Source organism: Heptranchias perlo, unplaced genomic scaffold, assembly GCF_035084215.1.
Source record: "Heptranchias perlo isolate sHepPer1 unplaced genomic scaffold, sHepPer1.hap1 HAP1_SCAFFOLD_437, whole genome shotgun sequence".
NCBI lineage: Eukaryota > Metazoa > Chordata > Chondrichthyes > Hexanchiformes > Hexanchidae > Heptranchias > Heptranchias perlo.
In genome coordinates, this window is record NW_027139450.1 from 1 (window position 1) to 60000 (window position 60000).

Here is a 60000-nt window from a genome sequence, read left to right on the forward strand (position 1 = left end):
TATCTGTTTAAGTAATTAATGATTTTGGTATCGACAGTCTGTGATGTTTGATTTCAGAATGTCTAGGTCCTGTGATTTTGAAGTTATGTTGCAAAACCTATCCTACCTCGTGTGTAATTGAGAAAATTAAGTTATGAGAATGTACTGAATGGTCCAGAGAGGGAGGTATAGCTTCTATATCGGGAATGTACTGAAACAAAGGGAGCTGTGTTCAAAAATTGTGGAGACAATGGGTTTTAATTCCACACCACATGGGATGGAGAGAAGCTGGATCTGTATTGGCTTGTAGATAAGAGCCGAGCCGCTAACAGTCAGCCTAGTTCCAAGTTGCTGTCTTAAGCCCTACACCACTAGAGATTTGGTAGGCCTTGAGCCACTGGAGGTGTTTGTAAAACCTGCCAGTTTTCCGGCTTAATCTTTAACCTTAATTTTCTGTGTTTTTTAATGTGTTCATTATTTCCTCTGCATTTCCCTATTCTTTGTCGTCGTTTTTTTTGTCCCTAATGCTGCTCGCTTTGTTGGTGAGAGATATGGAACGGCACCAAAACCTGGGCACCCTGGAAAGCGAGGGATTTCCCCAGCGACAAAAGAATAACACGTTGACTTCGGAGATTGTCTGATCCCACCTGCTCCGATAATGTAATTAAATCTGCCCTACTGTCTTTAATTTCACAACTAGTTTGTGTGAAAGGAGAATTTGGCACTCTGAAGGCTTCAAAACTAAATAGGGATCTCAAGGTACCTAATTAGAATTCCCTGACATTAAACTAATTAGTGAAGGTATATTCAAGAAGCTTAATTTCTATATTAAATGTGTAATTGTTTTTCATGTACGTTAAATGCCACTGACGAGCTGTTTGCAAATTATTTAATTAATTCCAAAGCGTTCCCAGATTTATTGAAGCGAAAAGACCTTGCAGTGAAACCTGATATATGAATGTTATCGTGGATTCTCCATCCTCTCCCATATTTAACTCCAACCTCTCTTTTATTCCTTCCGCACCTCTTCCACAGCTCCTCTCGCTGCTCTTTGAAGACTTATTCAAAAAGTTCAATTCAGAATTGAAGAAGATTGCGGACCAGATTATCCCCAAGCAGCGAGCAGCCCAGTTTGATGTAGTCAAACACATGCGTCAAGACCAGATCACTAACGGCATGGTGAATGCCATCTCAACAGTAAGCACTTCTGTTTCTGTACAGTTGAAGTCTACGATCGTTTTAAGTTTAATTTTATTTCTCAACCTCATTTTAGATGTGTTTGGCTCTTTGCTGCCCTCCGAAGTGGCCTAGCAAGCCACTCAATTGTATCAAACTGGGGCAACTAGGGATGGGCGATAAATGCCGGCCTTGCCAGCGACACCCCCATCCCGAGAATTAATTAAGCAATTGGATGAACAATTCAACTTTTGGCTAGTGTTTATACTTGTGTGTAGAAGCAGCATGATGTGAGGGTACCTTGCAATATTGAAGTGCTGTGTACTTTGAGATTAAACAAGTTGGAATTGAGTATTAGCGTTGTACAAAATGATATAAATGTTTAAATCTAAAGTAATGATGAACATTTACTTAAAGTGGTGTCTATTTAAATATTAGGAACAGCTTTTGGTGATAGTGGGTAAGATTTTTAACTACAATTATAGAAAGTGCCATCTCCGTGTGTGATTTTATTGCCTTTTTATATTTTATGACCATTCGAATGCTCCCTCTGGAGTAATATGTGAGGCCTTATCTTGGAAGTATTGCCTCAAAGGCACTTCAGAATTTCTGTCTCTTAAAATAGCGTTGCTGTTTTTGCTGTTCCAGGGGAACTGGTCTCTTAAAAGATTCAAAATGGACCGTCAGGGTGTGACTCAGGTGTTGTCCCGTTTGTCCTACATTGCTGCGCTGGGTATGATGACGAGGATCTCCTCTCAGTTTGAAAAGACCAGGAAAGTGAGTGGTCCCCGGTCACTCCAGCCCTCGCAGTGGGGAATGCTGTGCCCGTCAGACACTCCCGAAGGAGAGGTAAAGATTCTTTCTTTGAGATTTTTAACGCTGTGTAATTTTACACCGTGTTATTTGGAAAATTCCCTTGCCTACTGGTAATGTTAATGCATCATTACGTCATTCTCCCTTCCTTAGAAACATATATTTATGGTGATACGATTAGCAAGGAAATAGTCTGTGTGAAAGGTGACCTTTTAAAGTATGACTGCACCTAATATTTTTTATTTCCTTCCAGATCACTCTGCCAATCCATCCACTGTCAGAGTCACACTTCCACTTGTGAAAGTGCTAAACTGACAACCTCATTCGAGTTTGTGGAGCCCCACATTCCCTCTATACTATTTAACGGCCCCTGCCCCTCACTCCTGGAAGGAAGCAGGACCCAACCTGCCTGTATCTACTAGGTGCCCATCAATTCAAAGTATACTGCAGTTTGGCAATCTGTTGTCTTGTATTCCCTTGAGTATAGGAGGGATCTTATCAAGGTGCTTAAACTGATAAAAGGATTCAGTAGGGTAGATAAAGAGAAACTGTTTTCCCTGGTGAGGGATTCCAAACATAAAGGGGCATAATCTTAAAATTAGAGCTAGGCCATTCAGGAGTGAAGTCCGGAAGCACTTCTTCACACATAGGGTAGTAGACACCTGGAACTCGCTCCCCAAAAGGCTGTGGATGCTGGGTCAAGGCGGGTAAATGGAGTTGAAATACGGATCATCCATGATCTAATTGAATGGCGGAACAGGTTCGAAGGGCTGAATGGCCTACTTCTGTTCCTATGTTCTTAATCAAAACTGTAAGTAATTCTAACAAGATGTTGATGCTATCACAAAGCTGCTTACTTCCAATCTGATGTTTGACGACCAGGAACCCAATACCTGTAGAACGTACACAGACAGCTCCGTCTAACCAGGCATAAATAGTTATGGGCATGAGACCCAATAGACTTCTGATTTTTTTTTTTCCCAACACAAATAAATAGCAGGGCAGTTCCAGATCATGTGGGATCATTAATCTCTCTCTCTTCCCCACTAACCTCCCCCCACACCTTCCCCACCTCCAACAAGACTCCAAATACAAGCTGCTTCTCCAGTGAACATGTTTTTCCTGGAGTCATAGTCACTTGTTACAATATCTGCTGAATGCTGCATAGGAAGTGCCATGAATAACTTCTCTCGCACCAGTCAGCACTTTGGCCGAATTCTGTGCTGTAAATTTCTAATGTCTGTGCCAGCTCTTCACTTGAGCACATACTACCCCATAAAAATGGGAATCTAAATGACACCACCCAGGCTGTTTAACAAACAGGAAGCTGAAATTCCCCATAACCCCCCCAGCAGTCTAACGGTTAAAATGTCGTTGTCCTCTATTTATGTCTGCCTTCTTTCATAACATACGTGAACAATTTATGCTTCGTTCTTTAAAGTAATGATTGTGGGTTTTTTGCTCCTTTTAGGCTTGTGGCTTGGTGAAGAATTTGGCCCTGATGACCCACATCACTACAGATATGGAGGACGGGCCCATAATTAAACTAGCCTTCAATCTGGGCGTTGAAGATATAAATCTGCTTTGTGGGGAAGAGCTTTCGTACCCAAACGTGTTCATTGTATTTCTGAACGGTAAACGATATTTACATAGTTCTTCACTTTAGTCGTGCATTTTTATAATCGTCATTACTTCATTGAGAACATACTGAGGAGCTAACGTGTTTTCATTGAGTTATATCGAAACTACAGCAACAGGCCATTTGGCCCAACTGGTCCATGTTTATGCTCCACACGAGCCTTTTCCCTCCTTACTTCAGCTAACCCTATCAGCAAACCCTTCTATTCCTTTCTCCCTCGTGTTTATCTAGCTTCCACTTAAATGCAACAATGCTATTTGCTGCAACAGAATAATCGGTCAGCCATTATTAGGAGGAATTTCTTCATTCAGAGGGTTGCGAATCTTTGGAATTCTCTACCCCAGAGGACCGTGGATGCTGAGTCGTTGAATATATTCAAGACTGAGAGAGAGATTTTTGGACTCGAAGGGAATCAAGGGATATGGGGATTGGATGGGAAAGTGGAGTTGAGGTTAGAAGATCAGCCATGATCTTATTGAATGGCGGAGCAGGCTCGAGGGGCCGAATGGCCTACTCCTGCTCCTATTTCTTCTGTCCTTAACTGCTCCTTGTGGTAGCGTGTTCCACATTCTCACCACTCTCTGGATAAAGAAGTTTTTCCTGAATTCCCTATTGGATTTATTAGTGACTATTTTATATTTATGACCTAATTAATTAAACTAGCCTTCAGTCTGGGCATTGAAGATACAAATCTGCTTTATGCCATGTAGCACCTAATATATCCAGGAATCTGTGACAGTCGGTTCGAACATCGCCCTTTCATTATAGGAACTTGGGTTTGACTCTGGCCCAAACTCATTGAACGAAACTCTTCTCAATCCCTTAATACCCTTACCTAACAAAAATCCATGGATCTTAGTCGTGAAAGCTCCAATTGCCCCCGCATCCACTGCCTTTTTGGAGAGAGAGTCCCATATTTCTACTACCCTTTGTGTGAAAAAGTGCTTCCTGATTTCGCTCCTGAACGGCCTAGCTTTAATGTTAAGATTATGCCCCCTTGTTCTGGATTCCCCCACTAGAGGAAATAGTTTCTCTGTATCTGCTCTATCAAATCCTTTTATCATTTTATACACCTGGATTAGTTTACCCCTCAACCTTCTAAACTTAAGGGAATACAAACCAAGTTTATGCAACCTATCCTCATAATTTAACCCTTTAAGACCCTGTATCATTTTAGTAAAGCTGCAATGCACCCCCTCTAAGGCCAATGTATCCTTCCTGAGGTGCGGTGCCCAGAACTGAATGCAATACTTTAAATGGGATCTAACCAGAACTTCATATAACTGTTACATCACTTCCACCGCTCTGTAATCCAGCCCCCTTGAGATAAAGGCCAACATTCCATTAGCCTTTTTGTACCTGCAACTAATGTAATAACATTAACTCCACTTGTCAATTATGGATCTTTGACACTTAGCAATAAATCCTATGTTTACAAGAATGACAATAGACTTTCCTCTGAGCTGTCTAATGCATCATGTTGTGTATTCCTTTCCATTGCCACAGCAGCAGTGATAAAGTACTTGCATTTATATAGCACCATGTCACATCTAAACATACCAAAGAGCTTCACACAATGAATTACTATGTAGACCATTCTGCTCCAGGAAAGTCCCACAAATAACAGTGAGGTGAATGGCAAGTGAAGTTTTTTATGGCAGTGTTGGTTAAGGGAGGAATGTTGGCCAGTACACTGGGAGAACTCCCTGCTCCTCACCAAACACTGCCATTAAAACCACGCAATACCAATTCTGCGAATGCTACAGGGTAGTTTGCACTGTCATTGCCTAAGCAGTGAGTTCCCTATTTGCACTATGTTGGAGTAGGAAGGCAGAGACTGTTCATTGAGAGCCGGGGCACTCCCCCACGATTAGAGCAAGTCAGGGCTTGACTTTACTGACATGTTCCTGGGCATCTACTGCGCAGCCAGTTACAGGCAGCATTCTCAGACTCTGTGTCCCTCACTCTTTAGCTTAATTCATGTGTAAGAGGAAGAATGTCTGATTAGCCATCGATGTCACGTTGGGTTTTTGAATGTAGCTTAACTTCCACATACTCATGTCTGCCTTGATCACCCACTCTCAAAAGTGGAGTGCTTACCACTTCTTGTTGTGTTTCTTGCCTTGTTGCATTGACTCAATTTCTTCCACTGCCATCATCCTGACAGCACGTTGTACCACCGTGAAACAGTAGAACTTGGATTGATATAATAACTCCCTAGCACAGCTCTGTCACCAACCTTGGCCGTGCAATATCACAATGAGGGCTTGATCACAAGAGGGTATTGGGAGGACCAGTTACCCATACTGCTGCTATAAGGTGTCAAACTACTTGAAGCATCAGTGATGAAGTGGTCAACCCCCCTTCCCCCAAAGGATGAGATTCACTTACATACAGAGATTCAAACAATAGGAACGGTAGTGGGAACATCTGACCGTTTCGGGAGTTTGTTTTGGGAATATGTTCAACACCTACAATCCCAGTGCAATCGCTGTTTATTTCTGTGTTCATCTCATTAGGTAACATCTTGGGTGTAATACACGACCATCAGAAACTGGTGAAAACGTTCCGTTTGATGCGGCGGGCAGGATACATCAATGAATTTGTCTCCATCTCTACAAATCTGACTGATCGCTGCGTTTATATTTCTTCTGATGGAGGCAGACTTTGCAGGTACCAGTAAAAGGCGATTAATCATTTTAACAACTCCAAGCGCAGAGCCCTGTTAACCCTGACGGTGCCAAGTGCCACAGAAGAGACTTATGGCAAGGGTAATGGTACATGGAATGAAGGGCAAATGAGGCCACATGGATAGAGAGATGGTTGAAGCGTAGAAAGCATAGGGTAGAGGTAAGATGGAAATTTGAGAATGGAAGGATTGGTGAGTGATGTTCCACAGGGGCCTCTCTTATTTACTATGTGCATAAATGACCTAGAATTAGGAATTGAAGCAATCTCATAATTTTCTGTTGACAGCAAATGGTGATGAAAATTTGGAATTCACTGCCTTAAGGGGTGATGATGTGGAGATGCCGGTGATGGACTGGGGTTGACAATTGTAAACAATTTTACAACACCAAGTTATAGTCCAGCAATTTTATTTTAAATTCACAAGCTTTCGGAGATTTCCTCCTTCCTCAGGCAAATGTTTCAAGAGCCTTGAAACATTTGCCTGAGGAAGGAGGAAATCTCCGAAAGCTTGTGAATTTAAAATAAAATTAAGGGGTGATGGAAGCAGATTCGATTGTAACTTTCAAAAAGGAATTGGATAAATACTTGAAGGGGAATAATTTGCAGGGCTATGGGGAAAGAGCAGGTGTATTGAACTAATTGGATAGCTCTTTCAAAGTGCCGGCATAGGCACAATGGGCCGAATGACCACCTTCTGTGCTGTAAGATTCCATGATTACGCCAAGATGGTTCACTCTGAGGGAAGAAAGGAGTGCATGTTTATTCTGTAGCGACCCTAGCAGCAGAGGAAGTCACAGTTCAGCAGGATAAAGCTCTGGGCCGTTGGTAAAACTCATTCTTACCTATGTACTCTCCGCATAACTTCCGCGATTAACACGTGTTTAAAAATTAATCTCCGAAAAAATTACGGCATTAATCACAGAAGTTAACTGCGATTAGTTGACAGCCCTAATTGCTACTATACATGACTCTTCCAGAGACAAGGTAAATAATACTCGATAACCAGAATAAACTCAGACTGTCACCACAGGACTCATTTTTAGAAGTAATGCAGAATATTATAACTTATTTGCTTCGGCCTTTCAGAGTTCAAAGTGTACATTGCTTTTAGAAGAGGAAAATTTTAAACTGTTGAAGATCTCTTCTCTTCCCTTCCCCAGTTGTCATGTGAACACAATGCAACATAAAACACATTGTTAATCCTATTCGGTACGGCTGATATATTCCAAGAAGGAAAAGCTCGTTTATTTTTGTGTTGTTTCTTTGTTTCTAGTTTAAGAGCGATAATTGAATTTCTATCTGCTCTGTTCTGTAATGCTCTACTTTGGTGCATTGTTCAGAAACAGTACTTAACTTTTTAAGATGTGCTCATTAAGTCTCAGGAGAGTATTTGTACTTTTTTTTATATCTGAGTACCTAATGTTTATTTTCTGCACTTTGCTGGAGCTCGCTCTACAAATAGCAATCCCGCTGATGTTCAGATCTGACATACCGCCCTTTGTCTCTCGGGTTCCTCCTGACGATGGTGCTACAGCATGCTGGGATACATGTCACCACTTCAGATGCTGCAAATAGAAAGATCCGAAACACTTTCATAAATCTGCTCATTTTTTTTTAAGTCTTTCCAAGTATGATCATTTTAACCAACGCTTTATATTGACCTGGAGATAGTCTGTGGGCTCGCTCTGTTCTATTTTTCTGATTGTTTTCTTTGTACAGTAAATATAAAATGATATTGTGGGAGAAAAAGTCAGTTGATTTAATATTGCTATAGTTATGTTTAAAAGTGATATTTTAAAGTTATAAAATTGGAATTGTGATGCTGTTCTTTAAATTTAAAGGTATAATGCACTTTCGAACCACTGATCCCATAGTTGAGGCAGGGACCATGGCATCTTTTAATGGAAAATTGGATAAATATTTGAAGATACGGTGATATAGAGAGAGCGGGGCAGTGGGATTAATTTTAGATTGGTTCAACAACGTGCTGAATGGCAGCCTTCTGTGCTGTAAACGTCTGTGGTTCCATAATAAAGGAATTGCTGTTGCACAAGGAAGTATTTTGAAAAGAAAGGAAGAACTTGCATTTCTGTTGCACCTTTCATAACTTCAGGACATCCCAAAACACTTTACAACCAATGAAGTACTTTTTGAAATGTAGGAAACGCAGCAGCCAGTTGGTCTCACAAACAGCAATGAGATCCGTGACCAGATAATCTGTTTTACTGACATTGGTTGTGGGATAAATGTTGGCCAGGACACTGGGGAGAATTGTGCCATGGGATCTTTTACATCCACTTGAGCGGGCAGATGAGGCCTCGGTTTAACGTCTCATCCGAAAGACGGCACCTACGACAGAGCAGCACTCTCTCAGTACTGTACTGAAGTGCCAGCCTAGATTATGGGCTCCTTCTGACTCAGAGGCAAAAGTGCTATCACTGAGCCAAGAATAAATATTTTGCAACTATTTGCCAAGTATCTACCCCAGGTAGGACACTTTTAACATAACTAATGGCATTTTGATGAATTTGGTTACAGTAACCAGGCTGGTGCACAACGTAGTCTTGGTTTTTGTACCTAACCTTAATGTAAAATCCATTTGATGGAACAAGGAGTTGAGCACAAATCGAATCACATTGTCCAAAACTCAGTCTTTGCATGATTCTTGTATTTGTGTTGAAAATTTGAATATGCAAAACTTAAAATATCCCCACACTTTACAGTTGTTTCGGATTTGGGGTGGAATTTCAATGAACGTTTATTTTTTATTCTCCAAGTTCTTTGCTCTAGAAAAAGAGGCAGTCATCAGTTCTACTGGAGAATATTGGCTTTCCTCCATTTTGAGATTTCCCTAATGAAAGATTCTTTGGTTGACATTGTTTATAGGCCTTACATTATCGTGAAGAATGGAAAACCAGCGGTAACAAACAAGCACATCGAAGAGCTCTCTCAGGGCTACAGGTAATCTCAGTAATCTTTTTAATAATATAGACGGGATCTTATTACTGAAATGGGTAACTTAGTATGCACTGTGTAGCAGAAGTGTGACACCACTTGCACCCATGATTCTCCACAAGGAGAGCTCCTGATACTGGGTGAGCTGTACTGTTGAGAAGGTGGTGGGGGGCGAATGGGTACTTTCGCGGGGGGAGGAAATTGGTGGACTGTCTCCTCGGGCCGCTTTATTTTTCTCCAAGTAACTACTCATTGTGTGGTTAGAATGTGGAACTCGCTACCACATGGAGTAGTTGAGGCGAATAACATAGATATATTTAAAGGGAAGCTAAATAAACACATGAGGGAGAAAGGAATAGAAGGATTTGTTGATAGAGTGAGATGAAGTGGGGTGGAGCATAAAAAAGAAAGAACTTAGAATCAGAAAATTTATGGCTCAGAAGGAGGCCATTTGGCCTATCATGTCCGCGCCGGCGGAAAATGAGCCATCCAGCCTAATCACACTTTCTAGGTGAAAACTTGCATTTATCCAGGTGAAACTTGCATTTATATAGTACCTTTCACTACCTCAGGACGTCCCAAAGTGCTTTACAGCCAATTAAGTACTTTTGAAGTATAGTCGCTGTTGTAATGTAGGAAATAAACACTGGCAGAGACCTGTTGGCCCGAGTGGACTCTTTCTGTGCTGTAAAATTCCATGTAATTCTATGCAGCTGTCGGGCAGTATTGGGCAGTCTTGTTTGTTTACTTCCCTTTTGAATGTGCATGGTTGTGTGGAAGGGTGCGTAGAGGTGTTGCATTTTCAGGTCTTTTTTAACCTTCCTTACACTAGATTGTTTTGGTTCTCTTATCTTGAGTCACTCTCTTGAGTGAGTCCCAACTCCCTGTGCCTTCAAGGGTGCCTTCACTAGCCTTACTACCTATGTAGAAATTTGATAAAATGCCAGGAATAATGAACTGAAAACCCTGTCTCTTAATTATTTTTAAACTATGGGAATTATTCCTGTGCCTCCACTGGATCTCTCGAGTCCTCAGAATTTCGCTATGTATGTATGTATATGTAGTGAAATTCTATTTATCTCCTCAAAAGGAAAAACACCATAAAAGGTCATGACTGGTATCTGTTACTTTATGAATGTTTTTTATAAACATTTCTTTTCTTCTATCCTTTACCAACAGTGGGAGCTAGCTGGTCTACCTTGTGTTTCTGTGAAGATTTTAAAAAGGTTCAATTCTGCCCCACTCCTCTGTTTGCTCCATTTTATTCCCCTCGATTGGCTATCGAGGCATGTTAGAGTTTCCTAGCTGCCAGCCTCATTCAAAAATGACACGTTGTCGTATCCATAACTGAACCAATCACCAATCCTGTATAGATTTCAAATTGTGAGTTTAGTTCCCACTCAAGCCCTGTTCCCATGGAAACAATAGCAATGTGAGCAACAATATAAGCTGGGACAGCACAGGTGGCTTTTTAAACTCTTCAGGGATTGTGCCCTGAATTAAAGGAACAGCCACCAGACAAAAACAAAACAGAACTTGTGTTTGCCTTGCCCAGTTTAGTCGAACGCTGTAAATTCTGCTGCACGATTTCCGATTTTACGATTTGTGTTTCATAAAGTGAAGCAATGCCTTTTGTGAAAAAGAAGAGAATGGAAATATATGCCAAATAGTAACATTCTCAGTGGATCTAGGGGCGCAGGTAAAAGTGAACTTTAAAAGCAGTATTGCAGATGGGGGGGGAAAAAAAACATTAAAAAAGGCAAACGGGATTCTGGGTTTATATTTTGGCATGGAATGCAACACCAAGGTGGTGATAAAGCGCACACAAGATATTTGAGCCGAAATTTTGTCTTTTATTCTACTTTACAGAATTTGAAATTATATACATCAATATTTTCGGGGGGGGGAACCACTTGACATTAATTCAAGTTGCCAATTAATTTCTGGAATATAAATTAAAAATATATGTTTTTTTAAATGGTAATGATCCGTGGGGTTTTCCATCACTCGGCGTATCGTACCCAATTTTCGGCACCCCGTTACGGAGAGGAATTTGGAGACGTGGAAAAGGTGCAACAGCGATTCACTGGGATGGTACCAGGAATGAGGGGGTAGAGTTATGAGGAGAGACTGGGGCTGAATTTATTGGAGGCGAGAAGTTTAAGAGAAGAACTAGTGGAAGTGTTTAAAATTATGGAGGGGTTTGAGAGGGTGAGCAGTGAAAGATCATTTCCACTGGTGAATAGTGACTTGGGATTAGCATGAGAAGTGTTAAGGGGGAGGGTAAAAGAGATTTTTCATGCAGGTGGTTATGAGAATATGGAATACATTTTCACCCGTGGCTATTAATGTTGACTCAATCACAACATTTAAGAAGGAGTTAGATAAACATTTGAAGAAAAAAAAGTACAGTTTTTGGATTGAAAAATACCCATAGGTACTCCAACTGTAAAACATATAATGGTTGGTTTAATTTTTGCAATTCATTTGCAGGACCTTTGAAGATTTCCTGCACGAGGGGTTAGTGGAGTACCTTGATGTCAATGAAGAAAATGATTGCTATATTGCACTTTACGAGTATATGATCAACAAGTAAGTATAGAAACTGCTGCACTTGATGTAACTGCAGGAATGACTTTGGGTAAAATTCTAATTCACTTCAAAGTATAATTTGTTAATTCTGCATAAAGACAATTTTTTAGAAAATTTAATTTTCTTAAGTGGACGCTCCCTGCCTACAATGATGATATACAGTAGCCCTGGAAGAGTTAAGAACATAGGAATGGGAGGAGGCCATTCAGCCCCTTGAACCTGTTCCGCCATTCAATCAGATCATGGCTGATCTGTACCTCAACTCCATTTACCCGCCTTAGCTCCCTATCCCTTGATACCCTCACCCAACAAAAATCTGTCGACCTCAGTCTTGAAAGTTCCAATTGACCCCCAGCATCCACAGCCTTTTGGAAGAGAGAGTTCCAGATTTTAAGGAGCATTTTTATGTTGTCGACCCCTCTTATTCTGGGTCTGCCTCGTGGCCTCTCCCACGTTGGCCGTGGTTTGGTGGTGAACTCTCTGACAGGGTCAGACTCGGGGCAGTGTACGAGGAGCCCGTCCCGGAGGAGCTAGTGCTGATCACCCAGTTGGGACAATGGTGGTCAGTCAGTCAGTCAGTTTGTGAACAGCCTCATTTAAGATTTTGTCCTGAAACTGAACCTTTGGTAATGTGCTAAGCGATCTGGAATCGAATCCATCGATTCACCTATACATTACTTTGGTGTACCCTCGTTTCTGAGCCATCTTTAAATATGAATATTGCTGATGCATTGTGGAGCTGTACTTTGAGATTGTGACTGATTTGAGAAACACTTTGGGAGGTTTTTTAAAAAAAAGTTATAGGCACTTTATCAATATTCTTAGAATCATCCAATGATACAGCACGGAAAGAGGCCATTCGGCCCATCGTGCCTGTGCCGGCTCTTTGAAAGAGCTATCCAATTAGTCCCACTCCCCTGCTCTTTCCCCATAGCCCGGCAAATTTTTCCCCTTCAAGTATTTATCCAATTCCCCTTTTGAAAGTTATTATTGAATCTGCTTCCACCGCCCTCCCAAGCAGCGCATTCCAGATCATCATAACTCGCTGTGTAAAAAAAGTTTCTCCTCCTCTCCTCACTAGTTCTTTTGCCAATTACTGTAAATCTGTGTCCCCTGATTACCGACCCTTCTACCACTGGAAACTGTTCATAATATTGAACACCTCTATTAAATTGCCCCTTAACCTTCTCTGCTTTAAGAGAACCATTCAGTTAAGAACATAAGAAAGAGGAGCAGGAGTAGGCCAATCGGCCCCTCGAGCCTGCTCCGCCATTCAATAAGATCATGGCTGATCTGATCCTAACCTCAAATCTAAATTCATGTCCAATTTCCTGCCCGCTCCCCGTAACCCCTAATTCCCTTTACTTCCAGGAAACTGTCTATTTCTGTTTTAAATTTATTTAATGATGTAGCTTCCACAGCTTCCTGGGGCAGCAAATTCCACAGACCTACTACCCTCTGAGTGAAGAGGTTTCTCCTCATCTCAGTTTTGAAAGAGCAGCCCCTTATTCTAAGATTATGCCCCCTCGTTCTAGTTTCACCCATCCTTTGGAACATCCTTACCGCATCCACCCGATTAGTGACAATAAATGTTTTACTGCTCCTAATACACTTTTTCCCCATTCTAGAAATAAAAAAACCTTCAAATTTGATAATTATTGTACGCATGTATGTAGAAATAATTAAACGGAGCGCTCCATTATACTTTACTGCTGCTACTTTTGTTGTATGGTATAAGAGATATTTTTCTGTGCCATGTTTTTCTATTTTAAGTGCCTGAGAGTTGCTCTGTTGCTCGTTATTACAGACCGACGACCCACTTGGAGATTGAACCGTTTACACTGCTGGGGGTGTGTGCAGGACTCATCCCCTACCCTCACCACAATCAATCTCCAAGGAACACCTACCAGTGTGCTATGGGGAAACAAGCCATGGGTAAGAGTTGCTCATCTTATGAAAAATTATTGCAGCTTTTGCTTACATGGCGTGTTTCTGTAAAAGGAGAAACACTGTACTATATCAAGGAGTTTGCAACCAACACATTGAAGCTGTCCCACTGTATTTGGCTGCAATCTGTGCTAGTACCTGCAGTGTGGTGTTTCCTGTGGAGCTGTAAATCTTTCTGCCTCATTTGTCTCCCAGTCTTTGTGTTTTATTCACTTTTTTTCTTGATTTGCCTCACACACTGTCCCTGTCTCTCTGTCTCTCTCTCTCAGTCTGTCTCTCAACTATTCTTCCACTGAGGCCTAGAGTCCGATTCATAGCTCCGACCCTACGATAGAAATTATCTCTCCTGTTGGGCAACAGTGAGCTTGACACGGGGCAGGACAGAGCAGGGACCTGGTGCTTCAGGGAGAGTCGGGCAGGAGGTGGTCCTGGTCTGGGTGCATTGTTTACCCTGACCCATGTGGTCCTCTCTTCGCTGTTACATTGGATCCAGAGGCGTGGCACTAACCAGGACTTCCTGCAACAACACACGTGCAGGAGAGGGAAACTGGAGGGCAGGGCCAGGAGGGAGGCTCAGCGGGAAGAGCAGTGACTGGGTCTGGGAGGCTGAGGGATGAACTGGGGCTGAAATCAGGGAAATTATTAGGTTTTAAGAAAAAAAAATTGTAAAAGACCATTATTTTAGTTGAGAGTTTCTATTGAACCAAACTCCTTAATTTCTTGGGAATGAACAGTCTGTTTTATTTAGGGAAAAGAAACCTCCATTTTCTTGGAATAGTGTGGGAGACTTGAGCTCGTTTTTGGCCCAATGTCACGGTCTCGCTCAGATAGATTGGAATCTGACGAGCGCACTCAGCAGACAGCTGTTCACTTTCCCAATTTGGACATTTATCGCTGTTTCTTCATCACTGGGTCAGAATCCTGGAATTCCCCTCCCTAACACCATCGTGGAAGCACTATCATCGCAAGGACAGCAGCGGTTCAAGGAGAAGGCTCACCACCACCACCACCTCAGGGATGGGCAATGAATGGCAACCTTGCCAGTGTCGCCCACATCCCGAGAATAAATAATAGGTCAATAGGTGTGTCCCAGTCAGGAGCAAGAGCAAACACGGCGACCAGAAAACGGAGTGCAAAGGGCATTGTTTACATATAAAACAGGATCAGGTTATTGATTGTGTTTAACATCCATGAATCGCTGTGCATTCAGTGTGTGGTTGCCGATGCAGATCTGTCTCCGGGGGACAGGCTGATGTTGGAGCACGTGAATGAGAACCATTGTATATTTGTGGTTATAATCCAGCCCAGCACAGACATCATTTCCTGACCTCTGACCTGATCAGTTCCCTCAATCACCGTTTCATGTACTTTTATTTTCTAAATATAATTTTCAGAAATTAAATTCAAATTTGCAATGTAATAAAAAGCTTAGATTGAAAAAAATTATCGTGATGAAGAAAGATACAAAAAATAATTCACAGGAACAAAAACAACTTGCATTTATATAGCGCCTTTAATGTAGTAAAATGTTCCAAGGCGCTTCACAAGAATGTTATAATACAAAATTTGACATCAAGCCACAAAGAGATATTGGGACAGATGACCAAAAGCTTGGTCAAAGAGATAGGTTCTAAGGAGCGTCTTAAAGGGGGAGAGAGAGGCGGAGAGGTTTAGGGAGGGATTTCCAGAGCTTAGGGCCCAGGCAGCTGAAGGCACGGCCGCCAATGGTGGAGCGATTAAAATCGGGGATGCGCAAGAGACCAGAATTGGAGGAATGCAGAGATCTCGGGGGGTGGAGGGGGGTTGTAGGGGCTGGAGGACGTTACAGAGATAGGGAGGGGCGAGGCCATGGAGGGATTTGAAAACATGGATGGGAAAGAGAAGGTTAATGGGGGAATCTAATGGAGGTTTTCAAGATCAGGTTTTGAGAGGGGAAATGGTGAAAGATTGTTCCCATTGATTAGTGAATCGGTTACAAGGGGCACAGACTGAGGATTATGAGCAGAATGAAGGAGGGATTAGAATATTTTTTGTTCACAAAGCAGGTTATTAGAACAAGGATTGTTTTACCACAAGTGGCTACTGAGACAGAGCCTGCAATATCATTTAAAGGGGCATTCAATAAATATTTGAAAAGGAAACGAGAAAGGGATTAGAGAAGATAGCTCCAGTTGAAGAGAACAGGCACGTGGGGCCGAATGGCCTCCTGCCCTGCTGTAAATTCAGTGATTCTATATAACATTGTGAAAAGGTGAGTTTATTAATCGCTGCATATTCCTGGAGAGAGATTTCTAGAGGTTTTGTCTCCAAGAGTTGTTTCTCTTTTCTGGCAATGGGTCAGTGATGCCGGACCAATGCTAAAGGTTTCTCCTAATTGCTTTTTGTGTTTGTACCCATTTGACATCATTTTCAAAGTGAACAGTTTGTTGCCACACACAGTTAAGTAGGATCAGTGCATACAGAACACAGATCGATATATATGCAGAGCCCCTTTGTTGGTTTTGTGTGTGAAGCTTTTTGTGTTTTTTGTTTTGGAGTGTCATTTGCAATTCATTGTCTGTTTTTTTTCTGTGGCTGGTGTATTCAGCTGCCCAGACTCTGAGGTTGTACAATCAGCTCCCTGGATACAGTTCCCTGTCGTCACTTCTGACGTTAGAAAGCAGGGCGACTGTCAAAATCTGGATGTAAATGTTGAGCAGGCTGAAAGTGTAGCTATGATTAATGGCACCATCATTACAATGTGTGGCTTTTGTGAAAAAACGAGTTAAATTTAACTGGGACCATGTTGAGTGTTGGTTCAGCTAACTCAGCACAAGATAAGATTTACTAGAATGGTACCAGGGATGAGGGACTTCAGTTATGTGGAGAGACTAGAAAAGCTGGGATTGTTCTCCTTAGAACAGAGAAGGTTAAAGGAAAATTTGATAGAGGTGTTCAAAATCACGAAGGGTTTTGATAGAGTAAATAGGGAGAAACTGTTTCCAGTGGCAGAAGGGACGGTAACCAGAGGACACAGATTTAAGGTGATTGGTAAAAGAACCAGAGGCGAAATGAGGAAAGAAATTTTTACACAGTGAGTTGTTATGATCTGGAATGCACTGCCTGAAAGGGCGGTGGAAGCAGATTCAATATTAACTTTCAAAAGGGAATTGGATAAATACTTGAAGGGGAAAAAATTACACGGCTATGGGAAAAGAGCAGGGGAAAGGGACTAATTGGATCGCTCTTCCAAAGATCCGGCACAGGCACGATGGGCCGAATGGCCTCCTCTTGTGCTGTATTATTTTACGATTGTATGAATGGATGAGCTCTCCTATTATAATCTGGAAACTACTGAAACCTGAAGTAAAAATTAATTAATGAAATCTGACCCAGAAAACGTCACCTTTTATATGCACCTGCATTGGGCTGGGATTTTGTGGGGTTTTTTTAACACCTGTTTTGTTTTTGATCAGCTGCCAAAGATTATGATTTGATTTGTATGCCCAGGAATCAGATCTCCAAAGTTTGCAGGACTGGAACGGTCTGCTTTCAAGAACGCAGACTGGTTATATTTTGTTATTGTATCTCTGCAGGCACAATCGGCTATAATCAGCGTAACCGAATTGACACCCTCATGTACCTACTCGCGTATCCTCAAAAGCCCATGGTGAAGACCAAATCCATCGAGCTGATTGATTTTGAAAAGCTACCGGCTGGGCAGAATGCCACAGTTGCAGTGATGAGCTACAGCGGTTATGATATTGAAGATGCTCTTGTCCTAAATAAGGCTTCTTTGGACAGAGGTAACGTATGCATCATGCATCAAAAATGAAACTGCAAAGTGTATGCACTGGACTCACAGAATTACTTAGCCTATGTTGAACGTGCAGAAAGACAGAAATATGTGCATTTAAATAGAGCCTTTCATGACCTCAGGACGTCCCAAAGCGCTTTACAGCCAACAAGGTACTTTTGAAGTGTAGTTACTGTTGTAATATGGGGAAACCTGACCGCCAAATTGTGCACAGCAAGGTCCCACAAACAGCAATAGATAATGACCAGATAATCTGTTTTAGTGATGTTGGTTGAGGGATAAACATTGGCCAGGACACCAGGGAGAACTCCCCTGTTCTTCTTTGAATAGTGTCATGGGATCTTTTGCATCCATCTGAGAGGGCAGACAGGGCCCCACTTTAACATCTTATCCGAAATACGGTACCTCCAACAGTGCAGCACTCCCTCAGTACTGCACTGGGAGTGTCAGCCTGGATTATGGGCTCAAGTCTCTGGGCTTGAATCCACGACCTTCTGACTCAGAGGTGAGAGTGCTACCCACTGAGCCACGATTAACACCTTGGAGTTGGAATAGCATTTAATCTAAAGCCCCCCCCCAACCCACTGGCACTGCCCACCCTGCCTCTTCTCAGTCCCTCAGCCCCACTCCTGTTTTTGTTTCTGAGTCTGTCAGTGGGACAGCAACCTGCTACTACAAGGGAGGAACATCATTGTTAGATGCCCAAATTGTATATGTCTTTGGAAACTGACTGACTGACTGTTTCAGGGGTGCTTAGCTGTAATAATCGTTGCCTTCATCCTTTTTCTTTTCCTTCAAGGTTTTGGAAGATGCCTTGTGTATAAAAATGCAAAATGTACACTTAAACGTTATACCAATCAAACGTTTGACAAAGTCATGGGTCCAATGCTCGATGCGGCTACACGAAAGCCAATTTGGCGCCATGAAATTCTAGATGCAGATGGTATTTGCTCACCAGGTGAGGCAACGAGAGATATGTTGGGTTAGAGCAGAGCACAATCAACAACTTGGTGATATCCTCCTTTCCGCGACTAACACCTGCTCATATCAGACAATGCTAATTTAAGCCATAGTGAGTGGTTTTTTTTACAGCATCAGGAAAACTGTGAGCAAGTGAGTAGTAACTGTTTTTAAAAGGGTCTGTGATTGTATTGTGTATGTCTTATGGTAGGCAGTGAAAGTTAAATTCCAGGGACTGGATACCCCCTGTGCCTAGTTGTGATTCAAATATTCATTTATGGCACTAAGGGATTGATCGTAACAATTAATATAGGAACAGGAGTATGCCATTCAGCCACTTGACCTTGAGAGATTCCAGTAACTTCCTCACAATTAATGTTAATCTGACAGGTCTGTAGTTACAACAACTTGGATTTATATATCGCCTTTAATGTAGTAAAACGTCCCAAGGCTCTTTGCAGGAGCGATTAGCAGACAAACTTTGACACTGAGCCACATAAGGATAATTTGGGACTGGTGACCAAACACTTCGTCAAAGAGGTAGGTTTTAAGGAGCATCTTAAAGGAGGGGAGAGAGGTAGTGAGGCGGACAGGGGAGGGAAATCCAGAGCATGGGGCCTAGATGGCCGAAGGCATGGTCGCCAATGGTGGTGCTAAGGAAAACGGGGATACACAAGAGGTCAGAATTGGAGGAACGCAGAGATCTCGGAGGGTTGTAGAGCTGGAGGAGATTACAGAGATAGGGAGGGGCAAGGCCATGGAGGAATTTGAACATAAGGATGAGAATAGTTACCTGATTTCTCTCTCCTTCCCTTCTTAAGTAATGGAGTGACATTTGTAATTTTCCAATCCAAAGGCAAAATTGTTGAATCATCTTTGGAAAATTATGACACATGACCTGCAATTTCCCCACCTGTTTCTTATTAATACCCTGGGATGGAGACCATCAGGTCTTGGAGATTTGTCTATCTTAAGTCCCGTTATTTTCTCCATTAGCATTTTTTACTTATTTTAAATCCACTAAGTTCCTCTCCTTAACGTAATTTTAGGTTCCCTTCGACCACTGGTATTTTGTCCTCTTTCCCCACTGTGAAAATGGATACAAAGTATTCATTTAACAAGTCTGCCAAGTTTCTTAACTGTTATAGTCTCGCCTGCATTCACCCTTTACCACTCTCTCTTAATATATTATAAAACTTTTGCTGTTAGCTTTGATATCCCTTGCAAGTTTTTTTTTTCATATTCCCATTTTGCAGCTCTTATTACTCTCTTTCTATTCCTTTTTTTTGTAGCTCTCCCAGTCTGTTGAATTTCCACTTTTCCTTGCATCTGTGTAAGTCTTTCCTTGTGGCTTGATACTGTCTCTTGCCTCGTTTGTTGACCATGGTTGCTTAACTGCACATGTGGAATCTTTGCCTATTAAGGGTTTGAATCCAGCTTTTGGCTTTGGTGGTGGGAGGGAGGGGGGTCAGGAACTATATCAAGATGTTGACTTCCTGAGGGGACGGAAACTGTATCTAGATGTTGGGAGGTGGGGGGAGGAATGAGAAAGGAAAGAATTCTTGATGTGTTTTTCAAGTTAATTTACATTTAATCACTGCTGTAATTTTTCGCAACAAGATAGACTTTTATATTGTATATGGTCTGTTGTAGTTTTAATAAATAGTATATCCAAATCAGTCTGACATTCCCCCTTGCTCGTGGTGAGTATTATATTTTGCAGAGTCTTTAGCCAGTGGGTTAATGCACGGTGAGCTGTGGCACTGAGATGTACAGGCCACGTTTGATCCCTGGGTCCTGCTGATTTAGCCGATCTCAGCAGGGTAAGAGTTAGGAGGGGTGGTATAGTCATTGTCACAGAGGGTTGAAGCTGAATTCCCACTCGTTGCTCAGGGACTGACTTGGAAGAGAGAGAGAGAGAGTGTGCGCGCACGCAAAATCAGACTTAGCTGTGATACCTCCCACAGTTGAGTAATTTCCTGACATTAGCTGTCTGGGGACAAACGCATGAATAAAATGAGCACTTGGGAAGGTACCAGTGGACTGCCAACGCCTGTGGACCTGTGCCTAGCATTACTGACCACCTTCAGAAAGTGGGGATCAAGGATGGGAATTGGAGGTGAAACGTTTACCTTTCATTGTACTTGTCCGATCAGTACAATATGTGGACACCTAGCAATGTATTTAGCATTTGGGATGTGGATATTGAATGGACTGTTACTTTCAGATTGTGTTTGGATAGTTCTAACTGTATTAAAATAAAACATGCACTTTATCCTTTGTCATTGATCAGAGTAAATCTGGTCCTCGCTCATTTGCAGTGAATCACTCTGTAAATTAGAATTTTCGCAAGTGTTCCACACTTACATTGTGCAGCGTGAGCTCCTGATGAGAAACAGTTACACATTGCCCTTATTTTTGGTTAGGTGAGAAAGTGGAAAACAGGCAAGTGCTGGTGAATAAGTCAATGCCGACGGTTACACAGACTCCGCTGGAGGGAACCGCACAATCCCAACAGCCACAGTTTCGCGACGTCCCAATCACGTAGGTTCAAACACCAATGTGTGTCAACCCAGGGTTCAGGCTTCTGGAAATGAAAACTGGGCGACTGGAGCCACGACGGAAATTTCTTGCGCTTGATATTTTAAGAAAGAACTTATATTTATATAGCACCTTTCACATCCTCCAGATATCCCAAAGCGCATTACAGCCAATAAACTACTTTTGAAGTGCAATCATTGTTGTAAAGTAGGCAAACACTGCAGTCAATTTTGCGCACAGCAAGGTCCCAGAGTTAACAATGAGATGAAAAGGAACGTAAGAACATTAGAACAGGAGGAGGCCATTCAGCCCCTCAACCCTGCTCCGCCATTCTATTAGATCATGGCTGACCTGTACCTCAACTCCATTTACCCGCCTTTGCTCCGTCTCCCTCGATACCCTTACCCAACCTCAGTCTTGAAAGCTCCACTTGAAATCCAGCATCCACAGCCTTTTGGGGGAGAGAATTCCAGATTTCCACTTTGTGTGGGAAAAAATGCTTCCTGATTTCACTCCTGAACGGCTTAGCTCTAATTTCAAGATTGTGCCCCCTTGTTCTGGATTCCTCCCACCAGTGGAAATAGTTTCTCCGTATCCACCCCATTGAATCCTTTTAACATTTTAAGCACCTCGAGCAGATCACCCTCAATCTTCTAAACTCAAATGAATACACGCCAAGTTTATGCAACCTGCCCTCTTAATTTAACCCTTTAACGATTAGATAGTTTGTTGTTGTTGGTTGAAGGATAATATTGGTCAGGACACCAGGAGAACCTGCTCTTCTAATAGTGCTGTGAACAGACAGACAAAACCTCAGTTTAATGTCTCATCTGAAAGACGGCATCTCCACCAGTGCGGCACCCCCTCAGTACTGCACTGAAGTGTCAGTCTGGATTATCTGCTCAGTCCTGGAGTGGGGCTTGAACCCATGACCTTTTGAGTCAGACGAGAGTGCTACCCACTGAGCCCAAATCTCCGATATGCCCTCCAGTCACGTGGCTCAGCGTAGAAGTGTTAACTCATAAAAATGTATCCCTGTATCTTATTTAAACCACTGCTGATATAATTTGCCTTTCTGGAATTTCTCTTAAACCCATGTTTTTGATGAAATTAATATTTTGTCACCAGATTTTCAAAACCTCTTTTGAAAGGCTCAGTTGGTTATCGTTGTTTACGATTCAGAAAATTATGGGTCGAAGCCCCACTCCTAGACTTGAGCACGTAATCTAGGCTGAACCCCATGCCATACTGAGTGAGTGCTGCACTGCCAGAGGTACCATCCATAGAATTATACAGCACAGAAGGGGGCCATTCGGCCCGTCGTGCCTGTGCCGGCTCTTTGAAAGATCTATCCAATTAGTCCCAATCTTTCCCTATAGCCCTGCAAATTTCAAGTGTATATCGCGTTCCCTTTTGAAAGTTATTATTGAATCTGCTTCCACCGCCCTTTCAGGCAGCGCATTCCAGATCATAACAACTCGCTCCCGTTGGATGAGATGTTAAACCGAGGCCCCGTCTGCCTGTTCCTGTGGTTCGGGTAGATGCTGAAGTCCCACGACACCATTGGAAGAAGGGCAGGGAGCTCTCCCGGTGTCCTGGCTAATATTCCTCCTTCAATCAACGCTGCAAAAACAGATTAACTGGTCATTCATCAAATTGCTGCTTGTGGATCTTGCTTTGTGCAAATTAGCCGATGCATTCACCTACATAACAGTGACTGCACTTCAAAGTTACTTGGAACATTATTCAGAAATATGATAAGGCACCATATAAATTTAAGTTCTTTTTTCTTGGGAAACTAATAACAATAGGGATTTTGCTGTTTAAAGTGTAACCCTAATGAAAGGGAAATGTCATTTCTACCGTGAATATTGTATCTGAACCTGCAGAATCCTGATCGAATGAAATAACCAGTATAATGTAACAGTTCATGTAAACCCAGAATTTCGGGTAGTATCATCATCACCATCTGTGGGAAATGAGCGCAGCATTGAAGGACAAACACTTTTGCAGTAAGTCCACAATCCCCATGCTCCCAGCCAGGAGCTGTGCTCGAAGGGACTGTGGGTCAGAGATAGGACGACAGCCCTGATTCTCCAATCCCGTTGAGTAAAGCCCCCCGCTGGGAGCACTGGATCGAGCACTCACTTTGACTGGATAATATTTACTGTTTCTGAAGGGCAGAAGCTGAAATAAATTAAATGTTTCTATATAATTGCAAACTGTGCTAGACAGAGTACCGCTGCACCTACTAACCTTAATTGAAGGGGAAAATAAATACTTGGAGAGAAAATTTGCAGGGCAGGGGAGTGGGACTAATTGGCTATCTCTTTCAAAGACTCGGCACAGGCACGATGGGCCGAATGGCCGTCTCCTTTGTTGTATCACCCTATGACTACTTTTGTTGCTTCCATTAACAGATACAAAGGAGCAACAGACTCGTATATTGAGAAGGTGATGATCTCCTCAAACTCTGAAGATGCATTCTTAATTAAGATTCTGCTGAGACAGACGAGACGTCCTGAGATTGGTGACAAATTCAGCAGTCGGCACGGACAGAAAGGTGAATTGTAGTGTGTGGGGTGCAGTTCATGTTGTGACTTCACCTGTTGTCCTTTACACAATATATTCGGCATTTGTAAGTAACTACCTACAAGGGGGTGGGAATTCAAAAGTGAGGGAGTTACGCTTCAGTTGTACACAGCCCATCTGGAGATACTGCGTTCAGTTCTGGGCACCAAACCTCAGGAAGGATATATTGGCCTTGGAGGGGGTGCAGTGCAAATTCACAACAATGATACCGGGGCTTGAGAGGATTAAATTGTGGGGACCAGTTGTATAAACCTGGCTTGTATTCCTTTGAGTTTAGGCGGTTGAGGGGTGATCTGATCCAGGTGATAAATGATAAAGGGATTCGATAGGGGAGATACAGAGAATTTATTTCTTCTGGTGGGGGATTCCAGAACAAGGGGGACACAATCTTAATATTAGAGCTAGGCCATTTGGAGTAAAATCACAAAGCACTTTTTTCACACAAAGGGTAGTGGAAATCTGGAACTCTTCTCCCCCCCCCAAAAAAAAGGCTGTGGATGCTGGAGGTCAGTAGACGTTTTCAAGACAGATCGATAAATTTTTGTTGGGTAAGGGATATGGAGTTGAGGTACAGATCTGATTGAATGGGGGAACAGGCTCGAGGGGCTGAATGGCCTCCTCCTGTTCCTACATTCTTAATATTTGTGAACTGGTTGATACGGTGATGTTAGATGCAAGCCTTTTCCCTCTGGGATTTGCTTCAAATCCAGCCCAGACTGATGGGATAAATATCTCTTCTATCTCTGTCTGCTGACTGAGGGAGTCTTGCATGAAATGAGTTTGGGCAGTGTCCGTTCAGTTAGTGGTCATCAGTCCACTAAAACGGCCCTTAAGTTGGCAATTTCACTCAGCGCGGGTACGGGTGGGAAATGGAATAGGTTTGCTGGGACAGTAGGTTGTGCTGTTCTGTCGGTACAGAACAACAATCTTTCCTGTGCATCTGTATGTCCCGGGAGTGATTGTTGATGCTGAGTGCCTGAAATGGATAGTGTGCTGCCATCTCTAACCTTAGTCAACACGTTATTTTAATTTTAATCAGCTAATTTTTTTCTTTTGGGGAGGGGTCAGGAGGATATCCACTTAAATCAAGATGGTGCTTTAGAAATACTTGCTCTCGTCAAGTTGAGGAATGTTTGATGCTGGAGAATGGAACACTTTCCTACTTCTGGCCCTGGTATCCACATCAGCTGTTCCCAGGTTGTTTTATTGCTCAAACTGGGTGTAAATTCAATCCCACTCCGTTATTCAGCTGCATAAACTGCGCCCCAGTTTTAGAAATGTGTTTCTGACTGCGCCAGTGACTTTTCTATTTCTCATGCATGAGATTCCTGAATCAGTTTGGCAATTTACTAACATTTATGGAGAGTTTGATGGCTGGACCTGTCTCCCCTGAGTTGAGGCAGATTTACAGTAAGATCATTAGAGAGATGGGATTTTCATTCTCTTGCTCTGCCGCAGATTCAAATGTGAAAGGCGCTGATTCACCCAATCCTCTGGTTTCATGGTGTTTAAAAGTTTTTAATTTAATCTAATGTAACTTGATGTCGTTACTTATCACCAAGTTACTCGTAGCAGCATGATCCCTAAGAATTCAACATCCAAAATGATCACCTCGAGGTGTGGAAATGAATTATCTTAAAATGTTTTATCTTTGGACAGTTTCACTTCAATTTAAAATTGCGCTTTTTTAAATACGTATTCCTGCAAGTTGGGGGAGAAAAACGTCTAGTAGAAAAAATTTGACTGGTGCAACTTTTTAAAAACCTGCTTTTTAAACTCTCCTCGTTCATTCTGACATAGCCATGAAACGTGAAAGGCACAAACAATCTATAAAATGTCCTGCAGTGCATGTTTTCACATACAAGTCCTGAACTGGTAACCTTGTGACCTCCTAATTAAGTATGTAAAACAGTTTCATTACCATTTTATGGCACATAATTGCCTCCCACAAGCACAATCCAGGAGTGAAACAGTAAACGCAAACTGTATTGCAAAGCAGCCCTTAACCCATTCTCCATTTGCAGCTTCTGTGCTAATTGTTTTATAATAGCTGCTCCCAAGAGTATTTTAATCTCTCTAATGTATTAATTAGTATGCACTCTCCTTAGCTTACACTGCTTTATTTAGTGGGAATATATAACTGAGCCTGAGGAAAATCCTGTAAAGAAGGGCTGAAATGGTTTAAATAGAAGCCTGTCACCACAAACAGTGTAACAGAGATCAAAGTATTCCGAGAGTCTGATGGAGACACGGGCTCTACCTCAGATTTTAGTGATGGTCTCCGTTTGTTGGATATTTCAACTGTGATAAGTTCATGAGCTTTGACTTGAATCGTTCCCGAGCATTTTTTTTTAATGATTATCCACTGAAAATCTTAATCCGTTTTTAAAATGTTATTACAGGATTTGTTTTAATACAGGTGGTGTGTCTAAACGACAACGGCAATAAATAGACTTTGTGCAATTAAATTGGGGAAATGTTATTAAAATCCCTTGGATATGGTTAGCCCTGTCAGCACTTTCACTGGATCACAATAGGTTAATTATTTACTTTAGTCACCAGTCTCTTCATCTAATGAAACCCACAGCTGTGTTGGATCTGTGGTTGGATGTGTAGGTCCCATTGTTACACAGCTCACCAAAGGCTACAAGCTGCCTCTGATGGAGCACTCTCAGTTCTTTCTGTTTTCTTGCCTTTCTGTGTCAATTTCATGCATCTTTTATCATTCCCTTTCACACAAAACAAACAACACACACTGACTCTCTGTGGCCATAGCAGTCTACATTTTCCATAGTCTGCTGCTAGGGGTGTGCTTATTTCATCATACAAGAAGGTTGCATGAAGTTTCCCAAAAGATGCTTATTCACCTGTTACATCGAAAGTCTTGATTATTCAACTGTAGGGTCTTGTTTTTTCTAACCCCCTTTAAGCAGATGTTTGTTGTGTGTCCCGTCCAGGGGAGTTTACAACCACATGAGTAGGTTGGTACAGCTCCCCACCGTGCTGCAGATACTACCTGCGATTTAATGATTAGTTTCCCCCCCTTGAAATAAATCTCTCCAAAAGCACTTGCATTAATATCGTGCCGTTCATGACCTCAGGACATCCCAAAACGCTTTACAGCCAATGAGGTACTTCAGAAGTGTAGGAAACGTGGCAGCCAATTTGTGCACAGTAAGGTCCCACAAACAGCAATGTGATAATGACCAGATCATCTGTTTTTTTTTACTGGTGTTGGTTGAGGGATAAATATTGGCCGGGACACCGGGGAGAACTCCCCTGCTCTTTGAAATAGTATCATAGGATCTTTTACATCCACCTGAGAGGGCAGACAAGGCTTTGGTTTACCATTACATCCGAGAGACGGCACCTCCGACAGTGCAGCATTCCATCAGTACTGTACTGGGAGTGTCAACCTGGATTATGGAACTCAAGTCCCTGGAGTGGGGCTTAATCCCACGACCTTCTGACAGAGGTGAGAGTGGTTGGTACCAGTTGAGCCACAGCTGACACCGTACTCTACTCTAGTAAGACCTGCTGTCTGTCCTCACTGGCTTTAAATGACTGTGCCTCTAACTCTATAATGATTTAGTTGTGAAGTTGCTCGGAAGCTGGACAATTCTTATGTATTGTTGAACTTCCGCAATCAATCCTGCCCTTTTCAGTGTTTTTTAACATTAATTCTCGGGATGTGGGTGTCGCTGGCAAGGCCATATCATTTATTGCCCATCCCTAGTTGCCTCGTGTACTTTGTGGCTTGTTAAGAGTTAACCACGTTGGTTTGGGACTGGAGTCACATATAGTCACTTACTGAAACCAGCTGTTTATTTCCAGATTTAAAAAAAAACAATTCAAATTCTCTAACTGCCATGATGGGATTTGAACTCTCATTCTCTGGATTATTAGTCCAGGACTCTGGTCCAGTAACTTAACCGATACACTGCCAGATGTGTGTCACATTTGAAAAACTAATATTTTGTAAACATCTAACTCTCCACATTACCAAGTGAAACTGTCCAAGTGATCAGTGCAGTTTTGAAAATGTTTCTATCATTACAGTGTTTCAGTGTCTTTGTAGAGTGCTGATGATTGGGTACAGCGTTTGCGAGTAATTACCACAGACATTGCAAGATACTTGCAGTAAATCTCTCTTCCCTCTCCCTCCCTCCTTCCTTCCCTCCCAGGTGTCTGTGGTTTGATTGTACCTCAGGAAGACATGCCATTCTGTGACAATGGAATCTGCCCAGATATCGTCATGAATCCCCACGGTTACCCCTCCCGGATGACGGTGAGACTCGATTGTCCTACTCTGTGTAGCAATGATTTACTGCAGACGTATTGGAATGCCAATAAACCACTATCTTCCCCCAACGTTTAAGAGAATGGAAGAGAGGCCAAAGTGGCTCCACTTAACTAGAAGAAAAAATCTTCCGTAAAGAGAGTCTCACCTTTGCACAGCACTCTTTTATTAAAAAAAGTTAGAACACTGAGGGGGCACTTATACTGCGAGTTCAGCATCCGTACAAAGCAATTCCACTTTATACCAACACTATGCTTGCAACTTAAATCTGGAGTGGGGTCCAACTTGATCCTGGAGTTAAGTGGAGTGAGACTCCCTGGAGTCTGAATTATTGCATCACTCCAGTTTGACATTGTAGCAGTGACAAACCTGGTTTGCAAAGTGCTCATGGGGCCAGTTAAAATTCTTGGAAACTTTTTAAATCTCCTCAACCTCAAACTACACTCCTGGTGTTACTGAATGTTTTCCAACAATGTCATCTGTAATTAAATCTAAAAAATAAATCTGAACAGAAAATAAAAGAATGTTAAAATTGTTTATGATGGGTTTTTGAAGGCACGTCAAGGGATTTTAAAAAATTTGTTCTGAGGATGTGGGTGGTAAGGCCGGCATTTATTGCCCATCCATTGAGACAAAGGAGAGACCAGAACTTCATGTAATCAACTTCCTCAAATCTCATCTTTAAAGATCATTCTTGTATGAAGTCAAAAATGTTAAATTGGGAAAGGCTTGCTGAAAAAAAAATGATTTAACTTGTGCCTGATTTTAATGCTTCCGTATATGTTAGTCAGCCAGGGAGAAGGGACAGTTAGGGGCGCATGTAGAATAAATCCCAGCAGCCTTGGCAAGAAGACCACTTTTTGGAAGCAGGGAGAGAGGTGACAAGGAACCGAGAAAGGGAGGTTCCAAAGGATAGGGATGTGATAGTTGAATGAGGGGTCAACAGTGGGGAAGCAGAGAGATTGGGGACTAGAAGTAACTTGGTGGGCACTTAATACAGGAGGAGGTCAATATGGCAGAGTGGGGCCAGGCAATGGAGGGATTTGAAAGTGAGGTGGAGAATTGGGGTAGTGATTACTGATTCTGAACCGTGACTTTCCAGAATTTGTTGCTGTGTGACATGTTGTCATCTCCTTGTCTCCATAGGTTGGGAAGTTGATTGAATTGCTGGCAGGGAAGGCTGGGGTCCTGGATGGCAGGTTCCACTATGGCACTGCCTTTGGTGGCAGCAAAGTGAAGGATGTTTGCGAGGATCTGATACATTACGGTTACAATTATCTGGGCAAGGACTATGTAACCTCTGGAATCACTGGGTACGTATGATTAGCACAGTTAATCCTGATGCACTTTAACAAATCACAAACATTCTCCTGGACCCTTTACAATAACAGGTTATTTTGAGACGGTACAGTCGATGTTACAGTAGTTTTTTTTGTTGACTGTTTTAGACACATTTTAAATATAGCAATGAAAGTACAACACTGTGTAATCTCTACTGTGAAGTACAACATTCAAACAAATGTGACTGAATTGTGAGATCTCTCAAAGGAATGAGAACCACCTCTCAAGTGTCAGCTTGGCTCTGTGACTAAGACTTGAGCACAGGCTGACACTTGAGTGTAATAATGAGGGAGTGCTGTACTGTAAGAGGGGACCATCTTTTGGATGAGACGTAAAATCAAGGCCCCATCTGTCTATTCAGGTAGATAAATCCCATGACACTATTCAAAGAAGAGCAGGGGAGTTCTCCCGGTGTCCTGGCCAATATCTATCCCTCAGCCAACATCATCAAAAACAGATTATCTGGTCATTTAACTCATTGCAGTGTGTGCCAATTGACTCCTCCGTTTGCCTACACAACAACAGTGAGTGCACTTCATAAAGCAATTCACTGGCTGTTAAGTGCATCGGACGTCCTGAAGATGTGAAAGGCTCTATCTAAATGCAAGAACTATCGGGTGAGTTAAGGAACCTAGGATCAAATTACAGTAAAAGTGATTATTCCCTATTTCAGAGATTTACGTTTCGCATTTTCGAAAACTTTCTTGAATGTGTGTGCCAGAAAATCGAACATATGAAAGAGACCTTGGCAGTGAAAAATACTGAGATCACTGAAGTGCGTTAAGTGCAGTGAGATGCTGGGTTTCTTAGACTGAATTTACATTAAAACTGTATGGAATCATAGAATGGTTACAGCACAAAAGGAGGCCATTCGGCCCATCGAGCCTGTGCTGGTTCTTTGTAAGAGCAATCCAGTTAGTCACTTTCCCCGTAGCCCTGCAAATTTTTTCCCTCCAAGTATTTATCCAATTCCTTTTTGCAAGCCACGATTGAATCTGCTTCCACCGCCCTTTCAGGCAGCGCATTCCAGATCAGAACCACTCGCTGCGTAAAAAAGCTTTTCCTCATGTCGCCTTTGGTTCTTTTGCCAATCACCTTAAATCTGTGTCCTCTGGTTCTTGACCCTTCCGCCAATGGGAACAGTAGCGTCAGTTCTTGGGATGTGGGCGTTGCTGGCAAGGCCGGCATTTATTGCCCACCCTTAGTTGCCCTGAGAAGGTGGTGGTGAGCCGCCTTCTTGAACTGCGGGAATCCTTGTGGTGGAGGTTCTCCCACAGTGCTGTTAGATCGGGAGTTCCAGGATATTGACACAGATACGATGGAAGTTTTGCTTTGCACCAATGCTAAAAATCTATATAGCGCACCCAGAGTCAATACCCAACGTGACTCCACTCTGGTCTCTTGTGCATTGCCCCATCATTGGCAGCCGTGCCTTCAGCCGCCCAGGCCCCAAACTCTGGAATTCCCTCCCTAAACCTCTCCGACTTTCCCACCTTTTAAAAATAAAACTTTTTCTCTCTCTCTCTCTCTCTCTCTCTCATTCTCATTCTCGCTGTTGCTCTCACTTTCTTCCATTCTCACACTTTAACTCACTCTCATTATCACTCTCACACTTCCTTTCTCACCCTCTTTAACTCTCACTCACACTTTCTCACTCTCACACATTCACGCTCTCTCCTACTCTCTCTTTCTCTCGCCTACTCTCACTTTCTCTCTTACACACTCACTCTCTCTCTCACTCACTCACTCTCTATCTCTCTCTCTCACTCACTCACTCACTCTCTCTCACTCTCACACACTCACTCACTCTCTCTCTCTTTCAGTGAACCATTGGAAGCATACATCTACTTTGGTCCTGTGTATTATCAGAAGCTGAAGCACATGGTCCTGGATAAGATGCATGCTCGAGCTCGAGGTCCCCGAGCTGTTCTCACCAGGTAGGCTAATTGCGCATGTTTTTAAATAAATATTCCCTCGTTATTATGTTAATTATTAATTCTGCTGCACTTTGTAGAGACCTGCGATCAGTTTTGTTGGCCAGCTGATTGGTTCGATTGTGTACGGTGAGAAGTAAGGATCCTGAAAGTAAAATAATTGGATCTACTCTAATATTTGTTGAAAACTAAGTGGAATGTGTGGGTTATTGTGAACGAGACTGTTCAACCCTTTTTGGGCGTTGAGTCCCTTATACGACTTTCAATTAACACCCCTTTCAGAAATGTTCTGAAAATTTAATCAAAAGGACAACGTTAAGGGATAGAATGAAAGACTTCCAGATATGAACAGGAACTGGAGGAGGCCATTCAGCCCCTCGAGCCTGTTCTGCCATTTAGATAGATCATGGCTGATCTGTACCTCAACTCCATTTACCCGCCTTTGCTCCATATCTCTTGATATCCTTACCCAACAAAAAACTATCAATCTCAGTTTTGAAAATTTTAATCGACCCCCGACATCCACAACTTTTTGGGAGGTGGGGGGGAAGTAAGCATTGAACAGAACTAGTTTGATTGTGTTAAATATTCTGTTTTGAACCGTTGCTGTGGTCAGCCTGGTGCCTTGGTGCGAGGATCTTGGGGCAGTATCTAGGATGGTAGCTGTAAGGTCCCCATTGCATAGATACCATTGTTGGTACTTTGTACGTAACTTGGCAGCTTACAAACTCGATATGGTAACGATTCTTCCAAAACTTGACCCTCCAGACAGCCGACAGAAGGACGATCTCGAGATGGTGGTTTGCGTCTTGGTGAGATGGAACGAGATTGCCTGATTGGCTACGGAGCCAGCATGATGCTGTTGGAGAGGCTGATGATTTCCAGTGATGCGTTTGAGGTTGACGTTTGTGGGCAGTGTGGGCTGCTGGGATACTCTGGCTGGTGAGTACAGCTGCTTTTATACATTTGTCCTTGAGATGTGCAGCACCCTGAGAGCATTAAGGGCTCACCTCTGAGACAGAAGGTTGCGGTTCAAGTCCCACTTCAGAGACTTGAGTGCATAATCCAGGCTGACACTCCCAGTGCAGTACAGAGGGAGTGCTGCACTGTCGGAGGTGCCGTCTTTCAGATGAGACGTTACCGAGGCTCGTCTGCCCTCTCAGGTGGATGTGAAAGTTCCCATAGCCACTATTCGAAGACGAGCAGGGGAGTTCTCCCCAGTGTCCTGGCCAATATTTATCCCTCAACCAACATCACTAAAACAGATTATCTGGTCATTATCACATTGCTGTTTGTGGGATCTTGCTGTGTGCAAATTGGCTACTGCATTTCCTACATTACAACAGTGACTACACTTCAAAAGTACTTAATTGGCTGTAAAGCACTTTGGGATGTCCTGAGGTCAGAAATGGGGGAAATTATAATGGGGAACAAAGAAATGGCAGAACAATTAAACACATACTTTGGTTCTGTCTTCACAAAGGAGGACACAAATAAGCTCCCGGAAATGTTAGGGAACCAAGGGACTAGTGAGAGGGAGGAACTGAAGGAAATCAGTATTAGTTAAAAAAATAGTGTTAGGGAAATTAATGGGGCTAAAGGCTGACAAATCCCCAGGGCCTGATAATCTACATCCCAGAGTACTAAAGGAAGTGGCCCTGGAAATAGTGGATGCATTGGTGATCATCTTCCAAAATTCTATAGATTCTGGAATAGTTCCTACAGATTGGTGGGTGGCAAATGTAACCCCACTATTTAAAAAAGGAGGGAGAGAAAAACCAGGGAATTACAGACCAGTTAGCCTAACATCAGTAGTGGGGAAAATGCTAGAGTCTATTATAAAAGATGTGATAACAGAACACTTGGAAGGCATTAACGGGATTGGACAAAGTCAGCATGGGTTTATGAAAGGGAAATCATGCTTAACAAATCTACTGGAGTTTTTTGAGGATGTAACTAGTAGAATAGATAAGGGAGAACCAGTGGATGTGGTGTATTTGGATTTTCAGAAGGCTTTTGATAAGGTCCCACACAAGAGGTTAGTGTGCAAAATTAAAGCACGTGGGATTGGGGGGGAATATACTGGCATGGATTGAGAATTGGTTGACAGACAGGAAACAGAGAGTAGGAATAAAAGGGTCTTTTTCTGGGTGACAGGCAGTGACTAGTGGGGTACCGCAGGGATCAGTGCTTGGGCCCCAGCTATTCACAATATATATCAATGATTTGGATGCGAGAACTAAATGTAACATTTCCAAGTTTACAGACGACACAAAGCTGGGGTGGATGTGAGCTGTGAGGAGGATGCAAAGAGGCTCCAATGTGATTTAGACAAGTTGGGTGAGTGGGCAAGAACATGGCAGATGCAGTATTTTTGGTTGTAAAAACAGAAAGACAGATTATTATCTGAATGGGGATAGATTGGGAAAAGGGAAGGTGCAACGAGACCTGGGTGTCCTTGTACACCCGTCGCTAAAAGTGAGCATTCGGGTGCAGCAAGCAGTTAGGAAGGCGAATGGTATGTTGGCCTTCATTGCAAGAGGATTTGAATACAGGAACAGGGGTGTCTTACTGCAGTTGTACAGGGCCTTGTTTCGACCACATCTGGATGATTGTGTGCAGTTTTGGTCTCCTTATCTGAGGAAGGATGTCCTTGCCATGGAGGGAGTGCAACAAAGGTTTACCAGACTGATTCCTGGGTTGGCAGGACTGATGTATGAGGAGAGATTGGGTCGACTAGGCCTATATTGACTAGAGTTTAGAAGAATGAGAGGTTATCTCATCGAAACATATAAAATTCTAACAGGACTAGACAGGCTAGATGCAGGGAGGATGTTCCCGATGGCTGGGGAGTCCAGAACCAGGGGTCACAGTCTCAGGATACGGGGTATGCCATTTAGAACCGAGATGAGGAGAAATCTCTTCACTCAGAGGGTGGTGAACCTGTGGAATTCTCTACCACAGAAGGCAATGGAGGCCACGTCATTAGATATATTCAAGAAGGAGATAGATATATTTCTTAATGCTAAAGGGATCAAGGGATATGGGGGAACAGCGGGAACAGGTTTCTGAGTTGGACGATCAGCCATGATCATTTTGAATGGTGCAGCAGGCCCGAAGGGCCGAATGGCCTACTCTTGCTCCTATTTTCTATGATTCTATGAGGTCGTGAAAGGCGCTATATAAATGCAGATCTGTCCTCCATTAAGAGTCAGGTAGGGTGGACCAGGTAAGGACGGCCGGTTCCCTTTCCCATTTGGGATTTTATGTCAATCGAATAAGGACATTTTTCCCCACAAATTACCAGATTTATTAATTTTAACTTCACAGTTTGCCATCTCTTGTGTTACTGGTCCAGTACCACAACCACCACACCACTGTACCCCGTTCAGTGTCGTTATCCTAGTCTGTGGCAACGTGCTAATGTTTTGGAAATGTGACTTGTGCTCACCCGTTGAATCATATTGAAATTGCATCCTATATTTATCCAACGTGCACAGAATTCACTTGGCTGTTGTACAACAGTTTACTTGTATCTTGCTCCGAAAATAATAATATGCTCAGGTTTTCTGGAATGCCGTTGAAACTCGATGCAGAACGATATTCACTGAAACCCCCCCCTAATGAATGTAATTTAATATCGAGTCCATACTGTGCTGGAGCTTTCGGGGTATCAGCAGAAGCTGCTACAGGTTATCTGAAGCGGAAATTAACCCTCAGGCTGCAGTGGGACGTTTGGTGATTTCCAACAACATTCTGTCTCCATTCCTAAGGCTTTCACATCCCAAACTTTGCAATTCTAATCATTACTATCAGCCCAACTCGATTTCTCTTCTGAACTTTTCGAACTTGGTGCTGACCTGCCCCGTGGGGCCTCGGCCCCCCGGCCCGGTGTCCTGCCCCGCGGGGCCTCGGCCCCTCGCCCGGCGCCCTGCCCTGCGGGGCCTCGGCCCCTCTCCCGGCGCCCTGCCCCGCGGGGCCTCGGCCCCTCGCCCGGCGCCCTGCCCCGCGGGGCCTCGGCCCCTCGCCCGGCGCCCTGCCCCGCGGGGCCTCGGCCCCTCGCCCGGCGCCCTGCCCCGCGGGGCCTCGGCCCCTCGCCCGGCGCCCTGCCCCGCGGGGCCTCGGCCCCTCGCCCGGCGCCCTGCCCCGCGGGGCCTCGGCCCCTCGCCCGGCGCCCTGCCCCGCGGGGCCTCGGCCCCTCGCCCGGCGCCCTGCCCCGCGGGGCCTCGGCCCCTCGCCCGGCGCCCTGCCCCGCGGGGCCTCGGCCCCTCGCCCTGCCCCGCGGGGCCTCGGCCCCTCGCCCTGCCCCGCGGGGCCTCGGCCCCTCGCCCTGCCCCGCGGGGCCTCGGCCCCTCGCCCTGCCCCGCGGGGCCTCGGCCCCTCGCCCTGCCCCGCGGGGCCTCGGCCCCTCGCCCCCCCGACCTGATATCTCAATTTAAAAAGGCTTGTTTTCTCCTGTCTGCATGTGAGGTGAGTGATTTTAAAATATTTTTTTAAATAGTTGGATTATTTTACTCTGGTGATTTAGAGCGGGTGATTTAAGAGCATTTTGTCTCTTTAGGTGCCATTACTGCAAGTCGTCCTGTCATGTCTCCTCTCTGCGGATCCCATACGCCTGTAAACTGCTGTTTCAGGAACTTCAGTCCATGAACATTGTGCCCAGACTAAAACTGGCCAGATACAACGAATAAACTGCAAAAGACAGCAGCGGAAAGCAACAAACGTATTGAAGCAGAGATGGTACAGATTCAAGTGGCACAAACATTCTCTACAGAGTATCGCTGGGCTGTGTGAGTGGGGTGGGGGGAGGCTGAAATCTCACATATTACTGTATTTATTCTCCCCGTGGAGCTCAACTTGACAAGGAGAGAGCATCATTTGCTAGTGATTGATGGGCCAATACAATAAAGCAGCACTGACTGTAGCTGCCTCCGTAAAGGTCTGGCCAACTCTCTCCCACCGACCAAATGGAGTTTATACAAGGCCCTGTGTTTGTTCATCGATATTAGTTTTACTATCAAACAAGAAAAAAAACCTCCCCGACATCATTCAGTTATAACTGTCACAGCTGGGAGAAGCTGCACGTCCAGGTCAGACTCGAAGCAGGAGTGGGTTATTTAATTTAATTTTTATTTGAAGGCGGCTGTGTCTTGTTTTATTCTGTATGCAGTGAATACTTCAATTAAAATAAAAAATCTTGTTTTTTAAAAGTAACAAGGCTCTTGCGTTAACGACCAAAGAAAGTTGACCTTGCAGTGATACAGAAACTCTTCACCTGTCATCACTCCCAGTGGTTCTGGGGTGACATCCAGCGCGATTCTCACATCTGGAGTGAGGGAGGCCCCTCCCCCTCACCGTGGGAGCCCATAAAATCCTCCCGCATTATAGGACTAACCCCCCCCGCCCCCGTATCGGCTGTTATAGAGGTGTTTACGGCCATGGAAGGAGCTGTTCATCTCTTAACATCGCCCACCTCTGATGAAAGGTCATCGACCTGAAACGTTAACACTCTCTCTCCACAGACACTGCCTGACCTGCTGAGTATTTTCCAGCATTTTCTGTTTTTATTTCGGATTTCCAGCATCCGCAGTATTTTCTATTACACTGAAAGGAGTCAATCAGTCAGAGAGAAAACTAGTCCCAGATGTGAAGGTGGGAAATGATGCGTTCCTGGAAGTGTTTATATTCAGTTTCAGGAGACGTTCCAATTTAGATCCCCCTGTTATACATCGATTTGTGCAGAAAATCCTGAGCCATTTAATCAAAACAGGGAGTTGTGTATTCCTGATTCAAATCCACATAAACCTTGGGACTGGATAATATCAACCATGACCAGCTGTTTCACCCTGTCCAGAACAGTAGAACCAGAGGACACGGCCCGCACTCGAAGTGGGGGTCAATTCAAAACTAATCTGCAGAAACGATATCTCAGTGAGCGAGCGGTCAATCTGTGGAACAGGCTCCCCGGGGAGACAGTGGAAACAGATCGTGTCAATTCATTCAAATGGAAATTAGATCGATTCGGAACATAACATTTTGGGATAATTTGAGAAATGACGTGTGTGGTGAGTGTAACAGGCTCGGGAGGAACAGGTGACTTTGGACCTCTGGTTCCCAGAGCTCTCCCCCACTGGGGGTTTTCCTCGCCTCATGTCTGGGTCTGTTGGAGACTCGTTGATAGAGATCGATTGCTGTGATTAGTCAATAATTCCAGTATTGGATCATGTGACTACCCGGATGGAGGAAGGTGAACCCAATGGACCTTGCTCTTTTATGTCGGGCAGTTCCGATAGGTTCATGCTATTTATCAGTATAAATTGGTAGCTGTGCCAGGCACTACCTCAGGACTGCACTGATTTACCACCTAGAGCGGGGCCGGAACCCACAAACTTCAGACTCGGGAGAGCGCCCTGACCCCAGCTGACCTTTTACGGGGTGAGAGCAGAATGTCAATTGGCTGAGAGACTGAATCACAGCTTTAAAATCCCTGCCTTTTATTGGTGTTTATAATGTTTCATGTTGGTAATGAATAAACAGATAGATGTTAGTAAATTTTTTTGAATGTTTTTCTCCTGTAAAGTGTCTCTGTGCAATATCACACGTTCTACTGGCAGAAAGATTTTAAGTGTTTGTGATGGCATTTTTTTGCAAAATTATGAATTTATAGTTGGTTGGAGGAAAATTATATTTCTTCGTGAATTAAACGTAACAGCTTTTCATCCTGCGCGGTTAGCTTTGCCAGAATAACACTTGCATCACCCTACCTAACAGCACTGTGGGAGAACCTTCACCACATGGACTGCAGTGGTTCAAGAAGGCGGCTCACCACCACCTTCTCATGGGCAATTAGGGATGGGCAATAAATGCCGGCCTCGCCAGTAACGCCCACATCCCCAGAATGAAATAAAATCACTCCAGTTTTCCAGTATGCGTCAGAAACTTGAACTGCCTCACAAGCAAACCAGTGGTGTCTTCAGCACATCTGGTGAACTTCTGGAACAGGCTGCCAGCTCGTGTGTTGAATTCCCTGTGCTTAGACTGCATCAGTGCAAGCCAGTGAGATTTTATGAACTAAATTTTGGAAAACTACCATCGTCAGGCTACCCATGTCACCAGTGCAAGCCACTGAGCAAGAGACTTAGGAACATATGAAAGGACAGGATAAGATCAGATGGTCCATCAAATCTGCCCCATCCACCATCCAAACTCAGCCCTTCAAATTCACCCTATCTCTCAGACCATGCAATCTCCTGGGAGAGATGAAAAAACCATGAACCAATTTAAGGAAAAATAACACTCCAAATAGCACAGGCAGCCCCACTACCTTCCATAATTAGGAAAAGGAGGAGGCCATTCAGCCCCTTGAACCTGTTCTGCCATTCAATCGGATCATGGCTGACCTGTATCCTAATTCCAGTTACCCGCTGTGGCTCCATAGCCCTTAATACCCTTGGTTAGCAAAAATCTATCGATCTCAGCTTTAAAATTATTGATTGAGCTAGCGCCTACTGTTTTTTGTGGGAGAGAGTTCCACACTTCTACCACCCTTTGAGTGAAAAAGTGTTTCCTCACATCTCTCCTCATTGGCCTGGCTCTGATTTTAAGGTTATGTACCCTTGTCCCAGACTCCCCCACCAGCGGAAAAAGTTTTTCTCTGCTCTAATTGGAAATGTCTTCCTCTGACAGGACTTTGTCCAGCTCCCTATTCAATGCTTGCAGCAAATCTACACTCACCCCCTGCTCTGGTAACTTGTTTCAGAAGCCCATGACTCCAAGAAAAGAACTTTCTGGCCTCTAACCTCACCATATGCTCCTGTAGCTCACACGGAGATCCCTTGGTTCTCCACCGCTTATAAAGATCAAGTGACCTGCCTTCTACAACAGAATCTATTCCCTTCATATTTTTAAAGCCATCACTCACATCCCCTTGGACCACCGCGCCTTTTTTTTTAAGGTAAAGGCTCTCTAAGCCTCTCCTGATAACAAGGTCCCTTAAACTAGGTCCCAGTTGCGTGTATCTTCTCTGAACCTGTTCCTGTGGCCCTGACATTCCCCTCTCCCCGTATCAGGGGACCGAAACTGAGCAAACGATTAATCAGTCTCAGACGTCTGGCGTGCAGCCAAGATGTGGAGGTGCCGATGATGGACTGGGGTTGACAATTGTAAACAATTTTACAACACCAAGTTATAGTCCAACAATTTTATTTGAAATTCACAAGCTTTCGGAGGCTTCCTCCTTCCTCAGGTGAATGTGGAAATGAAATCCTCGAACCCTTCGCATTTATAAATCACAGAACAATACCTGGTGATTACAGATAGTCTTTCCAACTGCCCGTTGCCAAGGCAATCAAAGTGTTCAGACAGAGAGGTGTTACCTATATGGCCACCGAATATACAAACAACCAAAAAAAAGAGAGGCAGAAACATCCGGAAGGAAGAGAAAGACAGCAAATCATAGAATCATAGAAGGTACAACATGGAAACAGGCCCTTCGGCCCAACATGTCCATGTCGCCCAGTTTATACCACTAAGCTAGTCCCAATTGCCTGCACTTGGCCCATATCCCTCTATACCCATCTTACCCATGTAACTGTCCAAATGCTTTTTAAAAGGCAAAATTGTACCCGCCTCTACTACTGCCTCTGGCAGCTCGTTCCAGACACTCACCACCCTTTGAGTGAAAAAATTGCCCCTCTGGACCCTTTTGTATCTCTCCCCTCTCACCTTAAATCTATGCCCCCTCGTTATAGACTCCCCTACCTTTGGGAAAAGATTTTGACTATCTACCTTATCTATGCCCCTCATTATTTTATAGACTTCTATAAGATCACCCCTTAACCTCCTACTCTCCAGGGAAAAAAGTCCCAGTCTGTCTAACCTCTCCCTATAAGTCAAACCATCAAGTCCCGGTAGCATCCTGGTAAATCTTTTCTGCACTCTTTCTAGTTTAATAATATCCTTTCTATAATAGGGTGACCAGAACTGTACACAGTACTCCAAGTGTGGCCTCACCAATGCCCTGTACAACTTCAACAAGACATCCCAACTCCTGCATTCAATGTTCTGACCAATGAAACCAAGCATGCCGAATGCCTTCTTCACCACCCTATCCACCTGTGACTCCACTTTCAAGCAAATGACCCATTATATTAAAAACAGATAACTTTTGTTCGCTGGTGGGGTTACGTGTAGCGTGACATGAACCCAAGATCCCGGTTGAGGCTGTCCTCATGGGTGCGGAACTTGGCTATCAATTTCTGCTCGACGATTTTGCGTTGTGTGTCTCGAAGGCCGCCTTGGAGAACGCTTACCTGAAGGTCGGTGGCTGAATGTCCTTGACTGCTGAAGTGATCCCCGACTGGGAGGGAACCCTCCTGTCTGGCGATTGTTGCGCGGTGTCCGTTCATCCGTTGTTGCAGCGTCTGCATGGTCTCGCCAATGTACCATGCTCTGGGGCATCCTTTCCTGCAACGTATGAGGTAGACAACGTTGGCCGAGTCACAGGAGTATGAACCATGCACCTGGTGGGTGGTGTCCTCTCGTGTGATGGTGGTATCTGTGTCGATGATCTGGCATGTCTTGCAGAAGTTGCCGTGGCAGGGTTGTGTGGTTGTGTGGTGTCGTGGACGCTGTTCTCCTGAAAGCTGGGTAATTTGCTGCGAGCGATGGTCTGTTTGAGGTTGGGTGGCTGTTTGAAGGCGAGTAGTGGAGGTGTGGGGATGGCCATAGCGAGGTGTTCGTCGTCATTGATGACATGTTGAAGGCTGCGGAGAACATGGCGTAGTTTCTCCGCTCCGGGGAAGTACTGGACGACGAAGGGTACTCTGTTGGTTGCGTCCCGTGTTAGTCTTCTGAGGAGGTCTATGCGATTTTTCGCTGTGGCCCGTCGGAACTGTCGATCGATGAGTCGAGTGTCATATCCCGTTCTTACTAGGGCGTCTTTCAGCGTCTGTAGGTGTCCATCGCGTTCCTCCTCGTCAGAGCAGACCCTGTGTATTCGCAGGGCCTATCCATAGGGGATGACCTCTTTGACGTGGTTAGGGTGGAAGCTGGAAAAGTGGAGCATCGTGAGGTTGTCCGTGGGCTTGCGGTAGAGTGAGGTGCTGAGGTGCCCGTCTTTGATGGAGATTCGTGTGTCCAAGAAAGAAACTGATTCTGAGGAGTAGTCCAAGGTGAGCTTGATGGTGGGATGGAACTTGTTGATGTTATCGTGTAGTCTCTTTAGTGATTCTTCGCCGTGGGTCCATAGAAAGAAAATGTCGTCGATGTATCTGGTGTATAGCGTTGGTTGGAGGTCCTGTGCAGTGAAGAAGTCGTGCTCGAACTTGTGCATGAAAATGTTGGCGTATTGGGGTGCGAATTTGGTCCCCATGGCTGTTCCGTGTGTTTGGGTAAAGAACTGGTTATCGAAGGTGAAGACATTGTGATCCAGGATGAAGCGGATGGGTTGTAGGATGGCGTCTGGAGATTGGCTGTTGTTGGTGTTGAGTATTGATGCTGTCGCAGCGATGCCGTCATTGTGGGGGATACTGGTGTCGAGTGCCGAGACGTCCATCGTGGTGAGAAGTGTTCCTGGTTCAACTGGTCCGTGGGTGCTGAGTTTTTGTAGGAAGTCTGTAGTGTTGCGACAGAAGCTGGGGGTTCCCTGTACGATGGGTTTCAGGATGCCCTCGACGTATCCAGAGAGGTTCTCACACAGGGTTCCGTTGCCTGATACGATAGGCAGTGTTTGATCCCATTAAAACATTTTTCCACAAAATTGTTGAAATATTGGCGGTTCATTTCCTATTGGCTTCTCCCGCTATATCGCCGTTACTTCAACGCAAATTCCGTTTGTGCGGAAACGGGGTTTCCACCGACGTTACAGCAGTGGAGCGGGAAATTCCCCCTCTCCCCCGATTATCTCCCCTTTTTGTCCCACTCCACTTGCTTCTGAGGTCGGCTCCATTGGGCAGATGTGGCGAGGGTCATGTCTTTCTGTGTGAATTACATTAAGAAATCAGGAAACTCAAGCCTGTTTTTGCTACAAGATCCGAGGGACTTCCCGAGTCCAGAACCTGTTGCTGTCGAGGATAAAGCGACTGGGAACGTTCAAAAAGATTCAGGCAGAGCCTTCGTGTTCAGATGGTATTTGTACCGTTATTAACCCGGGGCAGCCCCTGCTCCTTTGTAAAGGAGAGAACAGGATAATGGGAGTTTTGGAATTATCTGAAATTTGAATTTGAACGGAACGTGTACAGGAAGAGGGAGAGCGTGAACTCAGAAAACAAAGCACAGGTAGGTGTCGTTACTGCGGAATATCTGGCCCTTGGACCAGCTGAGCTGCACTCGATTTGGTAAATATATTAACTCAGCAGTTGCAAGATTCCATTATCCTCAGGTCAAGTTGTAGATACATTTGAGGAATTTTGGTGATATGTGGGATTGTATTGGTGTTTCACACCTGGCCTCCATCACCTGTTGTGTAAGAATACAGTGGATTTTCCCAAGCCCGGTTTAACACCGAATGCTCCAGTTATACAACTGGTACCTTCACCAATCGGTGCAGCATCGCCTGCAACTTCTCCACTGACCCAGAGAGCTGGCGACCTATCTAAAGCTGCTAAAGTGCTGAAGCGATCAGAGTTCAACGGCACCCGAGTTTCAGTAGAAGCAGGCGGGACGGAACCAGGTAATAACTTGTCTGCAGATATCTACCTGCGGATACCCTACCTGCGGATACCCTACCTGCGGATACCCGACCTGCGGATACCCTACCTGCGGATACCCTACCTGCGGATACCAAACTCCCACCGATACCGAACTCCATGTGCTGTATGTTTGGGTCGGTGTTGCCCACCCTGCACCAATACGGAAAGTGTGCAGTGATGACCCGTTTTATAGACGTTGGTCGGCCGTGAAATCCCGCCGTTCCGTGGAGGAAATTCCAATAGTTGGACCCGGAGCGGGAATGTATGGAAATGTAGTTTATATTTCCAAAAACCGATAACTTTCATACCGGCTGAATCGGGGAGAGTGTGGGGGTTCCTCATTGAGAGCGGGGGTTGGAGCAGGGACCGGGTTTGATGGACGGGTCAGAGGGGAATCTCTGCCCCACAATCTCACCTGGACCGTCAGTGAAAGCAACTTAAAATCTCACTCACCGACAGTGACCATCCGGTGAGGGGCAAGGGGCGAGACTCCGGGTTTGGCGGCTGGAGGTAGAGCCGAGGGAATGGGTTTAATAATAAAGGTGGAGTTTTGGGAGAGTGTCGGTGACCAATAATCAATACGATTGTGTCTGGAGCAGAGTTAAGTCCTTAACAAGTCTTCAGTTCTTTAGTTCTTTCAGATCTCTGACCAAGGTTTAGATGATAAAGTGACTCTGAGTGTATCTGAGGGACTTGGGGTTGGATTTGGTTCCCTGGGATAGACCGAAAGCTGTCAGTCTTTCAACTTCTGAGATTCCCAAACGATTTTGTGTGTGAAAAGAATTATAGAAGTGGGAAATACTGGCGCGTTGAGTGAATAAATCACAGGACTGCGGGTTTTAGCGGGGACCTCCTTCCCCGACTTCTGTTAAAGGATCTGGTCTGTTTCAATGTGATTAGGAACAGGAGGAGGCCATTCAGCCCCTCGAGACTGTTCAGTCATTCAATTAGATTATGGCTGATCTGCACCTCAATCCCATTTACCCGCCTTTGCTCCATATCCCTCAAACCCTTACCCAACAAAAATCTATCCGTCTCAGCCTTTAAACTCCAATTGACCCCCAGCATCCACAGCCTTTTGGGGGAGAGTTCCAGATTCCCACTCCCCTTTGTGTGAAGAAGTGCTTCCTGATTTCATTCATGAATGGCCTGGCTCTAATTTTAAGGTTATTCCCCTTGACCTGGACTCCCCCCACCAGAGGAAATAGTTTCTCTCTATCTACCCTATCAAATCCCTTCATCATTTTAAAATACCTTGATTAGTTCACCCCTCAAACTTCTAAACCCAAGGGAATACAAACCAGGTCTATGCAACCTGTCCTCATAATTTAACCCTTTTAGCCCCGGTATCATTCTGGTGAATCTGCGCTGCACCCCCTCCAAGGCCGATATATCCTTCCTGAGGGGCGGGGCCCAGAACTGAACCCAGTCTCCAGATGTGGTCTGACCAGAGCTCAGTACAACTGAAGCATCACTGCCTCTCCTTTGTATTTCAGCCCTGTTCAGATAAAGGCCAACATTCCATTAGCCTTTTTGTTTAATTTTTGTACTTGTGCACAAGCTTTTAGTGATTTATGTACATGAACCCCCAAATTCCATTGCTGCTCCACAGCTCCCAGTCTCTCAGCATTAAGAAAATATTCCAATTCGTCTTCCTTGGATCCAAAGTGGATGACCTCACACTTCCCCACATTAAACTCCATCTGCCACGATTTTGCCCACTCACTCGGATTTGACTTTTGATGGGATTATATAGAATGTACACCAAAGAAACAGGCCATTCGGCCCAACTGGTCCATGCTGGTGTTTATGCTCCACACGAGCCTCCTCCCTCCCTACTTCATCTCACCCTATCAGCATATCCTTCTATTCCTTTCTCCCTCATGTGTTTATCTAGCTTCTCCTTAAATGTATCTATACTATTCGCCTCAACTACTCCATGTGGTAGTGAGTTCCACATTCTAACCACTCTCTGGGTAAAGAAGTTTCTCCTGAATTCCCTATTGGATTTATTAGTGACTATCTTATATTTGTGGCCCCTAGTTCTGGTCTCCCCCACAAGTGGAAACATCTTCTCTACGTCTACCCTATCGGGCCCTTTCATAATCTGAAAGACCTCAGCCATCCCTTTTCTATAGAAAGGAGCCCCAGTCTGTTCAGTCTTTCCTAATAGATATAACGTCAGATCTGGTATCATCCTTGTAAATCTTTTTGCACCTTCTTCAGTGTCTCTATATCCTTTTTAAAGGGGGTGCAGGAATAGAGAGACCTGGGGGTGTATGTACACAAACCTTTGAAGGTGGCAGGACAAATTGAGAAGGCTGTTAAAAAAGCATATGGGATCCTTGGCTTTATATATAGAGCCATAGAGTACAAAAGCAAGGAAGTTATGCTGAACCTTTATAAAACACTGGTTAGGCCTCAGCTGGAGTATTGTGTTCAATTCTGGGCACCGCACTTTAGGAAGGATGTGAAGGCCTTAGAGAGGGTGCAGAGGAGATTTACTAGAATGGTTCCAGGGATGAGGGACTTCAGTTATGTGGGGAGACTGGAGGAGCCAGGTTTGTTCTCCTTAGAACAGAGAAGGTTAAGGGGAGATTTGATAGAGGTGTTCATAATCATGAAGGGCTTTCATAGAGTAAATAAGGAGAAACCATTTCCACTGGCAGATGGGTCGGTAACCAAACAATACAGATTTAAGATAATTGGCAAAAGAACCAGAGGCGACATGAGGAAAAAAAATTTACGCAACGAGTTGTGATGATCTGGAATGCGCTGCCTGAAAGGTGGTGGAAGCTGATTCAATAATAACTTTCAAAAGGGAATTGGATAAATACTTCAAAAGGGAAAATTTACAGGGTTATAGGGAAAGAGCAGCAAAATGGGACTAATTGGTAGCTCTTTCAAAGAGCCAGCACGGGCACGATGGGCCAAATGGCCTCCATCTGTGCTGTAACTGAGGAACCAGTGATGGTAGATGGCCCAGGAATGAGCAACAAGAGAGTGGCCAGCAGTTGGCGGAGACTCACCTTGAAGGGGTTTGAGGCGGCACTGGAGAGGCTTGCTCACTTTGAGGAGGTCCATAAATTGAAACAGGAACTGGGGCAGGGACTGGGCCTGGGACAGAGATAGGGGCTGGGTTCCGGGATTTTGACCACACATATAGAGACAGCTCTGGGGGTATTTTCTGGAATCCGGTGAGTTTTTGACAAGAATTGTTTGTATTTTAATCTTCGATGTAAATATTTCCCTCGCTCAATACACTGGAGTCTCATTTTAGAGCTGGATTATTGTGAATTTGATGGGGTAGATAGAGAGAAAATCTTTTTGCTGGTGGAGGAGTCCAGATCAAAGGGGCATAACATGAAAATTAGAGTTAGGCCATTCAGGGGTGATGTCAGGAAGCATTTCTTCACACGAAGGGGAGTGGAAATCTGGAACTCTCTCCCCCAAAAAGCTGTTGAGGCTGGGGGTCAATTGAAAATTTCAAGACTGAGATTGATAGATTTTTATTAGGTAAGGGTATTAAAGGTTACAGAACCAATATGGGTAAATGGAGACTGGTGAAATGGGCAGACACATGGCAGATTAAATTTAATGCAGAGAAATGTGTTTTTGGTAGGAAGAATGAGGAGAGGCAATATAAACTAACTGGTACAATTTTAAAGGGGATGCAGGAACAGAGAGACCTGGGGATGAATGTACTCAAATCTTTGAAGGTGGCAGGACAGGTTGATAAAGCCATTAAAAAAGCATATGGGATCCTGGGCTTTATTAATAGAGGCATAGAGTACAAAAGCAAGGAAGTTATGCTAAACCTTTATAAAACACTGGTTAGGCCTCAGCTGGAGTATTGTGTCCAATTCTGGGCACCGCACTTTAGGAAGGATGTGAAGGCCTTAGAGAGGGTGCAGAGGAGATTTACAAGAATGGTTCCAGGGATGAGGGACTTCAGTTATGTGGAGAGACTGGAGAAGCTGGGATTGTTCTCCTTAGAACAGAGAAGGTTATGGGGAGACTTAATAGAGGTGTTCAAAATTATGAAGGGTTTTGATAGAGTAAATAAGGAGAAACTGTTTCCAGTGGCAGGAGGGTCGGTGACCAGAAGTTACAGATTTAAAGCAATTTGCGAAGGAACCTGAGGCGAGATGAGGAGAATTGTATTTACACAGCGAGTTGTTCTGATCTGGAATGTAGTCCTAGATAAAATGATTCCACTTGTGGGGGAATCCAAAACTAGAGGTCATAAATATAAGATAGTCACTAATAAATCCAATAGGGAATTCAGGAGAAACTTCTTTACCCAGAGAGTAGTTAGAATGTGGAACTCACTCCCACAAGGAGCAGTTGAGGCGAATAGTGTAGATGGATTTAAGGGGAAGCTCGATAAACACATGAGGGAGAAAGGAATAGAAGGATATGCTGATGGGGTGAGATGAAGAGGGGAGGGAGGAGGCTCGTGTGGAGCATAAACACCAGCAGAAACCAGTTGGGCCGAATGGCCTGTTTCTGAGCCATAGACTCAATGTAATTTTATATAACTCAATGTATTGCCTGAAAGGGCAGTGGAAGCAGATTCAAGAGTAACTTTCAAAAGGGAATTATATATATATATACTTGAAAAGGAAAAAAATGCAGGGCTATGGGGAAAGAGCAGGGGAGTGGGACTAATTGGAAAGAGCCAGCACAGGCATGATGGGCCGAATGGCCTCGTTCTCTACTGTAAGGCTTTGTGAATGGAACTGATTCGAGGGGCTGAATGGTTTACTCCTGTTCCTATGATCCTGGAGAGATTTATTATTTGGATATTTGTGTAATGTGTGGTGTTGGATACAGATTAAGCCTGTCAATACTAATCACATCTTAATGAGCTGTGTGGGCTGTAGATTCAGCAGCCCATTAACAATCCAATTAGAATGAAAGTGATAAGGACCCCAGCCACAGAAATGCAATAAACCTCGACACCAAAAGAGTGGCCAGCGCCGGGGTTCAAATCCTGGCCGTCCAGTTCGGTAATGAGCGCGGCTTCTTTAATACAAATCCAACAAACCTGTTTTTATATAACGGACAGGGCACTCGGACATGAACAAAAGGGGAATTTAAAATGTACCATTAACCCTTCGAAACCTTAATTTAATTATCGTACACACACACACACACACACAGTGTTAAACCGAATGATATAAAACAGGACACTGGTGTAAAATGCGAGCCGCCTTCCTTCAGAGTGAACTTTGTGTGTTTTGGGATGTAATAAACCGGAGATTGCTCCGAAAATCTTCTCGCACTGTAGAATTATCAAAAAATACTTGTACAAAAGATGTCCGAGCGCCTTTATTGGAGACACTGGTCTCTGTGGGGTGTTGTTTACCGTTATTTCGGGCCTTTTGATATCGACACAACTTATTCTAGGGATTCTCTCCTCGGTCAATTTCCTGCGGCAGTTACTTTGTAAAATATTAAAATGTGGGCAGATTCCTGTGATTTCCCCCCAACTCAGAGCCGCTCTCGGGCTCCCGGCGCAGGCTGTTGCTGTCCAGGGTTCACAGAGATTCGGCCCTAATCCTTTTTTTCCCTCGCTGGAGCTTCATTCAAATTCTAATCACTGCTAACCCTTCGCGAACACGCTCTGCATCAACACTTTACAGCTTTTCACTTGGGCACCCAAATTTAAACACCGCGTCTGTAAAAGGTTTCCCTCCACTCAAATATCACCAGCCCAAGAGTTGAGAAAGTTTACAAACTCATCAAAATAAAATGAGATTTTTAACAAAATTTTTTTTTAAAAAAAACAAGGAAGGCTGCACGTTCTGTTAAACAGGTCGCAGGGAGAAAGTTCCAGCCCTGATCTTGTGGACAGAGAGAGTGAGTGAGTGAAATAACTGCTCAGGACTGAACTCTGCGCCAATAAATGCGATTAGCAGTAAACTGTATTCAGAGGCGAGCCAATTTTCATTAAGACCCCATAATGAGCAGGCGAGAGCAGCTCCGGGAGTTTAAATCAGAAAAAAAGAAAGTTTCTCGGGGTATAATGGAAGGGGGAGGACGAAATGAGAGGCTTGCGTATATCTAAGCCCCCTTTTTTTTTTAGCTTTTCTTATTCAAAAATACCATCACAATGGCCCACAGTGCGCCCAGCCACACTGGGCATCTGACTAGCTGCCATTCATCACTCTGCCGGCCTATCAATGACACTTCTCACATCAGGGCTCCTATAAAATGATGCTTTTTCCCATGGAACATCAGCAAACATTCTGACGGGTCTGGCTCCGCTAGATTACACCGAGTTATCACAAGAGAGACACTTATCCAGAGCCCAGGACTTGGCCGAGGTGTCCATGAGATGAGATGAGCATGCATTGTGAGCTACTGGAAGATTCAGACATGGATTCCACAGGTTGGTGTTTCTTTAGGAAACGGGAACAACTTCAAGAAGAATTAAGATTAAAAAGGGGCGCCGCCTGCACAATTCAGTGGGGGTCCCACAGAGCTACGCCGCGGTTACTCCACAGAAAGTGTCGCCAAGTCGGGAGCAATGCACTTCTGTTAAAGGGGGCAATTACTTTGCAACGGATTGAAGTTGTTTGTGAGAGTTCCTTTTGGTTGTTACTTTAACTTTGCTGTAAAGTCTCGTCCTGTGGTACTTTTTACACAAGGTGCCAATCCCTGCCCAGAGAGTTCCCTCTGATCGCTGCTGCTGTAGGAATTGTGCCCAGGAGGTGAATGGCCACATTTGGACCGAGTGGTAATAATTCCTGATTCCAACCGCTGCTGTTTCACTCCTGGGTCGCTGCTCTGAGCGAGGGGGTGAGGTCAGTTTTGGGGGTCCTTGGAGATTTAGGGTTCGGGGTGAATGCTGCGAACCGGCCGGCAGTTCGAGTGATGTTACCGGCTGGGAGTTGCTTTTGGGTGAATGTATTCCGGTGTTGAGCTCGGTGCAGGTTCCAGATGAGGTGGAGACGATATTTCAATGGGTCTGGTTATCATAGTATCATACCGCACAGGAGAAGGCCGTTCGGCCCATCGTGCCCGTGCTGTCCAATTAGTCCCACTCCCCCTGCTCTTTCCCCATAGCCCTGCAAAATTTTCCTTTTCAAGTATTTATCCAATTCCCTTTTGAAAGTTATTATTGAATCTGCTTCCACCGCCCTTTCAGGCAGCGCATTCCAGATCATCACAACTCGCTGCGAAAAATTTTTTTCCTCATCTCCCCTCTGGTTCTTTTGCCAATTACCTTAAATCTGTGTCCTCTGGTTACTGACCCTCCCGCCACTGGAAACAGTTTCTCCTTATTTACTCTATCAAAATTCCATATAATTTTGAACACCTCGATTAAATCTCTGCTCAAATCCCAGCAGTGAACTGCAAACAAACCCCAAACTCATAAAAGAAAAACGCTTCACATTAAACCCCTTTACTCGGGCCTTTCCCCTTTAGTTGCCGGGGACGTGTTGAATTAGAAATTAAACATTCCCCCTTGTCCCATAGTAAGAGAGAAGTTCAGCCCCGCACTCCAGGATGTGCCTGTTTTTTCTCGCTCAGAAGGGTCACAGCTCATTTTGTTTGTTTTTTAAAAAAAAAATTAACGGAGATCTCTGCAAAATGTGTCTCTCAGACCTGCTGCACTTTCTATATCCAGTCAATATGCAAAGGGCTCCCTCCCTCTCCCTCTCCCTCCCTCTCCCTCTCCCTCTCTCTCTCTCCCTCAATTCTCTGGACACCACGAGAAGTGACAGTGAGCGAGGCCCAAGGACCCGCTAAACGCCAGCAGCCCAAACAGACACTGGAACTTCTCACTGCAAGTGGTGACTTTTTAAAAAAGTTTATAAGTTTTTTTGCTCAAGTCCGTGACCTTTGTGATGCATTGGCGGCGAAATGTTTTTGATCGCTGCAAATTTTCAAAAATGTCCCGAGTCCATTAAAAATGATCAGATTTAAGATCAGATTTAACCGGTGAATTGTGAGATTCCTGAACGGGATATTCACTGCCCGCTTCAGGAATCTTTTACAATAAATATAGTCTACAATAAATAAATGTACAAAACTGTCTGCTCACTTCTGACATCAGATTCAGAACTAAATCTATTAATTCAGGAGTAATACAACACATAAATACACTTGTTTCAGGAGTAATACTTCAATAAATACACTTGTTTCAGGAGTAATACTTCAATAAATACACTTGTTTCAGGAGTAATACTTCAATAAATACACTTGTTTCAGGAGTAACATATCAATAAATACATTATTTTCAAGAGTAATGCACCAAATAAATACTTTAATTTCAGGAATAATAAAACAAATAAACAAATCCCTTCAGAGTTGACTAAGAAACTGACATCTGTGAAACTCTGGGATATTATTTGAACAATTGAGGATTTGAAATCCGCAGACCAGGCTCTGTCTGGACGCTCGCTCCGGGACTCTCTATTCTCATGGGATAATTCGGTCCATTTTCGGCCGTCCAATGCTCACAAAGAATTGAAATAAATCCCGGACTCGGGTTCATCTGTCGGGGAAACCGCTCGAGTTGTGGAATTTTTGTTAATAAAATGGTCCGTTTTCATCGGATAATAAACCCCAGACCCCCCCCCGCGAGCCGGGGGGAGGGGGAATTAAAGTTTCTAAACTTTGCTTAAATGATCGGGTAAAAGTTGCTCCACAGCCGATGGTCCCGGACTCTGAACTTTCCCTGAGAGTTTTAACATTTTCCCCTTCGGATTCCATCTCGACTCTTTATCTCCCCAGACCCTGGTCTATTTTATAATTGTTCCGAAAATGACTCCGTATCTTTCTTCAAATTGTGTCGATGATAAAACGAGAAAACAAAATAAGGCTTTTATTTTTCAGGCATTTTTATTTTCGCGCAGGCGGATCTGAAACCGTTTCTTGTCCTAACGGTGAACGGGGTCAAACTGATCGAAGGTCCGGAGATGGTGGAATGAGATGCCGGTTAATAATCCGGGGCCAGAGCCCACTCAGACCCGGCCATTCCCCTCCCTCTCCCTCTCTCCCTTATTCCTGTATCGGGAATGAAATCAATCTCAGGCCGGGTGGAGATCGATCACCGGGCGATTAAAACACATTTCAATTCTAACTTTGTCCCGGGATATATTCCTGATCTAATTTAAATTAAAACTCCACTAAAGATTTGGTATTTTAAAAATGTTTTACATCAAACTATATTCCAATTCCTTATGAAATCTCCCAGTGTCGGGATTATTGGAAATAAAAGCACCGAATATTCCCGCCCATCGATCGATTACTAGCGCCGAATGAATTGGGGGCAAAACAGAGAAATGAAGAATTCCTTCGTTTCTCGCCGTGTTTTTGAAATTGTAAATTAATCGTTTTCTCTCCCCGGGGCTCAGTCTCGTTTACAAAGTAAAGTTTACTTTCGTTCTTGCACTTCTTCCAGTCTCGCCCTTGTTCTTTCCAAAGTTCAGCGAACTATTGTCCCAGAGAGTGGGGAGAAAGGGCAGAGTTTGACGCTTACATGGAATTTGCTCGAGTGACTATTGAAGTATTTCGAGTCCTGCACCTTGTGATCTGTGAATTAAATCGTTACCGAAATTTGCCACTCGGAAGTGGAAAAGTATCCTGCCGTATCCAGGGACACGTTGCCACGGGTTACCAGGACAGAGCCCCGCTGCCCTGGTTACCGTTTGGCCGGTGGAGGAAACAGATTTGGAGAAAAAGGGAAATATTCTTGGTTTCCATTCTGCATTTTCCCCTCGACAAAGAGCGCAGTCTGTGAGCGGGGTAGAAATGAGCATCCGTGTGTGTGTGGAGATCACAACCTGGGACAATAGAGGAATCCCAGGGCTGGCAATCAACCCGAGAGACTGGAGCAGGTCAATGGGATCCCAGCAGAATCCCAGCAGAACATCAACTCACTGGATCCCAGTCCAGGGCTCCAGTCTCCCCGAGCTCCAGTCCAGGGCTCCAGTCCCCTAGCCCTGCACCATCCAGTCCCCCCGAGCTCCAGTCCAGGGCTCCAGTCCCCCAGCCCTGCACCATCCAGTCCCCCCGGGCTCCAGTCCCAGGGCTCCAGTCCCCCAGCCCTGCACCATCCAGTCCCCCCGAGCTCCAGTCCCCCCGGGCTCCAGTCCAGGGCTCCAGTCCCCCAGCCCTGCACCATCCAGTCCCCCCGGGCTCCAGTCCCAGGGCTCCAGTCCAGGGCTCCAGTCCCCCCGAGCTCCAGTCCCCCCGGGCTCCAGTCCAGGGCTCCAGTCCCCCAGCCCTGCACCATCCCATGCTCCTTCATTTGACGCAGGGCATGGAATCCCATTTAAACCCCCTCCCACCCACCAGACCCCACAGTAGCTCGGTTTCTGATTGGCCGGTTGATCATTTCCAGCAGGTTTCTGGGGAGCCAGGTCCTGTCCCACTCACCGATGTGTTCACCTTTCCCGGCTCAGCCTCTACAGTTACTTTGCCGATAGTTTGGGGGAAGTTTGCTGAGACAGGGCTGAAGATTCTAATCCCCAACCCAAACCGGGGACATAAACCCCAAAACCCCGTGAGGCCCCGCTAACATAGGAACAGGGGTAGGCCATTCAGCCCCTCGAGCCTGTTCCACCATTCAATGTTATGGCTGACCTGTATCCTAACTCCATTTACCCACCTTGGCTCCATATCCCTTAATACCCTTGGTTAGTAAAAATCTATCGATCTCCGATTTAAAATTAGTAATTGAGCTAGCACCTACTGCTTTTTGTGGGAGAGAGTTCCACACTTCTACCACCCTTTGTGTGGAGAAGTGTTTCCTGACTTCTCTCCTGAATTGCCTGACTCTGATTTTAAGGTGATCTCCCCTTGTCCTAGACTCCCCCACCAGCGGAAAAAGTTTCTCTCCATCTACCCAATCAATTCCTTTCAAAATCCTAAAAACCTCAATCAAATCACCCCTTAACCTTCTATATTCCAGGGAATACACACCTAGTTTATGTAATCTCTCCTCACAATCTAACCCTTGGAGCTCTGGTAATATTCTGGTGAATCTGTGCTGCACTCCTTCCGAGGCCAATCTATCCTTTCTAAGGTGCGGTGCCCAGAACTGTACCCAGTACTCCAGATGTGGTCTAACTTTGTGTAGCTGTAGCAAAACTTCCCCTTTATATTCTAGCCCTCTAGTTATAAAGGCTCACGTTCCATTAGTCTTTTTGATTATTTTTTGTACCTGACTGCTACATTTCAGTGATCTGTGGACATGAACCCCGTAATCTCTTTGGACTTCCATTGTCCTGAGCTTTTCACCATTTAAAAAGTACTCAGATTGTTCCATTTTTGGTCCAAAATCAATGACCTCACACTTACCTGCATTACCTGCCTTGAGATCCATCTGCCACAGTTTTTCCCACTCACTTAATCTTTCAATGTCTCTCTGTAATTTTATGTTCCCGTCTACACTACTTACTATGCCAACAATCTTTGTGTCATTGGCAAACTTGGATATCTGGCTCTCTATTGTGTTATCTAAGTCATTAATAAATAGAGTGAATAGTTGAGGCCCCAGCACAGATCCTTGTGGGACACCACTAGTCACTTCCTTCCAATTCGAGTACATTCCCATTATCCCCACTCTCTGTCTTCTACCGCCTAACCAAGCTCCTAACCAGGTGAACAATTTGCCTTCAATTCCATGAGCTTTAATTTTAGCTAACAGTCTCTTGTGTGGCACCTTATCAAATGCCTTCTGGAAGTCCATATAAACTAGATCCATACACATTCCCCTGTCCACTACTTTAGTTACTTCCTCAAAAAATTCAATTAGGTTCATTATCAAGACCCATGCTTTATAAATCCATGTTGGCTCTCTCTAATCAGCTCAAATTTCTCTAAGTGCTCAGTCACACTTTCCTTAATTATTGATTCCAATAACTTCCCCACAACAGATGTTAGACTAACAGATCTATAATTATTTGGTTTCTCTTTCTCAAATAATGGAGTTTCTTAAAAAATGGAGTTACATTTGCAATTTTCCAATCTAAAGGGACAATTCCTGAATCGAGAGAGCTTTGGGAGATTGTGGCTAAAACACCTGCAATTTCCTCGCTGACTTCCTTTAACACCCACGGGGTGGAAACCATCAGGTCCTGGGGATTGGTCGGTCTTTAGTGCTATTATTTTTTCTAATGCTGTTTTCTTGCTTACTTTAACTTTCGTGAGTTCCAGCCCTTGAATCATTATTAGTTTCCCTGGAATGTCGGGTATATTCTCCTCTTCCTCGACTGTGAAGACTGACACAAAGTCATTATTCAACAAGTCTGCCATTTCCTTATTTTCATTTGTAATATTACCCACATCTGTTTTTAAAGGACCCACATTACTCTTGACCATCCCTTTTTCTTCTAATATAATTGTAAAAACTTTTTGTATTAATCTTGATATTCCTCGCAAGTTTCTTTCCTTATTCCCTTTTTGCAGCTCTTACTATTTTTTTCGTCTTCCTTTGCTGTTAGAATCACAGAATGTTACAGCACAGAAGGAGGCCATTCGGCCCGTCGTGCTTGTGCCAGCTCTTTGAAAGAGCTGTCTAATTTAGTCCCACACCCCATCTTTTCCCTGCACATTAATCCTCTTCAAGTACATGTCCAATTGCCTTTCAAAGTTCGTATGGAATCTGCTTCCACCGCCCTTTCAGGGAGTACGTTCTTTATATCTCTCCCAGTCCCCTGGATCTACACTATTCTTTGCACTTTTGTCTGCTCTTTCCTTTAGTTTTAAATTATTTCTCCCCTCACAGCATCCCCCTTAAACAAAACCACCCCCCATGCTGATCCTGGGATACTTTATTATAAGCACAGATCGTCAGTGGAGCCGAAACAGACTGAAATATTAATAACTCCGTGAGTTGTGAAGGTTTAACATCACAGGTTCAGCACTGGCTGTCGCACTGCCCCCGGGCACTGGCTGTCGCACTGCCCCCGGGCACTGGCTGTCGCACTGCCCCCGGGCACTGGCTGTCGCACTGCCCCCGGGCACTGGCTGTCGCACTGCCCCCGGGCACTGGCTGTCGCACTGCCCCCGGGCACTGGCTGTGTGTTGTGACAGCCCATTGCTGAGAGTTGAAACACCAACTGATGCCCCACGATCGGGACAGACCCCAGAGGAGACCTGGGGTGTGGGCTGGTCAAGTGAGTGAGTGCCCCTTTCTGGTATCCAGGGCAGAATCAGTCTCAAGAATTCTTGATTGAAATGAGGAGCATCTCTGACCCCAATCCTGTGAGTTATTGGCTGCTCTTAAAATACAGACAAGGCTTTCAGACCGGTACCTGCATATGCAAGTTATACTGTCAGCTGCGCCTGGCAAACATGCAATTATTATGGGATGGGAACAGTGCCCTTCCACCATTTAAAAGTAACCCAAACCAATTTAATAAAGTTCCCAAGAAGCCCAAAGCCCTGTGCACTTTAAAAAGTGATCTGATTTTTATTGTGTTCAGTGCTGAGTCCTTGGAAGTCAGGTTGGGATCTGACCGCAGTTATACTGCCCTCTCTTGTGGGTGCGCATCGGAAGCCGATTCACAGCCATGTAAAAACGATAATATAAAGACAGATCCTTCTCCGGGGGGGGGGGGAGGACCGGAACCCCTTTCCTGGGGGGGGTGGGGGAGAGGACCCTTTCCCGGGGGGTGGGGAAGGACCGGGATCCCTCTCCTGGGGGTGGGGAAGGACCAGGACCCCTCTCCCGGGGGTGGGGAAGGACCGGGACCCCTTCCCTGGGGGGGGGGGATGGACTGGGACCCCTCTCCTGGGGGGTGGGGAAGGACCGGGACCCCTCTCCTGGGGGGTGGGGAAGGACCGGGACCCCTCTCCTGGGGGGTGGGGAAGGACCGGGACCCCTCCCCTGGGGGGTGGGGAAGGACCAGGACCCCTCTCCTGGGGGTGGGGAAGGACCGGGACCCCTCTCCTGGGGGTGGGGAAGGACCGGGACCCCTCCCCTGGGGGGGGGGGGGGATGGACTGGGACCCCTCTCCTGGGGGGTGGGGAAGGACCAGGACCCCTCTCCCGGGGGTGGGGAAGGACCGGGACCCCTCTCCCGGGGGTGGGGAAGGACCGGGACCCCTCCCCTGGGGGGGGGATGGACTGGGACCCCTCTCCTGGGGGGTGGGGAAGGACTGGGACCCCTCTCCTGGGGGGTGGGGAAGGACCGGGACCCCTCTCCTGGGGGGTGGGGAAGGACCGGGACCCCTCTCCTGGGGGGTGGGGAAGGACCGGGACCCCTCTCCTGGGGGGTGGGGAAGGACCAGGACCCCTCTCCTGGTGGGGGGGGAAGGACCGGGACCCCTCTCCCGGGGGTGGGGAAGGACCGGGACCCCTTTCTTGGGGGGGGGGGGGGAGGAAGGACCGGGACCCCTCTCCTGGGGGGGTACAGGGACCCCTCTCCCTGGGAGTTCTATAGATGTGAGTTCAATAATTGACCGAAAGAATAAACAAGGAATAGTGAACTCCGAAACCCCCTCCCTGGTTTTATTGGGAACATTGATTTCAACATTCTGCTCAGTCTTCAGATGTGAATGATTAAACTGACTTTTAAAACAACAGCTTGCATTTATATAGCGCCTTTAACATAGTAAAAACATCCCAAGGTGCTTCACAGGAGCGATTAGCAAACTAAATTAGACACCAAGCCACACAAGGAGATATTAGGACAGGTGACCAAAAATTGATCAAAGAGGTAGGTTTTAAGGAGTGTCTTAAAGGAGGAGAGAGAGGCGGAGAGGTTTAGGGAGGGAATTCCAGAGCTTAGGGCCCAGGCAGCTGAAGGCACGGCCGCCAATGGTGGAGTGATTAAAATTGGGGACGAGAGCAGAGATCTCGGAGGGTTGTAGGGCCGGAGGAGGTTACAGAGATAGGGAGGGGCGAGGCCATGGAGGGATTTGAAAACAAAGATGAGAATTTTAAAATCTAATTGTTCCTGGACCGGGAGCCAATGTAGATCAGCGAGCACAGGGGGTGATGGGAGAACGGGACTTGGTGCGAGTTAGGATACGGGGCAGCAGAGTTTTGGATGAGCTCAAGTTTATGGAGGGTGGAAGATGAGAGGCCGGCCAGGAGAGCATTGGAATAGTCGAGTCTGGAGATAACAAAGACACGGACGAGGGTTTCAGCAGCAGATGAGCTGAGGCTGGGGCTGAGACGGCCGATGTCACGAAGATGGAAGTAGGCGGTCTTGGTGATGGAGCGGATATGGGGTCGGAAGCTCATCTCAGGGTCAAATAGGACGCCGAGGATGCGAACGGCCTGGTTCGGCCTCAGACAGTGACCAGGGAGGGAGATGGAGTCGGAGGCGAGGGAACGGAGTTTGTGGTGGTGACCAAATACAATGGCTTCGGTCTTCCCAATATTTAGTTGGAGGAAAACAATTCTTCCCCATTACTGTCAACTGGAAACGACCAAACGAGTGGTGGACTTTTGCCTGATTTTTGCTGCTTTGTTTTGCAGAGAGTTGGATTGAAAGGTGCCTCAATGAGAGTGAAAGCAAACGGTTTCCAAACCACACCTCCCTGGGAAATGTGTCCATCAGTGAGGAACGTGAGTACTGGGGGCGCTTTTAAAGGGGAGCGGGAACCTGAGAGAGACCCCCAGCTGGGGCAGAGTCCAAGGGCATCAGCAGTCAGTCTGAGTGAAGTACCACCGGCGCACTGTGGCTGCAGTGTGCACCATCCACAGGATGCACTGCAGCAACTCGCCAAGGCTTCTTCGACAGCACCTCCCAAACCCGCGACCTCGACCCCCTAGAAGGACAAGGGCAGCAGGGACATGGGAGCAACACCACCTGCACGTTCCCCTCCATGTCACACACCATCCCGACTTGGAAATCTATCGGCCGTTCCTTCATCGTCGCTGGGTCAAAATCCTGGAACTCCCTTCCTAACAGCACTGTGGGAGAACCTTCACCACACGGACTGCAGCGGTTCAAGAAGGCGGCTCACCACCACCTTCTCAAGGGCAATTAGGGATGGGCAATAAATGCCGGCCTCGCCAGCGACGCCCACATCCCGTGAACGAATAAATAAATTAAAAAATGGCTGAGCTTTAATAGTCAGTGAATGTTGTTGATTTAACAGAACTATTAACAAGTGACATTTACTGAAAGGCAACTCCCCAAATCAGGGAAAACAGAAAGTAAACCTGAAACAAAAACAGAAAATGCTGCAAGAACTCTCCGAATCTGAGGCTATCTTAGTGTAAGAGTGTGGGTGTGTTAACGTCAGGTCACCGCACAGATTGAGATCGCCACTTTTATTTTTTTCTCTGTTAACAGATGAAGAGAAGGAAAACAACCGAGCTTCGAAACCTCACTCCACTCCAGCTACCCTGCAGTGGTGAGTTCAAGTGAATTTAAAATAAAGTTAACGTGAATTAATAAATGAAGGAGGACCATCTCTCTTTCTCTCTCTTTTCACCTTTCTTTCTCTCCGCCCTTCTCTCTCCCTCCCTTCCTCTCTTCACCCTCTCTCTTCCTCTCTCCATTTCTTTCTCTCTCTCTCTCTCTCCACCCTCTCTCTCTTCTGTCTTTCCCCTCCATCATTAACAGAATTTCTAGTACGGAAGCTGTGTCCATGGTGCTGTGATGACCATCAACTCTTTTTGTGGCTTTAATATAAAAGACTGACGTCCTTTCCTTCGACTCCATACAGGCTGCGATAATGAGCTGTGATTCCAGGACTTGCTTTAAGCTCAGTGTTCTAGTTAGTAATGGTGTGAGTAATGATCATTAGTAAGAGATTTTCTAACTGGATCTAAAAGTATAACAGTATAATGGTGAGATTTCTGAGTGACCCCCACAGGCAGTCACTGACCCTCAGATTCACTTCACTCTGATCTCCGTCTGTTTGGTGTTTGCTGTTTTTGGGGGAAAATTGCTTGGAATAAATTGTTAATCTGATTTGTTTCCCATTTAGGCTTGAGGAGAATTATGAGATTGCAGAAGGGGTGTGCATTCCTCGCAGTGCCCTCTACATGCACTATCTGGACTTCTGTGAGAAAAACGACACGCAGCCTGTTAATGCTGCCAGCTTTGGCAAGGTGAGGAGCTGGGTCAG

The 60000-nt window shown here is 44.9% G+C and overlaps 1 protein-coding gene across 1 annotated transcript; it reads left to right on the plus strand.

Annotated features, from left to right (window-relative positions):
- Window positions 1–1014: 1014 nt before the first annotated feature.
- On the plus strand, window positions 1015–36473 carry polr3b (polymerase (RNA) III (DNA directed) polypeptide B; the record flags this gene model as incomplete). Its single annotated transcript, XM_067979223.1, has 16 exons — window positions 1015–1176; window positions 1804–2004; window positions 3440–3602; window positions 6127–6280; window positions 9185–9259; window positions 11747–11845; window positions 13653–13780; window positions 17368–17577; window positions 18388–18546; window positions 20975–21092; window positions 23510–23652; window positions 27866–27969; window positions 29128–29294; window positions 31146–31259; window positions 32025–32198; window positions 35818–36473. Coding segments are annotated over 16 exons (2301 nt in total), but the record flags the coding sequence as incomplete, so codon positions are not given.
- Between the last annotated feature and the right edge of the window lie 23527 nt (window positions 36474–60000).